The following is a 72,089-nucleotide window of genomic DNA, read 5'->3' on the forward strand; positions in this document are numbered from 1 at the left end:
TCTTTTATAGTTTGTATAAGAAATGTAATATCATCTGCCATTTCTGCCTCCCCCCATCCTCCAGCAATAAGTTTTAGCTTTCAGTTCACTGCATATGTGCCAGTCCAGAGCACAAACACATGCTTAAAAGAGTCATTCTTATGAAGAGCTTTGACAAACAGGATGGAGCTACCCAAAGTTTTCTGTAACTTCAACTGTAATCTATCAAAAACTAATTCAACTCCCAGAGTAGAAAAGGAAATGGATATATGCCTCCTGCAACGCAGAAATGTTCTTCTGTCTTATTCAGACCTTGAGTCATGTTTTATCATTGGTACCTAAATCCAAAAGAGAGGTACTTTGTTACAGTTCATACAAATAGAATTCTTGCTGACATAGTAGAGATGTATACAGGTTTATGCAAGAAATGCAAATATTAGGATGAGAACTGAAACAGGAAAAATATCACAGAAGTCTTGAAACGGGAGCAAATTACTTCTAGTTATTGTGTTTCACTTGTGTAGCCATAGTGCCCTCTAGCAGCCGAAAGAGAAAAGACAGGCTTTTAACCCAAATAAAAAAATACACGAAATCAGAACTTTTTTTTTTTTTTTTTTAAACAGAGAAAGGACAGTTTGCAAATGTGAGGAATAACATTTCTTCATGTTAAAACAAAGTACACTAATGGAAAGGGCAGTCGGCTCAGCTTTTATGCAGCACACTTCTGCAGAACTGGGAAACTTTATAAAATCAGAGTTCTTGTACCCTCAAGGCATTTCTGTGCTTCTGTAAATCTCCCCTACACCACACATGCATTAACAACATGCACACGATTTTGGCAAAATGATATAGATTTTTACATGAATAGATCAGCATACGTTTCTGTGAAATATGTTTTCTCTGCAAGGAGGAAACCTTTTGGCTCAAACATCTTTATTGCACAAAATTCTGCGCGAGATGGAAACTAAATTACTACGTTTAAAACCTAAGAAACTTTTCATTTCCCTAGAGAGCAAATTATTGTACAGAGAGAAGAGTTAGTGTGCCTTAGAGCTGGGAAATATTCTGTCTAGCTGCAGATCATTAGGAAAACATTTGGAGAAGTTACTGTTTCTTTCTCTACCTTTAAAAGAACACTAAGCCTAAGAAGCAGAAGTCATTCTTTATTTAGCAACTAGGAAGTGGTCATCTGCCTCATTCGAGTTCTGAGGCCTGTAAATAACATTTCTGATTTGAAATAATCTCCATAGCTTGCCAGAATGAACTGGAACTGGTTTGCTTCCCTATTCCCCTTTCCTTTTTAAAGAAAAGTATATGCTGGATAATATAAAAAGATCTGAACTTTTAAAAAAAAAATTTACCCATCAAATTGCTATAAAACATATTTATGTGAAACTACAACACAAAAGAGTAAAAATGGAGTTTTACCCTCTCTGCATCCAAAAGGTCAAGAAAAGTCTACTGCAGATGTTTCTCAGAAAAAACAAACTTTGAAGAGTACATGCCTCAATTTTTTTTTCTCCCAGTTGCTGACAGGGAAACACTGAAATACAGTTCACCAACTAGCACAGATTTGCTGAATGTGGTGTTCCAGTCTCTGTCAGAGAAATGTGAAAAACTGATTTAGTCAGTTGTACTAACAAAGCAGGAAGGATCTTGGAATTCAAGAACTCAAACTGTAGCATCAAAATTATCATAAAATACCAGGGAGTCAGATGAGATGATTTTCAAAGACATCAACTGGTCTCAGGATTGCGAACTTACTGCAAGAAGAAGAAAGAAATTAAATTCAACTTCACTCACATGGGTGAAGTACCATCATTCAGATAAGCTTTAGCATTAACACATATAGAAGGATTTTACAAATAAAGATACATTAGGGATTAAAAAAAGATAAATTTCTAGTGGAGTATGTTCTTGGAATCCTACTCATTAGTGTTCCAATTAGATCTAAAGAGAATTTAAATAAAAGACCAAAATCACCAGTTTATTTTTGTTGCAAATATTTTTGATGTCTACAGGTTTAGAACATGGTTCAGAATAAACCACATAAAGGCTATTAAAACAAAAATGAAAGTAATTGTTTTATAAATCTACAGTATTTAGATAACTATGTGACAAGCACACTAGCGTGTTTATGAAAGTTTACATGAGTCCACAAAAACTGAGTGCTTATTTTCACCAAGGATAAGTTTACAGCTGTATCAGCTCAACTGAAAGAATTTTTTTTGTATCTTCAAAAATAACTTTTACTTGGTTTGAGCTGAGGTTCAGATGACAGCAATCAAGGACTATAATAATACAATAATAAGCAGCCCACTCAGAACATGATGAACAATAAAAACTGTTCAGCTTTTCATACTTAATTACCTTGTTTTTCCACAAACTTCAAATTTCCTCTATTTGTTCCAATTGTTTTAATCTTAATTTGTTAATAGTAACAAGTTGATAATTGTAACTTGCTATTTGTAATAAAAAGTAAGCAATATTGGATTACATCTGACTTTATGTTCTTTAGTTGCAACATAAACACCCCAATGTTGAATTACAGTAAATGAGGTGCTTCTGTGGAGTTCTACCCCTTTATGTTACTTTGTGTATTGGTACAACAGTGGTATATGACTAGCAGAAAGGAAAAAAAGAAATCCCCCATCCCTACCCATCTATTTTTGCTGAAAACTACTAGTTCACAGATCAATTAAAAAAATACAGGGAACATCTCAAGTAACTGGAATCAAAATCAGATTCTTGTGCATCTTTTTGTGCTCTTGTATGCTCATGCTGTAACGGACAATAACAAATTAACCATTTCAACTACAACCCCCCAAAATAAATGTACTGTTATTGAAAGTTATCCAAGGGCTGACAAGAACACTAAGCTTAAGACAGTATGGGGACCTCTTCAGATGGCCAACAAAATCAGGTCTTTTAAATCGGGTAACAATCACACTTAGCTGCTCTCAGATACTGAAATTACCTGAATAATTATTTTTTTTTTTTTTTTACTTCTTTTCTAGTTAATGAATAGGGATTTTGTTCAGAGTGTGATTTAGAACAGAAACATATTTTGGGTGCCTGAAAGTTATATGACTATTTTTCAACAGGTGTTCTTTCGGTTTAAAAAATGGACCTGCTCAGACTTGGTTGTAAAGTAAGCCTTCTACCTTTGCATTTAACTAGTAAAGACTGTTTCTCATATGGGTCTTCTGATTTGAAATAAGTGAGTTTTAGTCACAGAACAGTTTGGATTGGAAGGGACCTTAAATTAGCTCCAAGTCCGATGCCATGGGCAGGGACACCTTCCATTGGACCAGGTTGTTCAAAAGCCCATCCAACCTTGCCTTTAGGAAAAGAAGGAATACAAGTAATACTAGCCGTAAGTAATGCTTCAAAAAGGTATTCTTCTTATTTTACTGTTTTGTACACAGACTGTAATACAGTCTAAATTACCGACTTCCATTGTTTAAAAGTTTTTGTAGTTTAACCAGATATAGTACAGTATAATACCGTCATTGAACTAGATGTCAGATCACATTATTCAAGGCCTTTAGCATCTAGCTGGAAAAGAAAATACAGGTTTACCTTTTTTTTTTTCCTCCTAGAAATTTTCAAAAGCTGTCTGGGGAAAACCAAGTTAACCCCACTGCTGGTGTTTCAGACTAGGAAAATCCATTTGCAGAACTGTTAAAAAAAATACAATTCCGGTAATCACTGTGGAGGCACACTTGGGAATACATTCAGAAGAATCAACTAAGTAAAGAACGGAATGAAGTCAGCAGGATGTTTGGTTTGTTGTTTCAAACAAGGAAGGATGCTGCTCCAGGTGACAACAGATTTCACCAAAGGCTATGCTAGTAAGGATCTGACCGAAATGAAATGACAAGAGGCTGGCAAAGGCAGTAGCAAAAAAGGGAATACAGAGCTAGAGAAGTAATACAGGGACAGAGCAAGCCAAAAAGGGATCAAATCAAGAAAATAATTTGATAATGACAGAAACATGTACAGAATCCACTTAGACTGCAACTGTGACTCCATTTTCTGATGCTGAATGGCATACAATCACAGATTGGTTTCAACTGAAATAAGTATTTGGGGTTGCTTTTAAAGCAAGAGTAAACCAACCCATTCTGATCCAGGTGGGTTTCCATCATTCAGTGTCACAAGGTGACAGCAGGGGACAAAATACACCAGTAAGAACTCCCCGACACCTTTCACTGACAGAAGTTTAAGGGAAGAAGGTAGTTAAAAGGATTTTAAAAGGTTTCACCCCCTTATAGGTAGACCAGGGTACAAACAGTTATTAATAAATGAATCTTGCATGGAAGCATTACCGGGCTTAATTCAAAACAAAAAGGCAAACTTAGTATACCAATTTTAAAGTTATGTGATACGTCAATTTCAGATGATTCATAAGAAATACCCTGTAAAGAACACACTAATAGTTGCCATTAGCTTGTGTTGATTGACTGCAGAAAAAAGGCAGGTTTGAGCACCAGACAAAGCGTGCCACAACCACTGCAAGGCAGCACGCACAGTCCTTTTCTGTGCTGTACCTGTTCTTTAAGACATACAAGAAACCTTCCACCTTCCCAGCTGTTAATCTGGCACCCTTCAGATACACTGAATTATTAAGAAAGTAAAGTAAGAAAGCTTGTATCTAATTCAGTGAACTAGAACAGCTCATTCAGAGCACTGGATAAAAAGGTTCTCAAAATATTTTTTATTTTACCTGAAATTTGGTGAAAAAGGAAACCAATTTCCCAAATACGATTCCTTATGGCAGGATTTAGAATGTATTGTAAACAAGCATGGCAGTCAATTGTGAAATTTCAATGTGAAACTAAGACTATACAAAAATGTAAATGCGTATTTTTTCAACAAGATATGCACATACACAGGGACTTGGGGAAAAGACACCCAAACCAAAAACCGAAACCCCCTAAAATCAAATGAAAACAACAAAAAACCCCAAACAAGACAAACACACAAAAAACCCCAAACAAGCAACACACTCCCCCTTCACACACACCAGAAAACATCAAACCAGGATCCAGGTTTCAAAACCTCCTCAGATAACTGAAAAGCACAGAACAAAAATTCTACAGTGAGGGCAATTCTCTCCAGGACACTGCTTCTACTTTCCTCCATGCCTATTTTGAAATAATAAAAAAAAAAAACCAAAAAACAACTCTTAAATACTATCCCCTGCATCTATTTGATAAATTAGATAATTAGTGGGTTTATGCTTTTCTCATTAATGAGTTAATGGGCAAAAGAACCTCTCTCCCATCCCCAAAACCTAGAACAAAAATAAGCCCCACCACTTTAATACTTAAGAAATGGATTGTCTTTTGAAAACAACAGCAAAATGCCACTGAATGGGAATAAAATTGTCTTTCTGGTAAGGGAGAGCCTTTACTGCCGAAGACTGGGCAGTTCCCCTTTTTAAGGGAAGAATGTTCAGACCTCGCAGAACATCCTATTAGAAAGGCCCAGTGAAGTATTTGTGGAGTATACTAACATTTCTTGTATGTACATTTTTAAATGGTGAATATATGCTACAGTATGAACTCAGTGTCTGCTGGGTGTTACTTCCAATATAGAAATAAATGTAATCAGAGCAATGCAGGAATAACAAAGGTGCGTTAATTTGTGTAGTCACTTTTTTTTAGAATACCTACCAAGTATTCCATTTCTCCTAATGAATTTTTCTGAACTACATTTCAGTACCGCATATATTTCTGCGGGCTCAAATTTTCTTCTACAGTTGCACAGTGCAGGGATACAGAATAAATTCCTTATTGTTGGAATATTATTCTATTTAGTGTTTGACTTAAATCAAACAGTTTAAAATTCAGAAGACATCCAAAAGCTTTTATGCAGAGTACACCTGTGTGTTAATGTAAATGAAACACCATTACGTGGATGTTATTTTTTTATATTCAATACAATGTTAAGGTAAGTGACAGTGATTAGAGCTCCTTTTGTGAATATGGGGGTGGGGGTTGCCATTTGGAATGGTCTTTTTTTTTTTCTTTTTTTTTTTCTTTTTTTTTTTTTTTTTTTCCCACTTTGAAGGACCATTGCCTCAGCTTTTTTGGTTATTGCTTTTTTTTCTTTTTTTTTTTTTTTTTTTTTTTTTTTTTGAAGACCATTCCATTTCTTTATTTTTTAACATCTTAAAGTCATAAGGACTTATATGCAAAGCAGTCATACACTTTATCATTAAAACCCATAGGTAAAATACGTACACAAATCCAACAAAAGGCTAGTACATAGTAAAGCCTAAGCATACTACTATGCAATATTATCAATACGTAACTTTAGAGACTTCAGTTTAGTACTGTTATCTATTCATTTCTGAAAACATTCACAAAGATTTTAAATGCAAATTTTCATTCCGTATCTGGAATAGAACAAAAATTATCTATGTTATAACAACTTCTGGTCATTTGTGTTTGACCAATTCGGTAAATTACAAAGAACCCAAAGAATTCTGTAACTTTCTGTAGAACTATGTAATAAAAACATTGCATATGTTCCTAGTACGATGTCTTTAGCAATCATTTACTGAAATGTAACTCAAACACCAATCTTTCAAAATGTATAACTGACCGGCTGCATTTTAGTCTATATCTGAATCCAACTTCATCACAAAACCCCTTTTAATACAAAGATGCAGAAGTACATTAGGTAATACTAATGCAACACAGGTGCAGTTCTAGCATTGTCATTGATTAGTCGAATCATCTTCTCCATGAACGTGATTCATTTTCCTCCTCCTCTTCATCATCATCTTGAAGCAGCGAGTCATCCACCAAAGATTCTTCCTGAAACTTCAAGAGAAAACGATACTGTCATGTCAGAAAATGTTAAAGATCAAAAAGCAAAATACAACTCTGTGACTCTCACAATTTAAAAAGGAAAAAAATATTTTAACAGTAAAGCTTTCAAAAAAAAATACACTGTATGTATACGTATTACATAAATGCATTAATAAATGGCAAATTAAACATGCTTTTATCTTTTCAATGGTTTTCAAAATGACATATGCGCCTCGTTACTTAAACAGCTCTTTTTGGCTTGTCATTCATGCCCAAGCTGCAATGTTCCCGTGGAACTTAAGATGCTATACTGAAAAGTAATGTTAGTTTTTGCATGTTCACAGTAACTATGCCTCTTTTAATCCAAGATTTCAATTTACCTGTGCCACAGAAAAATAAAAGGCTGAATCTGAAACAGTTTGATTCTGGCAGCTTACTCAAGCTTTACATCCATATAAAGATTTAAAACATGGGGGCAGGGAGACAGGTATTTACAGAATTTAGTCAAACTGTATTAGTGCATTTTCAATTCCTTTCAGTAGCAACATCGTAAATTCACAGACTTCACAAAACTCTGAACATTTCAGGTCAAGAGTTAACAGGCTTGAGAGAGGAGAAGCTGAAAAACTCCAGACAGAAACAGTGAGTTGTTTTGATTTTTATTTACATATAGACACGGGGGTGTATAAATAAACTATCCCACCTCAGAGCTTTTTTGACAACTGCACCTATCACAGCAATTTCTGCACTAACTAAAGAAAGAGCTAAAACACAAGGATGTGTTTCCTTAGAAAACCGTCCCAGCTGTTTGGTAACTCATAGCCTTCTTTGTTTATTCTTCTTGTCCCACTGACAGTAACTTTTTAGCTTCCAAAGCCAACAAGAGGCATGAAGGCTGATTTGTGAAGCTAGGGAGTCTTCTGGAAATGTGAACCTGTAGGCTGAAGAAAGCCTAGAACTAAGCCTTCTCTCACTCCAGCAGGCTCTTTTTTTGTAAGAGGCAGAAACCATCATTTTTATTACTTTTGCGTATGGAAAGCGCATTTTAAAAAGCAGCTCTGTTGACACCAGGCCTGTCTGTCAGTGTATGCTTGGGTACTCTAAGCCAGACTAAAGCACAGCTTCCTGAGGACTTAGCCTCTTCCCATGGTGTCTAGATATCCAGCAGGCCAAAATATGAGAGTGCTGTCAAAAAGGAGGAGTCCTGGGCAGCACACAATGCAGAACACTATGGTGCACAAGGCTAAGTGGCAGTAAGGATGATCAAAAAACTTAGGACAACTTCCGTATCAGGGAACAACTATAGGGACTTGGATTTCCTGTCCTGGAGGGAAAGTAGTAAAGGGAAAGTGTAACAGGAGTCCCTACATAAGTGTCTCAGTGAAGAGAGAATGATTGTCTTGTTGATGCAAGAGCAGGAAAACATCAAATTAAATATGCAGGTGTTAAGTCTAATATAAAGACAGTTGTTCTGGATAGACGTGGTATAATCAAAGTGTCCCTGTTGCAGGACACTATAGATGCTATTCTGATTTCAAAGAAACCAGACAAAATAATAAAATAAACACCTATCAAGGGCTTTTAACTACAGAGACAGCACGTCTCTGACTCAAAAGGTCCCTGAGCTGCAAACCACTGATAATTAAAAGCTTCTCTCTACTTATATGTTTTATACTGTTCCTAGACATTGGTTGTTGACTCAGTAGAGTCAACTCTTTCGTTAGGCAATCAGGTGTAGAACGCAGAGCATCTAGGAAAATTAGGTTCTTTCATAATTAAGTGGCTACTCAGCAGGGAATTTCTAGCGCATATAAGTCCAAAAGACCTACTTCATATTTTCATAAACAGACCAGAAGCCCTATTATTAATAATGTCACTCCACTGAATGAGCTAGTTCCTTTTTTCTTTTCCCCCACCAAACATCAAGTCTTAGGCCTGCTACCCCACTTTTACATAGTATTCCTCAGCTGAACTAAAATGGTGGTTTAGACATGGAAAAACAAAAGAAAACTTTTTCAACTGTTTATAATACCTACTACAAAATGAAGTTAATAAGTAGCATCATGAATTGTAGGCATGCAGAAACTCAAGACATTTTATACATACGAAGAATGTATGATGGAAATTCAGGCCACTGACTGTAAGAACCTACCCCGCCCCCAATCTAGTCCTGTATAAGTACCATGTTTTAAAAAAATGAAACTGTAAAGTTTCTTTCATGTAACTGGCTGAGCTTCAGCGCACAAACATAAAACTTCTTGAACTCATCCATCTGGGACCGGGGGACCATGGCATTATACTTCAAATACTAACTTAAACAAATGCTAGAAGCAACACAAAGCTCACAGAAGGAAAGAATGGCATTTAAATGCAAAATTTCACAAGGATTATTGAACAGAAATCCCTCCTGTAAAGGAACATGGAACATCACCTAAAAGAGAAGTATCCCACTATCACAAACACTTCTCAGCTGACAAGGCCTAAGGTCTTTTCAAGAGTTTGTAGATCTGTCCTTTTAACTCTGCCAGAACAGCTAGTGTGTGCTGTTTGTTACCATCTTCATTCCCTTTCCTCTACTACCAATACCCCAGAGGTTTCTTCCTATGTCTTCAGGTGGGGTTAAAAGATGAGTGCCTCTGCTGTTCACCTGCCAGTGAATCTGTACATTCTTTCCTTTACACAGCTGAAGTGTTTGCATATCCCTATGTGCCCTGCCTTCATTATGCAAAACGGAGAACTCTCAGTGGTTAATGAGACCTCTCAATAAGGCAGACTCCTTGCAGCAACAAACACTATAGCAGCAAGCTACATTATTTCTTAAAGTAAATGAAAGAAAAAAGCAAGCTTACTTCTTCTTCATCAGGTTCAGTTTCTTCTGTTTCAAGAGCTGACAAGCTAGCAACAGGCTTGTTCCATGCCAACTTTAGCTCTTGTCCTTTAAAACGAGATCCATGAATTGCAGCCTAAAACAAGTTTAAACATTTTAGTTATATATTCGACACACACAGATATATGTAGTCTTTGTTAAGGGAAAAAGTAACTTCAGTAATACTTAAATTCCAGAAAGAAAGCAATAACCAGCTTTTTCAGAAGAAAATTCAAGTTTTGGTATGTTCATACTGAATTACTGTTATTAGGATAAAACTAAACAATTTCATTCACTGCACACGGAATTCACACATCATTTCAGAAAAATGATCAAAATCTATTTAGAAGAAAATTAGCTTGGAAAACCATAAATCATTTGGTGATGTGGGCAAAATACTGAACTAACACCTTCTAGTTTTTAGTGTTATCTTGATGGTTCTTCACCTTTCAAAGATGGACACAAAAATGTTAATGCCTAACTTACTGGAAGATGTAAGACATCCCACAAACAAATGATGTAATATATTAAAAAAACATGAAACAAAACCAAAACAACTAAAAAAGCCCCTTTGTGATTACAATTTAATCTACCGGAAAATGTTCCACTTCCTGTAAAGCCACTGTAATTGAAATGTAAAAATTTTTAACTTATGGGATATTCATGCCTTTCTAAGTACCAGCTGCATTAAGTGGCTGCTTTGGAAATAGTATGTTCAAATTAAAGTAACATGAATGAGCATAAATCAGCGTTAGCAACGTTCCGAAATAACTGTCATGGTCACAAAAGATTTATAGTACAATCTGAAAGCACAGCATAATGTGAAATGTAGAAACAATTACACGTTCAATGACATCTGAACATGAATTGTGTGATATTAAAGTCCCCAGGTATAAATTTTAAATCTGTACATATAAATTTATGATAAATTTAAAAGATTCTATGCTTATTAAAATGCAGCTCAGGAGCTTTTTGTCCATGGTCTCATCACAGTGTCACACAACTAGAATTTTTAAAAGTACTTATATGTGACACTCGGGTCCAGAAACAACTTGTAATCTTTAGGAGAAATTACTACTACATAAAAATGCAACATTTTACAATTGGGAATCCTCCTCTTCCTTTCAGGCTAGAACATATATATTCATAAACTATAGACCTATTTTCATTTAAGAAGGTAAAATATTAACTGCATTTACCTCACAATTGGCCTCAACAGAGGTTTTTAATGTTTACCTTCTACAACTTCTCCGATTGCCAGTCTTAAAGTCTGCTTTAGTAGTAAACACAGAAATTCCAGTAGAAGTATATATTTAAAACTATCTTAAGGAAAACACAGATTTTACTGTATTTGATCAAACACAGTTTTCACACAATTTATATTTAAAATTGAAGGTGCAATTAGACACAGAGCCATCTGACAAAAATTTTAATGCTAACTAAAATGTGGCCACCTCAAACACTGATCATTCAAGAAAAGAATAAAAAAGCAAATCTTATCACATCAAATCACATTTACACTATCACAAGTTGTCATTGAATAATTAGGGTTGAAAAGGACCTTATGATCATTTAGTTCCAGCCCTCATGCCATGGGCAGGGATGCCTCACACCAGACCCTGTCACCCAAGGCTCTATCCAACCTGGCCTTGAACACTGCCAGGGATGGAGCATTTTCAGGCAAAAGTAAATCCAACTGATTAAAAAAAAGAAACAAAATATACAGGCTCACTCTGCAGGATATTAGTGAAATTTCAGGAAGACTGTGAAGGTACCAAGTCTCCATGTGGAAAAAATTAGTAATTAAACCACGACATCCTGCTATCAATTCTCAAGTGTTTCTCTTCATCTCTCTTACATACTGTCCTTGAGTATGCTACAAACATCCTCATTTCCTAAGCATTCCAGTAATATGCTGTTCTGACAATTTGTTTAATCTAGAATTAAACTTCTGCGTCAAACTTCTTTTAAAATGTTAAAAAATAATTAGCAGTATTACATTTAATCAAATACATAAGTATAATGTAACTAGAAAGTAGGGGAATATTGCAGAGTATTTTCAACAACAACTTTACTCACAGCTTCAGCTTCTGCTCTTGTTTTAAAGGTAATCACTGCATGAAGAGAAGAGTCATCTATCTGGCAATCTTCAATGTCACCATATTGCTTTTAATAAAGAAATGTAGAAAAAAAAAGCTTAGTGAAATAGTTCACCTCTAACAATGCTGTCCTAAATCAAATGCCTTCAAAAAAAAAAAAAAAAAAAAAAAAAATCACATAAATTTAGAAGAGTGCCTTTCATAGCTTTAATGTCAATTAGAGTACTTGTGTTTGTGAAGAATACCATTACTTTTACTCCTATTTCTAAAACATTTAAGTGCTGTAGTCTCTGGACTTTCATATTGTAAAGATACAGGTATGAAGTAAAATTCTGACAGAAAAAGAGGTTGTTCTGCTTCAATACTTCTCTCTTGATCAGAAAGAAGGTATCTTGAATTCCATTAATCTGTTCTGAAACTCTTCCACAAATAATATTTATTAGACACAGGGACTGTAGAAAAACTTTCAAAACTTAAATTGATTTCAGCAGCTTAAGAACCTGACCCATCTATTCCTGTAATGGCCTCTCTAGTATTGCTACCTTTAACGTGCCACCTCTGTAAGCTGCAATACCAAATATATCTGTAGATATATGCAGAGCTGTAGTTATCATAATAGAAACAGAAAATACATCTCTATAGAAAGTACTTTAGTACTTTCAGTACTCATAACCAAAATCCAATGGGAGGGGGTGGCAGAGTGGAATACAAAGATTCACCCAACTTGATTCACTAGATATTCTTTGCATTTATTCCACAAAATAAACAAGTTTCCTTTTATTATAGCCTTTTTTAATGGAGAGGGTTTAGAAATGTATGCTGATTTCTCACTTTACAATTTTTGCAAATAAAATTTACCAAAAATTTTCAGTGAAAATTTTCATTAAACACTTGTTAATGTACTTCAATGAAGATAAACAGGCTTCACAAATTTAAAGTTTGGCACAGAATCAGTCTTTTTTCTCACCATTACTCCTGCTATTTCATATACCTAAAAAATTATAACAATTTTACATATATTCTGAATAAATAAATATTTTAAGTCATTACTTTGTATTCCAAATTTGCTTTCCTTGTAAGAAAAATAACAAGTCTCGTAAATGCTATGCAGTTGCAGTTACAGCTAGCTGAATCAATGGTGTAATTTCTTTCACCTTTTTCAGATGCATCTTTTTTCCATGAACAGGTATATCATGCTAAAGATTCATACCTAAATAATATTCCCAGATTAACTGAATCAAGAGAAAACAAAACCTTCAGTAGAAGAAGGTCATCAAAGAACAGAAAAAGTGAAGTTGCCACATACCGCAAAATGAGGAAGAAGATCTTCTCTATCACTTTCTGTGAATGCAGAGATTTCTAATGCCCTAGGTCGATGATCCACAACTGCATGCACAGGAACTCCTCTGCCTCTACCCCGGCCTCGTATTCCTCTACCTCTGCTACGTGATGCACCCCGACCTCTTGCATGAACCCCTCTACCACGAACTGAAGAAAGAATCCCTCGTTTGGCAGCCTAAGATGTTTATACATAACATATCGATGTATTAAAATTCATAATCTAAATATTTAGACAAAATTACAAACACATACTCTTATGTTTCCTACAAACATCTCCAAACAAGACTTAAAAAGAGCAGCTTACAGGTCTTAAAATAACAAAAGGTGAACATGTTAATAACATTGAAAAGCCAAGACTGTTAATAATTAAACAGATCAAAAATAGAATGGAAAAAGGGAAAAAGAACCAGGTATTAAAAAACAGCTATCAAAAAAGCCCTTATCTGTGAAGCTAACTCCTCACAGAAGAAAGGAACTGCTGTACAATACTTGCAATTTCATTAGCAAATTTCTTTGATTTAGTGACTAACTCCTTAATTTGTTTCTTTAACTTCGACTCTTAACTGTCTTTGAACAACCAGCCAGGACTTTTACCAGAATTTAATGCAGTGTAATAGCTTTTGGCCACACAACTGTGAGGTAGGAAACAGAGCTCTAACAAGTGCCTCCAAAGAAAAACACTTGGCTCTACATACTTACTAATTTCCACTCCCACCTGTATCCCTTCTAAAGAACTGGCATGCACTCTCCAAGAAAAGTCAAAAGGCCTGTGACAATATCTGACAGCCATTTGAAAAATAATTTGCAAAAGTGATTGTAAGTTTAAAAAAAGCACTTTCAAGGATTTAATTTCATCACTTATAACGAGAAAAAAATATTTTCAGCAAAACCAGATCTGCTACAGGAATAAAATGTTAAATAAAATCACTGTAACAATGTTCTTAACATATCCTACTGTGTTTACAATTCAAGTACTGATAACAGTACTTTAATGCATGCCACTGGTATTACTCATAAGAAGTTCAAATTTGTTATGGCTTTATTCCTGAAATTATTCTGATAATTTTACAGTAGTATGTAGTGCTGTAATTCACTCTGTGTGTGTGTGTGTGTGAGTGAAGTAAAACGTGCAGGTTCTGGTGTTTTTTAACATTTTTAAATGGTTAAATAAATAATCCAGACAGTTAAACATTATGCTAACTCAACAATCAAGCTGTATACTGTTTGGGTTTTCTCACAGCAAAAGCAGGGTCACCTGGAACAGAACAGAACAGCAGGCTACAAGGCACAGAAGAAACACAATTATTGTGGTAGTTAAAGTCACAAAGAGAATGTGTGAATAAATTTTTTCTAAAGAATTTGTAGGAATACTGAATAATTAAACAAATATCATGGGGAAAAACCCCATATCCCTCCTGTAAATTATAGAAAGGATACATCTTGTGCTGTTCCCTAACCCTGGTTTTCTCTATCTACTTTGATCACTATTTGCTGAAGGTTTCAGAATATACCTTTTACTAGCATTTTCTAAAATATACATTTTATAAATAAGCTTTCAAGACACTTTTGAAATATTATTCACCATCAGAATATGTGTTATTAATATGAGCTTTTTTGTCATCTCCACTGAACTGGTTCGGCTTATTTACAACCCTATTTTGAATTACCAAAGCTGCATTACACCTTCATTTTAGAGTAAGATTTTAATGCAACTTAGCCATAGGTATGTGCACTGTGTTCATATGTAGCTATACATAAAACATGATCAAACTTCATTCAGACAAGAGGGATTTAAGCAACACAGCAGCCTGCTTAACAATAAAAAGAGATAAGATTATCATGCAATTAAGTAGATATTACACAGATAAGGAAGACAGCACACAAAGAGCAACACCCACAACATTCAGAATTTCTCAAAATAAGACACATGAAGTATCTTGCACAGCCTTTGCAATTTTTTAAAAAGAATGTTTCTAAATATTGAACACTTCCTGAAATGTTGTTTTTGCTTTTGGTATAGCCTCCTTCTCCTGAAACTAATGCTGCAATATTATTACTTTTGGCACTTCAATTTTTCAGTTAATCTTAAGTGGATGCTAACATTTAAGAATAAAAGATCAAACAGTGTTTTTTAACTCCTCTATATCAAACATAACACCACCTACAGAAAACAATTCAAAAACACTCCAAGCTCGCAAGGAAGTATTTCTACCACAAATCTGTGGAATATCATGTCATGTAATAAGTTACAGAACTTAACTAGATTAGCCATCAAGCTTGAAGACAATATTATTTCTCTACCCTCAGTGGAATTAGAAGCTATTTTTTTAAAACATAACTGCTAATTGCCACCATCTATATACAATATTGCACAAAAAAATAGTTTATGATACAATAGATGAGTTAATAAACATATGAAAATATATTAAAAAGTCAATTGCTACAAAAGAAGAGACAAACATACTTCCAGCTGCAGCTCTGTATATTTTCGTCTTAATTCAGTAACTTCCTCCCCAGCTTGCATCTTCTTGTATAAATCCAGTTCAGTATCTAGCAACTCTTTCTGCATCTAAGAAATTGTTACAGTAAATTGTTAGTTCCACAGTTCACATTCTCTACCGAGGAAATAACATTCCATTAAGACCCAAGAACCTACTGCTATGCCCCTATGAGAAGGCCGTTTCAAAAATACACAGCGATTTAAAGGTTGGCCAGTGCTGGCCTCCAAGTAAGGTACCAGTTTGCCACAGCACCTCTATCTGGAAAACAGATTCCTAGACACCATAAGGAAAGGGAATTTGAAAACTAGATGTTGTAGCTTCCGTAAGGTTTAAACGTAAACAAGTTGTGACTTATCAGTTCACATCACAGCTCTACCTTTGCAGATATACTGCTTACTACATTAGGTTTCCACCTTCAAAAACAAACAAAGCACAAGTTTAGGAGCCTTCTTGGCAAGATAAAACTTCAATGTGTAGTAGTATGTTTCTGAGCTTGGTGATGTCAAACCTTTTAGACTACCACACAAAGCCAAAGCCAATGTAATTTTTTCTAAACTAGAGATAAATGACATGGAAAAAATGCAAAATTGCATGGTAGCGATGAGATAGAAAGACATTCTACAAAAAAGAAAAAAGCAGTACAATTACGAATATGAAATCTATAATCAGACTGGAGAATAAACATTTACCAAAGTTCCATAATGCAAAAGCACAAATGGTAGTTCTGTTCAGACCACAGTAGAAAAAAAAAAAAAACAAAACAACCCAGTAACAAGACCTCTGTTAATAAAAGGCTGGTCTCTGATGCAGTTACCTTCCAGCACATAGTACCTTAAAAAAAAAAATATTAGAAAGTTCAAAAACATACTGAAAAAGCCTTAGAAACTGAAAGGTGTCTCTGAATCCAAATTTAGACATGTTCATTGCAACCACTGAGGTGCAGGTTCTGGTACAGGTGCAGCAAAGGGCTTTATGTAACCATGAATATTTTATTTCAAGTTCTGTTCCAAAGAGAAAACTTTCTACAGCAGCCAAATGTTCCAGGGACATCGCAAATGAAGGATGAAATTATAGATTATTGTGAAACAGTTTTACATTTATACCCACTGATTCAAAAATCACAGCTTGTAATGCATTCAAAGGCTGGTTTTCAAGAGATGAAGGTTTCACATTGTGATAGTTGGAAACCAAGTATCATCACCCCATCCCCCCCCGAAAGCTTTAAAAGAAAAAAAAGCTGGATTGTTCAACTGACAAATTATTCAACCTGACCACTTTTAGCCCCATTCTGTGATTACCTGCAGCAACCACATTAAAAAAAAAAATAAAAAAAAAAATCAATCCACTACCTCCTTATAGAATAGTTTTCAAAGCTCTCACAATTGGAAACAGTGTTTCTCGCACATCTCACTGTGCTGCAACACACCAATGACATGGCAAAACAAGGACTTCTGAAATTTAGTAATGACCAGCAAGCAGCTAAAACTCATAGAGGGATCAGGCCAAGTCAGCATGGGTTCATGAAGGTCAGGTCCTGCCTGAACAACCTGATTGCCTTCTATGATAAGGTGACCCACCTGGGGCAGGAGGAACCTCCTGCATGTCAACAAAGGAAAATGCCATGTTCTGCACCTGAGGAGGAAAAACCCCAGCCATCAGTATAGGATGGGGGCTGCCCAGATGAAGAAGACCTGAGGGGTCTTGGTAGCAGGAAAGAAGTTCAACATTAGCCAGCAATATTTTCAGCAGCGTCCTGGAGAAGAGCACCACCAGCAGGTCAAGGGAAGTGATCCTTCTCCTCTACTCTGCAGCAGTGAAGCCACATGAGTGGTGCGTCCAGTTCCAGGCTCCCCAGCACAAGAGAGAAGTACTGGAGGGAGACCAGCAAAAGGCCACAAAGATGATTAAGGGACTGAAGCATCTACTGTATGAGCAGAGGGTGACAGAACTGGGATTAACTCCAAGAAGGTGGCATGGGGGATCTTATCTACATGTATAAATACTCCATATGGATGAATACTCAGTATGAATGAATCCAGGCTCTTCTCAGTGGAAACTGGTGATGGAATGAGACAATCCCCAGAGACCCTTTCTAATCTCAACCATTTTTAGCAATTTGGTGTTATTAGACCATTTCCTTGTCCATTTCAAAAATTTACTGGAACACTCTCTGGGTAAAATAACTGTTATGGATTAAAATGCTGCATTGAAGTTTTCTGATCTAGTTTTCAACTTCCTTCTTCATTTCTATGGATCTGGATTCATTTCCTTGCATGTGACAAAACTGATAAACTGTTTTCTCCTGTTCAAATTTATGAAGCACTGTACATCTCCAGTAGAAGAGTATCCTCAAAACCATGAGGCTTTAACAATAAAATGCAACTTTAAAAATTCTGACAATTTCTAAGCCTTACAGTTCAAATTCAGACAGGTGATTTCCTCCACACTTCTCAAAAAAGTTCTCTCACCAGAGAACATCTACTCTCAAAAACAAAATAAAAATTACTCCCTCATCTCCAAAAAAAAGAAGAGTTTAATCTTACTATAGCAGGGCCCGAATTTTGGGATTATTACCCTTAGTGTCGTCCCCCCCCCCCAAAGCACAGTAGAATATTCCACGGAAACAGAAATTGTTTTAAGAGGTATAAACTGACTTCCAGAAATAATAATCTATGCCCATCTTCAGGATAAAAATACACTGCTTCAACTTTTACTAGATAACCATGTAAGAAGTTACTGTGAGTACATATATGTCATTTCAGTACACTTTTTCCATATTTCTTTTAAAAACTGTACATCACTAATTTACACTGCACTTTTATGCCTATATTTCTATGTAAAATAAAGCAGAAGAAATGCTGCTTCAAACTGGGACTTAATAATCCATTTAAATTAAATCTGGGTTGTAATGTTGCAACAGATGTTTAAAACAGAATCACAAACATTAGAAGATTGAGCATTCTGAAGACTTAAGAAACGAAAACAGCAAGAAAAGACTTTTTTCTTTACTGAAAAATATACTATATAAAAATCTGCTCTTTTATTAGCATGAACTTCCTCACTTGATAAATCAAGAAAAGCTTGTGAGATATTTACAGAACATTAATTGATTTCTTAAAACATTATTTCTTAATTCTTAATCACCTTGTGACCTGCTTAGGAACAAATTAATACAATTGCATCTTAAAGCAGCTGGGAAACTGGTTAGAGGCATATACTAACACAAATGATAGTACAGGGGAGAAACTCCTCTTACAGGTACAACCCAAACATGGGTAGCTAAATAAAGGAATACTGAACAGTGCAACCTTCGATCTAAAAAGCTTAATATACTGAAACATTCCAGTGACATGAAAAGCCCTGTGACATTATGTACCAGTACAGCAGTCAACTAGTTTCATGAAGCAGTTTGTTTTGTGTATTAAACCTCATCAGAAGGTATCTGTGTTGCATAATGACAACCCTTTTGCATAAGAAATTCTACTTTCATGATTTCTATTAAAAAATGTAAAAAGCAACAGATGAAACACAAAAGATTCAGTAAGGCAAAAAGAAGTAAGATTTATGTTTTGGGTTTTGATTTTCCAGATGATGCAATACCTGCGTAACAATGGGTAAACATTTTAGACAATGGCATAGTTTTGAAATTAACTACGTTAGTTTAAAAACAAGGTAAAACCAACCTCCCTTCAAAGATGACTTCAAAATTAAACCAGTATGGTTTTAAATACTGCTTAGCTGGCTGCCTGTTTTTAATTCTCCTGACATAAGCATGTGAACTTATCTTATTAAAAGCCTGACCAAAACTTGAGTACCTGAGTCTTCGTTTTCATGCTTTTTAAAGGAGTCCCTCCTCCTGGTGATACACCTTTTAATTCATCCTTTAACTTGGTAATGCTATTAGTCAAAATTTCCAGTGTTTTCATGATTTCTGCTTTGTCTTCTGACTTCATGGTTTTATTCTTCTCTAGCTTTGAAATCAGCATCTGTTCAATTTAAAAAGATAAAACAAAATGGCTTTTACTTAGCAACTGCTACTACAGATCTGTTTTCCAGTACTCAGTATTGCATTACTTTTGTTGTGATTGTCAAACTCAATATATAGGGCTTTTAACAGCTTACACCAAGTTAAAAATTATCTGAATCTCTGATTATTTGCTAATGAACATCTGGTATCTACTTGGCCAGATATGCTCAACAGACTTACATAAATTCAATTTCTAAATTTCTGCTCCTAAGCAAAGTCCAGTCATGCACACTTTTCTACACCTGCTCTTGTCAAGTCAAACACTCAGGCTTTCATTTCTCTCAGAACATATGCATATTGCACCCAAATCAGGCAATTTGAACTAACAAGACAAATTATGTTAAAACTTAAAATCATGTGGTAATACCATTCTAAGAGAGTGCTTATTTTATAGGCCAGTTTTACAGCTCAAGCTTACAAATTCTGAAATACTTTCTAGTGAACTGAGATTTTACAACTGAATTGTTCACTTTCTTTAATGCTAACATTTTACCTTCTGTGTTTCAATGTGCTTTTCTAAAATTTCTTGCTTCTTTTTTCTCACATCTTGTTGAAGTCGTAATGCATCCTAGAAGCATAAAAAAAATTATAGAAAGTTTCTGGACTTTGAAAAATAATACCAGAAGAATAATACACCTGACAACTCTACAGCAGTAATTTCCAATATGTTTTGAAAACAATGTATCACCAAATGAGCAAAAGGTCTCATATCGTTCTTAGTCTGATCTGTGTCAGGAAGACTTCATTATTACTTACGTACAAAGCAAACACACAAGTCCAATGAAAGCTGAAAGGCAATATAATACACTAGTGCAAGAGGTACAACATACAAGAGTTTAAATGTGTAATGTCAGTATCTTGAAAGAAACTGCAAATCAAGTCCATCAATTAAAACACATTCTCCAGTACAGCTCCAAGCAAAAAAGAAAATACATCCTGTTTTTTTAAACTAATGCGTTACCTAATGAAAACCATCTCTTTTGCATCTGACTGCTGTAACTTGGAAGTGACAAGTACCACCACCCAACCTGCTAAAAACAGAAACTTGACATTGCAATGGGCAAATCAAAATTAATTTAAACTGACAAATTTGTAATATATTTCACTCAAAAGGAGAAGCAAGAGGAAATGCCACAGCTGCTGTGCTCATTAATGCTGCTTGAGAAAGCAACTGCTTCTTCCTCTCAGATACAGAACATACAGGTCTTAGAAGGATACTTGCAGAAAACAATTAAGAGCTTTGATATCAACATATTTAATGGGACAAAAGAGGAGAGGAAGAAGATGATTTTGCACCTCTAGCTTATCAACTGGGATCAGACTGGAAGTAGATTATTTTATACAAAGAGCGTAAATGCACAACACCCATAAAAAGGAAATAGTAAAGGTTCTGCATGTCTTCCCAAATATTGACAGATTCTGCTGCATGAAATGTTAGTTTTGCAATCCCGTGTGCAACCTTTTTTCTGAAGGGAAAAGGAAGGTAAGACAAGGGGATGAATGCCAAGAAAAACTAGGGAGACACGAGGAAAGATGATTTTGTGGGACTCCCTCCCATGTTTTTCCACAAGTACTATTATACTGTAACAGAAATCTCTGAAGAAAGAAAGGAGCAGAAGAGCATATGAAAAAAGAGCCAGTCACTTAGCATGTCTCCAGTGTCTTCTCTCAAAACCCCCAAAAAACAAAAAACAAATCACCAAAACCCTACAGCTGTTAAGAGTCAATAATTTTATTACAAGGTTTTTGCCATTTCACAGGCATTTAGCATCTAAACTTGAAAGGTAAAGCTTCTATTTCTGAAAAACATGTTTGAGGGGGCAATTATTAAATGAAATACCCAAATTAGAAGTAATTTCTCTAAAGTCTGAACCAATACCATAATGGACATGCAGTTATAAACTGCTATTTCAAATTATATTAGACATTAGTTACATAAGTTTACTAATAGTCTTAACAGTTATACTGATTTCAGTATGTCTGTTTGAATCCAACTTACTACTGAACTCTTACTTTGTAGTTTGAAACCAGCAGATAAACATCCTGTATTTAGTTTTTCTAAATTAGAAGAATAAATCTGAAAAAAGGAGGCTTACTGGCCTTTTCTGAAAATTCTAAGCAATCTAAACTACAAGTGAGCAAGCTATTCAAGGCCAAATGCATTTTTGTTGCATTTCCCCGCTAAGAAAAAGAAAAAACCTAGTACTACACAAAAAGTAAAAAGGATGCAGTAGACTTATAGTTTGGAAATAACAAAATGCAGGGTCACACAGTTTTTAGTTTTCTCATGTGAAGGAAATTTTGGTCACAAGTACAAAATACACTGAGAATAAAGGCCAGTTTGATGTTAAAGGCCAGTTCCAGAAGGGCTTAAGAGAGAAGAATCGTGACTATACTATACGTCCCTTCTCACTCAATAGACAGTTCATGCCTAAACACAGAAATCCTGCTTGCAGGAAAAAGCATTTCACATTTTGAACTTGAGAGTTTTAAACCTGCTTGCACTGTCTGAACATACACTGAAAAAGCCTAGGAAAACCATGCTGAATTTTCTTGTCCTTTGAAAAGAAACCATCATAGTGACTGTAATCTTTAACTAGTTTCATCTATGCTCTTGAGATGAATATACATAGTGTACTATCTCTAGTGGTCATGAGTTCCCAATCTTAGTCCATTTTATAAAGAAGTATATTTAATTTACCTGTTTTTTCTTCTGTGCTTCATTAGAGTCTAGCACGGAAGTGGAAACAACAGGCAAAGATTTCTGTGCTGCCTTCAAAGCAGCAGGGTTGTACACAGTTTTTGTCAAGCCAGTAGAAGTGGATAAAACCTATAGGAGGAAATCATTTTATTCTTTTGCCAGTGATTCTCAGTTTCTTTTTTTAAAAAACACGAGTGCTTAAAAATACATAAGCATCTTTTGTCTGTTTTGATGATACGGAATATCAAAAATTTAGAGTAACAACTATATTTGGAGTTGTGAATGTTAAACAGTTTTTAAAGAGGCAGCATCACATCAGATATGTAAGGATTATAAGCATCCATTATAAATCCTTTCCACTGAGATGTCCTATGTACTTCCAAGTTTCAAATACCTAAAATTTTAAGTAATTGAGCATAATTAAGGAAACAGAAGACTTGAGATGTTCCTGAGAATAACTGAAGTCTGTAATTTTTTGGTTTTGAGCTTAAAATATAATTTTTCATGGCTGCATGTATTTTTTGGGCAAAAATTCAACACAATTTTAGAGACTAAGGTCCCAAGTAGATAAAATAGTTCCTTTTCATATACAGTTTATGCAAAGCAGAGCTTGCACAATCAACAAGTAACTCAAGTACAGAGAAATCTTCAGTATCATACAGCAAAGGAACAGAATACTATGTCTCTGTTCTCCTTCCTACATTTGTAATGAGGTATGAAATTTCTCCCTGACTTAGTGAGAACACAGTTGTCTGCTTTACAAGCTGTCTAGAGTATACTATGTAAACCTCACAATACCTGAAGATCTGGACTATTCTGTTTTCTTAGGATGTTCTTTAAGGGCATTAAGGCCGTAACAGTATTGACAAATCCATGGCTAAGTGCTGGAAATAATGTACGCATGATCTTGTCCAGCTTGTTGGCAAATCACAGCAATTATGCAACTGGCAAAATTTCCAGGAGTTTAAAGATACTTTATATACGTGTGGGAAATTAAAAGATACATGCAGAGTCTATTGGTCAACATGCACTCCATAAAATAAGACATGATGCCCACCAACAGAAGATTAAAAAAAAAAAAAAAAGAGGCACAAGAGACAGCCAGGAAATATTAGAAGGACAGAAAAGATCAAGAGATCACAAGAATTTCCAACAGGAATGCTTCGTATAAAGGGTTTTCACTTTGTTGTGCTATTTATACTATTTCTTCCCACAGAGTACGAAGAGCAGAGAGAATAAAAATCAAAGGATATTATAAGGTATTACGAAAGGTGATATAAAATGCTCTAAGCAGGCCATTAGAACGGAGATGAAGGAATTTCTTTTAAACTAATGAAAGCACATTAACATACGCATATCCAAGTCATACAGCTCCTATTACAGAGAAGCTTTAGGACAGGCTACATCACAAACAAACAGAAGACCAGGTAAAAACAAAAATATCTTTTCCTGAACTGTCTTCATGGCAGAGTGAACCATGCTTCCTTATCTCCTATAATTAAGGAAAGATGCCACAGCAGATTACCTGCATCAACTAATCTACATGAGCAGGAAGGAACACATTAACATCTTCTACATCTCTTACTACTATTCAAGAGAAGAAATAATGTAATTCTTCACAAGTTCATAAAACAGGTCAAACCAAGTATCAGAACCCTACTAAAAATGCCAAAGTAAACTGCTGCTTCACAACCAGTCCAGTAAACAGCCCAGAATTTACTCAAAATCAGTCTGTACTATTAAGACAGAGCAGAAAACCATTTTAGCATGGATTTACTATTTGTGGGAAAAAAGTAGTTTAGGATAACTCAACTCTTGTGGAATAAGAAAGAAAAATTTCGACTCAAATTGAAGTAGACTTCTTTATTCCTAAAGTAAGTATATAGTTCATATGCAAAATGTAGTTGAGAAATTCAGAATTTATCAGATTATTCAGAAATTCACAAGCTGTCTACAGGATATTATTCAGAAATATTATTCAATATTATTCATTGATATTAAAATTATTGAATATTATTCAAGCTGTCTAGAGTATATTATTCAGAAGTAGTTTATCTGCAACTAACTTAGGGCAACAAGTATGCAACTAATCAAGAACAAAATATACGCAAGAAGCCAAGATGAATGCATTTTGGTGGACTGCTCAGTTTGAAATGAGTCAGAGACATCCTCCTGTATTACAACTCCGCATTAAATATTATTACCATTGTATGCTAAGTACAGCACTGCATCTTTGGAGCTAATTGTATTTGTTAGATTACACTAAATGCATTATAAATGCCATACTGTAAGAGGGCACGGGGGACATGGGACATGCAGTGGATGCCTCATTCATTTCAGATCAAGCCAATTCCCAATAGAATAGATAAATATACCAAGGCAAAGAGATCTTGTTACTGGGTAAAACTTGCTGCCTTTCTACCAAAGGTCTTTACAAATGAATATTAAAAACACTGGGAAAGCCTGATCCCCATACTGCTAAACAGATCTTTAAACATATATCACAAACTTTGCTGATAAAGTAAACACACCAACAACTCTGTTTTGAAAATTGCAACCACCTGGAAAACACATAATCCATAACCACCTTTCCCACCTTATGTCTCCTTTGTCCTGCCTATACTGATTAACTTCCACTTTTATCTTTCCACAACTACTACAAATTTTAAAACCAAGTAAGGGTAAATATGTTTACAGCATCACCTTTTAAGAGGCACAAAAGCACCAAAACTTTTTTATAGAAATTTTTTATACAGATTCATATGCGGTGTCAAAATGTATTTATTTTTAAAATTTATTTCTGTATTCTCCTAACAACTAAGGACCCTGGAACATACCTAGTTATTTTCATGACTGAATGAAACCTACTATAGTAAAACAAAGCCCACAGAATAGCAGCTTCTGACCTAACATGGCTTTTTAATTCTTACACTCATTTAGCCATTTGCTAAGCTGAGGTTTGATATACAGTATTTTATAAGACTAATATTTAATAAATAACTTTATTCATAGTTATGAAACCAAATTAATATTTATATTAGGGTTTTATAAGAAAATTAACTCTACTGAAATTAAATGTGAGAGGAAGAGAATATGAGACATTCTCTTACCTTTTCAGTTGTTGGAATAACTGGCTTTGACACAAAACCCAGTCTATCCTTCACAGATAATTTAGTCACATTCTAAGAAAGCAAAAACAAAATTATAGTACATATAATTTATGAACAGTTTACTGTTTCCTATGTAATTGCAAATGTCAGGAATTCAGAAAACAGCATTCAACTAATAAAGCAACAGACTTTTTACCAAAAATACAAGAAAAATAATTAAAGCAGTTGCTGAAATGAATTTTAGATATTTGATTGTAAAGATAATATACATCTATAAGTAGACTGGATAAGACAAAGATAACCCCAAATTTGGAATAGAAGAGTTTACTGCTTTTTCCTTTTTTTTTTTTGCAAGAAGTCCATGACATGGTGGCCAGCAGAGGATTTACACAGGCCTTTTTAATGCACTTCAGATTTTGTGGTTTACAATCTGCTATTTGCAGGTATCAGTTGCTGAAAGTTGTCAACTGAATTTAAACTACAAATGTTCTGAAGCATGGTGGTCTTCCTTTTCAGATATAAAATTAAAGCAGTGGTACAATGCTCATAAACAAATACTTCTAAGATAGTAAAAATTTAAAGGCTATTTCCAATGGGAGTAACATGCCAGACTGTCATTCATATTAGTACTGTGGATACATTTTCCCTTTTATTAAGGGTGATATACAAATACTGAAAATAGTTTTAGATGCTGAACACCAGTCTCTAATGGTTTTAGCTTTTTAACAGACAACATATTATTAAAAACAGGTAACTTTCAGTTCATTGGATAGAAAACAACTTTATTTTGCAATATGAAAACTGCAATTTAACACAACACTACTGAAATATTTTCAGAGGTTTTAAACTAAGTAAAAAGACATGATACTAAATATTGAACAATATGCTTGGGTAAGAAAACCAAATATCATTGCATTGAAGAAAACTTTAATATCAAAATATCACTCACTATCAAGTTAGATGCATTTATTAGTAGTAAATGTGTACTTGCACTAAATGAGTAACTGTAATGGATACATTCAGGCAGTATAGAACCTATTCTAGAAAGAAAAACGTGTAACTAATTTTTTTTCTTTCGTACATACCTGAGCAACTTCTGTATTGGCACTCTGTGCTTCTGCAGGTTCAATATTACTTGCAGGTACTGGACCTAATCGCTCCTTGACAGACTGTTTCACTACTGGTAAACTGGGTTGCTGAACTAAGGGTTGTATTACCTGTAACACCACCCCACCCCCAAAAGAGCACATCATAATATTAACAAGAAAAAGCTGCTACACATGTAGTTCAACAAATACACAATGTAATTTTTGTAATGATATTTAGATTTACACTTGTTCCTTTCTATCATTCAATAGCTTTTTTACCTGATGGCAAAAATAAACACTTCATGAGATTTAGGATGCTATACCGACTATTTCTGTAGTGCATACAGTAATAATATCTATTTTGCACTTGCAGCTCACAGACGCAATCAAACAACTATGATCTCTTTCTGTTAATCACATCTTCTTAGACCATCTTATTTTCCACCTGTTAGAAGTGAATACAAGGTAATAAGCAGTCTTCTGATTCCTTTCACAAATCTTTCATCATCAACCATTTACTTAGGGAAAGGCAGAATGCAAACATGTATCATAAAGACACTGCTTTTTACAGCAACTGTAACTTCTCATCTGCTATGTGTTTAACTACAACAGCATAGAAAAAGAAAGATATGAACGACATGCACTCATGAGACGAAGGAGAAAGAAAACAGAGCAGCTAATCTTCAAACCTACCACAGATATGCCTCAAGAGGTAATACCTTGCCTTTTTTTTTCTTTGACAGAAACATTAAACACTTATGCTCCCAACCGAGCTTCCTGTCATATTTATGACCCTCAGGAGGTCACCTAACACATCCCTCCACTCCAGGGCAAAATCAGCTGTACCTAAGCCGTTACTGACAGTATACATCAATCTAGTTCTTACAGTCTTCCAATGAATTAAGTCCTGTATCACCTCTCCAGGCAAAAGTATTTCAGTATCCTTTAGCATTAGAAAAAGTTTTTTAACATCTAACCTAAATTTCCTGCATTGCTTTTTAAGCTAAATACTTCTCGTTTTAGCTACCACAGATGGAGAGCATATTTCTGCTTCCTGGCAGAAGCCTTTTATTTGATGATTTACTATGGCTGACTCCCACCACTTTTACTTAGTATTTCCACTCCTTTCAGAATTTCCACAGTAAGAATTTTCTGAAGTAATCCTGCTGAGGAAACAGCAATCCTCAAGAAATTGTGGAGCACGAAATACTACTGAAGGGACAACTTAAAAGCCAACTGACTTTACACTGCAAAAAATTCAAAAGTCTGTCTTTAATGTCTGATGGAAAAAATCTGGCTATAAGCCATTATAAATACAGGCAAAATTAATTCAGCTGTAATTAATACACCAGAAATCTTGACAAAAATTCAAATACTTACAGATTGTGAAGTACTTTAAGAGTTTCCATAGTACTTGTAGATATAATATCAAATATTACTTTCAATGTAAAGGGAAGTAAATATTAATGTTCCTGAATGGCTTATGAATTAAAAATACCTGCTTACTGGCTCAACAATTTGATAACTGTTATATTTTCAGGTAGAAGAACACGAAAGCATTGCACTTCAAATATGAATTTCCCATTTACATTGTTCTTGTCACTGTGCACCCTCTATCACCTATTTAAAATTGATGTTTTGCAAAATAACAAACCTACAGACCAGGTGTTTGTTCTAAAATACACAGTTAATACTTCAAGCTGTAACAGCATAATCAGCAAGTAAGTTGACTGCAGTAACTGTTCAAGCCGTCCTTCTCAAGAGAGATGTTTGTATGAATACAAACGACATACTCCACTGCCCTCTTCTGGCTGATGAGATAAATGTCAGGCTTAGAAAATAAACACCATTTGGATAACACTAGTTCAGATCAAGGACCAAGGATATTTACAAATCTGATTCCAAATTCAAATCTGAAGGATGGTAACTGGGGAGACAGTGAGATAGCTGTTGTTAAAACTGCATTTTGGTAGATAAAAAGCAGGGCATTTGTTATAAAAGGAGGAGAGAAAGCAAACTGTTAAAATGTCCTACAGCAGGACTGTTACGGAAAACTGGGTCACTGATTCTGAATGATGATGACATACACCATCTAGAGAAAGGAATTCAAAATTTAGAACAGCAGCTGAAAGAAACCACTAACAACTCATTTGTTCATTATATCAGCATGTATGAATAAGTGAAAGTTTCTTCTACATAGCCTCCCTCAAGTTTTTCTCAGTGTAGAATGTGTTGCTCCACGGCTGACAGCAAATCCAATAAAAGAGGATACACAGGTATCTAAGGACTTACTACACACCAGGAGCTAACTGACAAGACCCAGTAACATACAAGACCTGGGAGAACCCAAGCTTCCTCTTACATCCGAGTAGAGCCACTATGCCTGCTAACAAATCTGTTTTGGCTTGCCACAGGTTATGAATCTAAGTTACACAACAATAATTGCTGTTTCATATTCTTAAAAAGTTGCCAATGCTGCTATGCACATCACAACTACCAAGCGGTGCTCCACTGTGCGATTCATTCCAGTTCAGCTGGAAGGGACCTATAACAAACATCTAGTCCAGCTGCCCGACCACTTCAGGGCTGACCAGAAATTTAAGCATGCTACCAATCATATTATCCAAATGCCTCTTTAAACACAGAGAGGAATGGAGTATCAGCCACCCCTCTACAAGGACTGCTGCAGTGTTCGACTCCCCACTCGTAAAGAAATGCTTCCTAATGTCGCCTCTGAACCTCCCCTGGCACAGCTTTGAACCATTCCCATGCATCCCATCACTGGATGACAGGGATATTAACACCTCCCTCCTCACTTCAAAAAGGTAAAGTCTCCCTGATCCATTCCTGCAAAACTAATCTAACGCAACTCTTCTCTTACACTGTTGTTTGTATGTCCTCTCTGCATACACATGTATGCACATCTGTATATACGTATACACATCTTTGTCTAAAACAAATTGTACTGCTTCTTTCTACAGCCGTATGTATACGTGCTCAACAGGAAAGCAAAAGGGAAAAGACTGGAAAAAAACAGCACCTTTTGGAAGAAAACAGAGATTATCTTCCAAGAACAAATACATAACTCTTTCTTACGCTCATAAGACAAGACTATACTAGTTAAAGGAAAATACATGTTATTCAGCAGGCAACAGGATCAAATCTTGCTTCACATAAAATGACAGTGGAATTCTCTGTAAGCGACAGAAGGAGTTTCTTTAAATACCTTCAGTCTTATCAACTCCTGAACCTACAATTACAGGGTAAGCTCTGGAAAAGAAGTATGTGAAATATTCATTATTTCTGAAGTACTTAATTTCCTTTTTTTTTTTTAATGTTTAATAGACTGCATTTTACATAACATTGTAGATAGAATAGAGTTAGATTCTCTACCTTCTGTGTGGTAGTCTGGATTTGTGGTGCACTGCCTTCTCGATGCCAATAAACTTTAATAAAGCGATTATTTAATACTGCTTCTGTACTTGATATAGCTTTCTTTGCTTCCTCGTGTGTGGCAAACTGAATGAGGGCACCTTCTGGATCACCTTGATATGCAACCTAAGATTTAGAACAGAAAAAAAATTACTGCATGTAGGATTTTCATTTGTGCCTCGATTATCACAAAATCACTAGTTTCAAGGCTCAGAAGCTTGCAAGTTAAACTCAGTATGGGTCACTAGATGAATACTTCCCATTCATGATTCTGTTTGAAAAGCCTGGTGTCAAGAAGTAATCTTGAGATTAGGCTACTAAACTTTCAGAAGCTTTAACAACAAACTTACGTAAAATACTTAAACAGCCAAACAGTATTTCTAATTGGGAGTACAAGTAGTTGTTTGAAAGAAGAAGGATCACTGAAGTAAACTGCTATGAAAAACACATGGGTCTAGTATCAGAGCTAGATGAAGTAGTTCATTTTGGTTTTCCTCCTTTGAGAATTAACAGAGCAAGTAAAAGATTTTAATTCCCTCAGTGTTCAGACAGGCACAGGAGATTTATTCTGTACTGTATCAGTACACACAGACACATTGTATTACACTTCTTTTCAGCCTCTCAGTGCAAACAAGAAAGCCAACATAAAAACATAAGTTAGCATCTGAAACTTTGAGAATGAAGCATGATGGAACATCAGCCTGAGCCCCTCAGAGACTTGGTCTGAAATACTGACATTACACATACAGCAATTAATATGTAGTATTAACCTAAAGTCCTAGTTCTTTGCATCTCTTCCCTATCTTTCTGTAATTGTTTGCTTATTTTTATTTATAAATGTGGGTCACAGATACAACAGGAAGTAACTACAAGGAACAAACTGCCTCCACTATGGGACTAAAAAGTAATTATATCACAAGGACTTGCTGGATAAAAAAAACCAGAGAAATTGTAAACACAGAAAACCTCTTTCTCAAACAAACAAAGAACAACAACAACAAAAAAAAACAACCAAAAAAAACCAACAACAACCAAAAAAAAAAAACCAACAAAAACCAAAGTGTTTATAATATCAGATCAAAACTTGAGAAAAGGGGTGAAGGAACACACACTCCCAATCAGTTTTCAATGTTTTCAACAATATATCTGAAAAGTCTTGTCTGTGAGGAAAACATCTGTTTTAAACCACATTTCATTTCCGCTTCTTCAATGACATTTCCACGAAAAACAGTAAGATCATGTTTAAGAAACAAGTTAGGCAAATAGTGAGAACAGTTTCAGGGAATGAGTTAAAACACAACTGGCATTCTTCTTTTAGCAACTACATTTGTCACTAAGTTGAAGCCTACTGCCTTCTCTTTGTGGACTCTTACCTGCAAGTTAACCAAGTTGCCAAACTTACTGAAGTGCTCATTAAGTTTGCTGATATTGTTAAGTTCTGGGGGAACTTTTCTCAATTCAAGTTTCGTATTTTCATTTCCAAACTGCACCTTCTTCTGGAAACCTGGACTATTTGTTCTATTAAAATTTTGCCTGCAACAAATAAAAATCAAGCCAGAAATCCATAGCAAGCTAGAAAACACAACGTTAAATTATATACACTTACATAGGAGCATGTGTGTGTGAGACAGAGGCTAAAAAAAAAAAAAAGGGGGCAATTTTAGGGAAGTGTAGAAGAGTACAGCATACAAGCCCATGCACCTGCAGTTTTCTCCACTGATACTCTCAGCACATCCCAAGGCACAAATCTGTGAGACAATTCACAACTATCTGCTTGCGGCATTAAGTCCTGATTTCCACACTGCTTCCCTCCAAAAACAATTGCTCACCTATTCAATGGAATCTCCCCACTAAGGGTTCAAATAACTATCACTTCAAGGCTCTCCTCAGTTCCAGTAATCTCTTCAAATCCCTTCCAATTTTTGTCACCCCAGGTATACACGGACACTAAGCACTTAACCCTGTATTTTTGTCAGTAACGTACTTGGCAACTCAAACCAAAGCAGCAATGATATAATTCACATTTCTAAACTAAAACCAGTCATCTCTAACTATCACACTGCAGCTCCTCTGTTTCTTAGATAATTCCAATTTTCAGGGAGTAAATCTTGGGAGTAGATCCAAAGCAACTTCAGCTATCTCTATACTGTCTTTGAGAGAAGGCAGTCAAATGCAGATCACTCTACAGCACAATTTATTTTAGTACAACCAGCTTATTCAGTTTAACTTGCTTGCAATTTATATAGACTTATGTTTCACATCACAGAAATGCGATTTATTCCAACAATGTATTCCAACTATTAAGCCAACCTTGTGTTAATGATCACTCACTTGTCAAACCAAGTCTTCTTTGTAGGAACTCCACCATCACCTGCACCAATTGTTCTTTTCCTGGATTCAGCATCTACCACTATTCTCATACTACTTTTATTAGGAGGTTTTTCTGTAAACAGATGAAAATATTTTACTTTTTTTTTTTTTGCATTTTCTGTGTATTTGATTGGAAAAAGGTGTTCTGCTCACATTGAATTTACATTGAAAACTACAGTTGTTTACTTTGAAATTATGACGAACCTCACTGAAACTGAATAAAATCTTGGTCACAGACTTCTCTTAACTATCAACAGATGCTGTGATAGACTAAAACAGCTAATAGCTTTCATTTTGTCACAGTAACATCACACATAGGAAAACAAAAGAGATGTGACAGAAGGCATCTGCCTCAAGATGACTGCACTCTGCACTGATTGACAAAGTCCCATAAAATATTCTGAGGCTCACACCATTTCTGCTAACACCTCCATTCTACCACTTGATGGCACGCACAAAAATCCTCATGACTGGAAATGCACAGTACTCAAGGGCACTAACGCCCAAGAGAAAATTTAAGGATGAGGTGGGAGAGGAGTCACTCCTACTGAAGAACAGGAATCATACTGAGGGACTCCTTGCTGAAAATAGACTAACAGAAACATAATAAGATAAAATCAAATGCATACAAATGTAAATTTAAACCACATTTAAACAAAAACACTTTTATTCTTCTTCCCTTCTTGTTCTGCGCGCTGGTGCTCCTCAGGGCCACAGGAACTATGACGTTAGAATTACTCATGCAAAACTGCCTGCTACCAAATAAAAATGAATCCTTCCTCTCTGCGGCAGAAATCATCCTAAGATACTGAGAATCAGTAGTATTTTTCTGTATAGAAGATGTACAAAGTCACCAGTTATTACAGCCAAGTGTAAACTTTGCAATACTCTAGAAAGAGGTTTCATTTTACCTGTAAAAATGCACACACAAAGCAACTATGATGAAAATTCCCTATTCAACTGAACTTCTCTTAACTCCAGAAGGTTTTAAAGAAATGCAGTTTTCCATTATTATATTCCCTTAAAACTGCCTCAATCTGTGTTAATAAAAGAAAACCAGCTAAACTGAATACAGCTTTGAAAGCATACCTCTGGGTGGTAGATCCATATCACCTGATGTGAGTCCTATCAAATTTGGTCTTTGGGCATGTACTCTATGTCTATACATAGGTCTTGAAGTATTTGTTATACTTGGAGCTTCTGGATTATAGCCATCTGTGTCATACGTTTCTGGTAACAAAGATATTGGCTAATTAAAATAAATTGCAGTTAAACCCCCTAAGGTTTCAGATACAGTATTTCATTTAATTACAAGATACAGTTACAAAGGAAGAGTTATGTAACAACTATCTTAAAAAAACCTCCCATGGTAAGCTTTCTGCTCAAACACAATGAAAATATTACTCCATCATCCAGATTCACACTTTTACATGCACATTTTACTTCTGTCCTAAACCAACTTTGAAAAAAACTTTGAAAAAAACAAAGTTACTCTCACAGTCTAAATAATACAAACTTATTGTCCCAAACTACGCAATTATGATCTCTAAACAGTACATTAGAATATGAATCAATGTTATTCTATTTAGCAAACCTTGTGGGCAAAGCCTCAGTACTACACCTGCTGTAAAAAGAGAGGGTGGAGCAGGAGGCGGCTGGTGATGAATACCCGTTGTAACAACGGTAGGAACTGAGCTAGTTGCTGAATTTGGGGGGGCATCCATGCCAGCAGGCTGCAATGGGGGAAGTGGAGGGGGTGGTCCTGTCAAAACCAAAGGAAAACATTGAATTCATTTATTATCCACTATGCTTACATTATACTCAACACATGAGGAAACTGATCTGAAATGTTTGCACAGATATTCAAAAAAAAGGGTACGAGAGGTATATGGACATGATGCTGTAGCATTCATCCATATGACACCATTCCTACCAGCCAATGACTCAGAACTTATATTACAGAGAAAAAGCATTTTATAACATTTCTTCAAACGCTTTCTTGCTGTAAGCAAAATGCTAACCTAATATTTACCTTCACCAAGAGAAAAGCATTAAAGCTTTGTAAAATCCCTTCGAAGAAACAAATTCTATTTTTTAACAGTGTGTAACAAAAATATTTTACAATAATAATCGGCTTGACTGTAATTATTTTTCTGAACACCCAAGAAGAAACCTACAACTCCAGTGGAAAGTCAAAGGAACCTTCTTATAACTGGGGGGGGAGGGGCGTGTCTGGTTTGATTTTTTTTTACAACAGGTAATGTGACACTGTCAAAGCTGAGCAGTCAGACCTGACCTTCAATTTAATCACTGGCAAAAATCAGTGTCTGGAAAAACATATTGAAAAAAGTCACATATTTGGACTTTCCACATAGATCTGGAAACAGCATGAGAGGAAGAACTGATCACCTCAGCAATACAGTTACTCTCTGTACTAAGGTGAAATAAATACATTCAGATCTTATCCTATCAACTGGAAATGAAAACAGTTTAAGAAACTTCCAAGCAGTATCAAATATCGATTAGTCTCAAAATAATTTTACCAAGTGAAACATCTAACTTGTTAAAAATAAAAAAGAATCACATAAAACTAAAGTCACAGTTTTCAAACCACACAAGGGAACTGAACACTAAACTGACGTATTATAAAGGAGAGCCAGGCACATAAGTCTTCATTTAATTTTTAGTGCTTGAGCAAAAGTACTTTCCAATAAAAGAGTAAACAAGCTGAAGAATTTATCTTTTTTAGTTATAAAAGTTTCAAAATTAACCACAAATTACATTTCCAGGTGTAAATCTGACACAGCAATGAATTCTCTTTATTATTTCAAATGAAATGCCAAATCTGTTGTTTCCAAGATTTTCACTTCTCTAATAGCAGACAGTTGTGGACTTCTATAAAACTCAGGGAATTGAGTTTTGCCACACCATGCTCTTGCTTAAGCACAATTAAAATATTATTCCACATTCAAGGTTCACATTTAACATGTAAATATTTAACCAATCAACTTTGCAACAATTACCATGGGAAAAAAAAAAATAATTGGTGTAAGCTATGCCACAGCAGGGCATAGTACAACTTTCTAAAATACAATTAGCATTCTTAAAACAGTTTTCTGCACTGCATACAACCCAAGTAACATCCAGGCTTTTCTACTAAAACAGGAGGTGTAATCTCTTTTAATTACCTGTTACAGGTGGAAGGCTAGGTGGTAGGGGGCCTGGTGGTGGTACTGGAGGTCTAAGGTTAACAGGAGGAGGACTCAGAATTGGTGGAGGGGGAGGAAGTCCAGGAGGAGGTGGTCCTTCGACAACAGGGGGTTGTGCTGGAAAAGGCAGAATGCCAGGAAGATTTACATCTTCTACCACTACTGGATCACTTCCATGATCAAAAGGGCACATGTCTCCTCTCATACAGAAACCCTTTTCTGAAAAATCAAAAGCAAAAGGAATTGTTGTTAGTTTGACTACAGTCAAAAGCTGTAGTATGAGTCAGAGTAGATATGAAACATTTTATGTGTAATGCAGCAATATGTACATTAAGAGGAGAAATTTATATTAGAAAATTAAACTATTTTACTTGATTTTTAACAATCGGCACACAGGAACACTGCAGCAACATCTAGCAGAATAAACACAGAAAACAGATTTTTCTTGAAGAATTAATTCTGCACTAAATTGTAACAAATACTGAAAGCAAAAAATTAAATCTAGATACCATCACATTAATAAAAACCACAGCGCTTCTAAGTAAAAAGTGCAATTACTGGGATTGAGAAACCCCTATTAAAGCTAATATTATAGAATGCTGCCACAGGAAAATTCACTCCAATTCTTCTTCCTCTTTTGCAATTATTTCAGGAAGAATTAGAACATTTGCTGTAGTTTAATGAGATTACGTAGGAGCAAATATTTGTTATTTACATATATATGTATTGTATATGTATATATATACACATACATGTGTAAATATGAAATATGCACATGCAAAAATGAATATAAATTAATTTATTTTGACACTGAATTGGAGTAGGTCCAGAGGAGGACCACAAAGATGATCAGAGATGGAACACCTCTCCTATGAAGAGGTGAGAGAGTTGGGGGTTTTCCATAGCCTGGAGAGAAGGCTCTAGGGAGACCTTACTGCAGCTTTTCAATACTTAAAAGGGGCTTGTAAAAAAGATGGGGAAACACTTTTTAGTAAAGAGCCTGTAGCAATAGGACAAGAGTTTATAGTTTTAAAATAAAGGCATATATACTCAAATTAGATATAAGGAAGAAATTTTTATTATGAGGATGGTGAGACATTGGCACAGGTTGCCCAGGGAAGTTGTGGACAACCCATCCCTAACAGTGTTCAAGGTTAGGCTGGACAGGGCTCTGAGCAGACCTGATCTAGCTGAAGATGTCCCTTGCAGGGACACTGTCCATCACTGCAGGGCAGTTGGATTAAATGATCTTTAAATGTTCCTTCCAACCCAAATCTATGATTCTATTATTATCTGTTTAGCAACAGCCCCTCCCTGCACCACCCCCCCCCCAAAGAAAAAAATAAAACAAAACAATCCTTATACAATTCAGTATGAAGTGAAAGTTCAAAACATCTGGTTAAAACTGGAAGAAAGCCAACTGTCCACTTCCCAAAACATGATGCTGAAAAATAGCCTGTATCACCTCATCTTCAGGAAGAGTTACCAAACATACAAATTAAAATATCGAGAACTAACAGAAGTTCTGCAGAGACTCAAGTAGAAAATATGAAAGTACAGACAGGACAAGCAGTACGCTAGAACCCGGTAGCCACTGAAGAGAGAGATGACCTTAGAAGTTTAGAAGGCACAAACAGACGTAAGAAAAGCAAACGGAAGAGGCGTCTACTGAGAGATTTCAGTAACAGTCAGAAAAGCAAAAACAACAAAACAGTAAAAATTTGAGGACAACTACATCAGTCTAACACATTAACATCTGCTTCATACTTAGAAACTGGAAACAATAAACTGCTACAGAAGACAAAGTTAAGAGTCACAAAGTCCTAGTGTCATGTATGGAAAAGTTATTTCAAAAGTTTATTAGTCTGCAAGTTCTGCTCCTGTCTTAAAAAAGAAAAAACACGAATAAACAAAAACACACACAAAACAAAACAAAAAAAAACCCCACAAAACCAAAAAGAACCAAACCATCACAAACACAAAACTGCAGAGCTGGGAGACCATGACGATACAATCTTCTGCAGCTCAGCTTGCACTAGAAAAAAACTTCAAAAGAAACTACACTTTCACAACGGTATTGCTGTGACATAAACTGGCAAAGCTACTCTTCTGAAATACAAATCTGTCAACACTTAGGAGCTCAACCTCTCATTTTCTTTACTCAAACCCCAACTAATCAGGTTTGAATGAAAAACTAGATCTTAAAGTTGTCACTGCGGTATGCAACAACAAAAAATACTCAGAAAAACACCTGAGGGGGAAATTCAAACTCTTCTCAGCTAACAGGTCGCCTGGCTGCATTTAGCTAAGACACTGTCAACTGCAGTAGCCTCTTGTGTGGATTTGGCACAAGACATGCAAAATGATAGCTTAAGACACAGATAAGCACAAAACCTCACACAATTTTAAGAAGCTCCTAAGAAAAAAAAAAAATAGGCTAATATGAGCCTGGCAGGTTGTGGCTCCGGACCGTTCTAGTTAAAAATTATCTCATAAGATGGAAAAGTTAGGTCAATAAAGTGCTTATCATGGTCAAAACTACCAAATACAATATTTGGTGTGAACATGATGTAAGACAGAAAACCCTGGTAAAATTGGGTATTTTTTTAATAACTTTAAATATACTATTTTTCATCTACATAAAAATAATTCTAGTAACTAAAGACTATATAAACACTAATAAAGCTGTCTAAAAGATAAGTTAATAAAAAATGGGATAAAATCTGTATTCAACAGTTGTTCAATAGAAAAACCACAGTATTAGAGAAGACTGGAAAAAGAAAGGAGTATTATCTCAATCTTTTCAGAAAGAGGCCAATAACAGCTGCAGGAAGCAACTAAAAAACACAGACTTACCATCATAATCTCGACAGCGTTTCTTTGGCAGCGGAGGTCTTCCATAGGAGTTGTGGTCCAGCTGCTCTTCATGGAACTCTGACCAGCTTTCAGTAGTGTTATTTCCATGATGAGCAGGAGCAATAACAGTAATGGTGCTGCTCAGTGTAGGGACAGGGTAGTGGCCAGATGAAATATTTGTCACAGAAGAAACTGGAGTATAATTGTTCTCTAATGGATCTGTTCTATCCATATCATATTTTGGCTTTCCCAAATCCCTTTCTGTAATAAAACAAACAAGTTAAATTGGATGATTCCTTCCGCACATTTTCACCACTAAGTCAGTAACCTGTGTATCTTTATTCAACATCAGTTCACCTCAAAATATACAAATGATAAGTGAAATGCTCTACAGGCTACCCAGAGTGCCTGTAGAGTCTTCACCCTCAAGTTTCTCACAATCCAACCACACAGGATCCTGCGCAAGCCGCTCCAGTTTATCTGCTTTGAGAAAGTGCATTGGACTATATGACTTTCAAAGGTATTTTCCAACCTCAGCAATTCCATGATTCTACATTACAAAGTTTTAACCAGAAAAACAATAATCTTAGAAGTACACAGTCAGCCACTAGGGTATTTCAACAGCAGCTATATCCACAGTAAAGCAGCAACACTATTTAACTTGAAGCAGAGTACATCATCTATAGCGATGCATATATTTTAAGAACTTCAGATGGGAAGATACTCTGAATAAAGGGAAGCTATGGGCAAGCCAGCCATCACTGGAAAAAAAAATGGAAAAGTTACACATCTTTAGTGTTTCAAGATACTACCGTTACTGTATCTTCATGTTTTTATGTTCATTCTATCTGCATTCAAATGTATACACTTTTCACATAGAAAGCTTTGCAATGACTGCGGAAATAATAGTGCTTGACAGGTGTGGAACACTCCTGGGCAGATGCAGCAGTAACATGGCCTTTTATTCTGAATAAATAAAAACTATCCTCTTCATTTTCTAATATTACCATCAAATAAACAGTAAGTATCCAGATTAAGACAGACGAGTTCTGTCATGAGATAAACTGGTAGACTCAAATAACCCCATATAAAGGAACATTAATAAAAATGCTTAAAGATGGCAGGTAAGTGTGGGTAAAAAAAGCTTTTCTTAATGTGCTTAGAAAAAGAAACAAAGCTTTCACTGTAAGATAGTACAATTGTCGTTCACGTAAAACAAAGCTTATATTAACATTCAATCACACTGTCATCTTCCAGTTAAACTGCTGCATGCTGTTTAACTTCCTTGTTTGCAAGTTGTTTGGAAAATACCTGCTGCATATTTTCAGGAACTCCACACACCTACTTTTAAGGCTGAGTTATCAAGGCCCATTCCACAGAAAGACAAGTAATACACAGGAGATTCAAACCAGACTATTTTTATCTCCACATTGTCTTTAAGACAGGGCAAAGATATAAAATTACTCTCAATATTCTTTTCCAACTTCCAGTAACAACTAGTGGGAGAAAAAGCATACTTTTCAGCTGAATAAACAGCTTTGCTTTTAAAGAAGCTTAATTTGAAAAACTACAGTACTAAAGTCCTACAGATGCATGCAAATGCAAGTATTTACTGTAATAATTTCAGCCCCTCTCTATGTTGCCAAGGAGGGGGCAAGACAAAAAGAACAGAGTTACACTGTTCTGCTTGACAGTCCTTAGCTGGTAATTTCTGTCAGCTCTGTTTCAGTAGCTGATTATTAATTTCTGTATCTTCCCAAACCAGACTGCAAGTTTCCTGAAACTGGATTTTTCTGCCTCTCTTCCAAATATTGCTTAAGAGTGGCCAACACTTTCAAAGGTACTGAAGAAGAACAGAGGGAAAGCAGGGAAAACAAGCACTGAAAATATTATCACATAAGCCTTATTTCCACAGAAAATCAAACTAAATTTGAACAGAAACAACAGAAGAAATTTTGGTACATCAGGAACGTAGTGTAGGCAACATTCACCGTGTCTTAGAGACCAACTGTTGGTACCTCTGCTTCGTGTTCTGCTCCGGCTTCTGCTCCGGTCTCGATCTCGGTCCCGCAATCTCTCTTTGCTCCAACTTCTACTTCGACTCCTGCTGTAGCTCCGACTCCTCCCTCTTCTTCTGTTATAACGATCCCTATAGGAATCTCTTCTGGGAGGATTTCGGTCATAATCTCTCTTCCGAGAGCGTTCATCTTTTTTCCTTTCATCACGGCTCCTAAACATGTAATTTTGTAAATTAATTACAAGAATTATGAAGCTGTAATTTAAAACCTTAACCACCATTATAAACCTCAGGAAATGGCAATGGAAAATTAGAAAAAAAAACCCTACAAATGGAATCTAACTAGGATCCTTCCTTTCTTCTCAGAAGACTTCTAAAATTATTTCATTGGGTTTATGCATTTTACTTTTACCATCTGTAAGATTTTAAAACACAGGTAAATTCTGTTTCTGCCAATAATGTACCTTCCTCAAGTTGGAAACACCAAAAAGTGAAACAGCTACTGAAGGGAAGGCTTCCAAATATAAAAGAAAAAAAAAAAAAAAAAATCACAATTCAATCTCAATAACCAAGCACAGTAAGTGTTGCAATACAAACCATAAATCTAACATAAAAATGAATCTTAAAATTCAAATGTGATAGTTGTGCACGACTCTGATATGGTTTATACTATCGCTTATATACTAGCCATATAATTACATATGCATAAAAGCAATAAAAGTCTTATTTTTAGCCTCAGGTAACTATACATAAAGTTCATCATAAAAATCCATCTTATTACAGATGTAATGCAATAGGCTAAAAATGTTTATTACCTCGTATCTCTGTAGCGAGAACTTGATTGAGGAGGGCTGTGATTTAACCTTCTAGAGAACTTTTTCTCTCGCTCTTCCTCTTTAACAATCTGAATTTAAAGTATATACATTAGATGATAACATAAGGACACTACAATGGAGACTTCTGCACAACCACACAAAACAAATCCAAAATACCAAGCAAAGTCAGCTGTAACACTGAACTGAAACGATGTTTTTGCATGTAACACAAATAAGAGAACCTTCGTATCATACTAGTTTTCTATTTCTAGGAATATTCAAAGAACAGGTTGGGCGAAAATGAAGCCAAACAAGCTTCCCTATTGTGCTGCGCTGAAAATAACACCTGCTTTTGCTACAGACAGACAGAAATCCATACCAAAGTGCAGTGATAGATCTGGAAAGACATTAATATTCAACAACTGGCACAGTAAGGTCTTTTCTTCATCGGCAGGTTAGCAGGTTCAGACCACAGAATCATAGAATAGTTAGGGTTGGAAAGGACTTTAAGATCACCTAGTTCCGACCCCCTGCCATGGGTAGGGACACCTCACACTAAACCATGTCACCCAAGACTCCGTCCAAAGTGGCCTTCAACACTGCCAGGGATAGAGCATTCACAACTACCTCGGGCCACTTGTTTCAGTGCCTCACCACCCTCACAGGAAAGAACTTTTTCCTTACATCTAAACTAAACTTACCCTGTTTAAGTTTGAACCCGCTACCCCTTGTCCTATCACTATAGTCCCTAGTGAAGAGTACCTCCCCTTCAGATACTGGAAGGCTGCTATGAGGTCTCCATGCAGCCTTCTCTTCTCCAGGCTGAACAGCCCCAACTTTCTCAGCCTGTCTTCATATGGAAGGTGTTCGAGCTCCCTTATCCCTGTGGCACTCCTCTGGACTTGCTCCAACAGCTCCATGCCCTCCTTCTGTTGAGGACATCAGTACTATACACAATACTCCAAATAAGGGGGTCTCACAAGACCTTGGTGGAGTCAAACGTAGGCTGCTGCTGAAAAGGACAAACCTACTCTTCTGGCTCAAACAGTAGCACAAACATTTGTGTCAGAATACAGAGTTCATCTGGATAAAGCAGCAGGAGGAATAACAACTGCCATTTGGAATGGCAGCCTGGATTTACCATGAATTAAAGGGCAGCATATCTAGAACAGCAAAAAACCTGATGTAAGTTGCACTGCAACTCCTGCACGACCCAACAGCTTTATTTAAACTTAGCCAAGCAGAACCCCTTTGGTTTACCTTTGAAACACCCACTTATGTTTAGAAAAACTGTGCAGCAATACTCAACATACTAGACACAAATCTTCCGACATACTTTAATGCTGTAGGACAAGCTTTGGGACTATTATTAATAAACTAACATGATGAAGTTGAGCCATGTAAGCAAACTATAGGAATGAGGAAAAAAAAGACATACATTTAATTTAAAATCCATTCTTACCTCTTCTTTTTTTGTCTCTTTTTCCTGGTGCTGAAAAAATTCTACTTTCAGGCTTCCTGACGATGGTTGTTCTGGTGGAGGTAGATAGCTTTTTGTATTCACAGCATCAAACAGTTTTTCCACAAATATCTGAGTTTCTAAAAGTAAGGAAAGTGTACAAATATCCATTATGCAAAATACAGTTAACATTTGATTAAAAAATTTAAAAAATATATACTTAAGAAAATCAGCATTCACCAAAAAGTTAAAACAATCAAGAGTTTGGTTTAGGTTTTTCATTAATACTCTGCTGATAATTTTATATTTTAAAAGGACATTCACATTCAAGAAACATGTCAACAATAACAATGTTTCACAATAACAATGTTTCACAAAGTTTTTCAACATCAGGAAGCTTATTTCTAGAATATATATATAGAGCTCTAATACTTCTAATTCTGGCAATAACTCTTAACATTCATGATTTTCTTCCAGGAATACAAACAGACACAAAACACAGACCTAACATACATATATTGTGCTATACACCTGTTTAAAAAAACAAAAAAACAAAAAAAACAAACCTTCATGAAAATTGGATTACATACTTCAAAGTAACAAAGATAATAAAGACAAAAATTCATTATTCTATGGGAAAAGATTGAATGAATTAAGACAGGCTTTTCACTCAAGCTTTATTGCTATGATAAAAGACCATACCTTTCTGAAGAAATACATCCAGCTGATCAACACACAATGCCTTCAGTTCTTTTTCACTTTTATCCTTCTTTACCAAAGCCAGAACATATTTAGCTAGGGCAGATGGATCTGCATCACATCTGCAAACAGATTAAAATAATAATTAAATTACAGAAGTTAACATCTGAAACTCTTATAACCAACACATATAAAGGACTAAAACATTTCCTACCATAGTAAAAGAAAAGCACTCAGATGTATTTTTTAAGACAGAGTCCGGACATGTAAGATTGCCAAGTATCACCTTTCTTTTCTAGAGAAGTAATTGCCTAGAATATTTCCAAACAATATTGCACAGAGGACTTCACAGGAAACTAGAATGAACTATTCAGAATGAAATAGCCTCAAGTGCCTAAGTCTTCAAAGAAAATAAACAAATACTTCTATAACTCTCCAATGATGAAATTAGTAATTCTGAATGTAACACTAGGTGACTGTTAATGAGGTAAAGTCAGCCCTACCTTGTTACAAATTAATACACTTAGCAGAAGTGATCTATGCTATTAAAAAAAATAAATAAATCACTGAGACTCTTAAATATGCTTCAAAAAATTCTTATTACTACCTACATATGAATACCATAAAAAGCAGATTAACAGAAAAATTGTAATTTTGAAAAAGGGTTCATATAATATTATCATGTAATCTCCGTAAGTGGTACACAGACAATGAAGGGAAATTTAAGGGCTCATTATCCATTTTAGATATCTAAATTCAATTTAAAAGCAAGTATGGAACACTTCAGTATAGAAGCTGATGGTCTCATGCATGCCAACAAAGAACTTAAAATGGCATAAGCTGTATATGCATGTTAAGTAGAACATTATTCAACATGCCTGATAAAATTTGATTATAATGTCTCACAAGCAGTAATCTACAATGAACTCTGTAGTGGTGTTACAGAGTAAAACCTGACAAAGCAAGCGAGAATACTGCAGAAAACAATTTCATGCTTCGTAATTCAAAGCCAGTAACTAATGAAATGGTGAGACAGTGGTTTATCAGGCAGAACAGCAGCTTTCTCTTAAACCATTTAACCCCATTACGTAGCATAAACCAAAGGAAGACCTCAGACCCCACAAAACCAGGCAGGATTTAACAAACACACACTGGTTGTGTGATATTGGCAGTGATCAAAGTTAATACTAGTGTTTTAAAGAACAACAACAAAAGAGAAAAACGGCACTGGTGCATCTAACTGTACATTAGCAGAAATACGTAAAATTAAACTGGGGTTAGAAAGTTGCACTGAATATGAATATCACACAAACACTGTTCTAGCACAGAAGTCCACTAGTCACAACGAAGACTAAAACGACAGTTCCCAATCTCTTCCACATTAAAGCAAATGAATTTTCAATGCAGAAGTTTAATTATAAAACTGAACATCGTTCATTTAAATGACATGTATTTTAGACACTGTGCAGAAGAAACTAAATCCACCACCATTTGATGCTGCCTAATTCCTCGCCCCAAAGACACCAAGCAACATCCTCATGCAAACATTCACTAAGCAGAGGAAGCAGATCTGTCAGAATCCATCCTCAGATTTTCTGGACAGCCTGGGTCCAGCAGTGCTCTGAAGATAAACATCAGAGCTTCAAACTTAACTCAGCATCCTCTAGAGATCAGGCAGTATCAGAATTTCAGGCTGTCAAAGCAACTTGAGCGGCTAGGGGTGATACCACAATATTCTGTGGCATTCACAGTCTACATTCCAGAAGAACCTGCACACACTGAACTGACAAAACACAAATATAAACTATTAATCAAAAAACAGACTGCAAACCAATTGAAACTTATTCAGAAATGTCTTCCCTCACTTATCACATCTAATTTGCTCCCATTCAGATTTAAGAATCCTTTATCCGGAAGAAAATGCTGTTCAAGCAGCAAGTCATCTTGGAACCAGACACATGATCTCCTACAGTAAGAGCAATAGGACTGCATGGTCTCTTTCACACTGCTAGCACCTGAGCACATCATCTCACAAGTTTATCTGAAAGTTTGATACTTAAAAACACAACCCCCCAAAGGCCCTAAGGCCTCCTGTCATAACTTCGCAATGCTTCAATTAGCTTTTTATTCACCCCCCCCCCCCCCCCCCCCCCCCCCCCCCCCAAGTTCTTTAATGCCAGTACAATGTCACTACAGGAAAGCTTCCAGTCCTCTCCCAGTTTAAAGCTGAATCATGACTCAGAAAATTACAGTGCTATTTTCATATTAGCTATCTACACTCATAACAGGAAAACAATCTTTGCAGGAGAGGCCAATTTTCACATGGTACCAAATTCGTTTCTTCACCTTTGTATTCTCCACAAAAAACAGATAAAACATTGCAAACTGGGTTTAGTTTTTTTTTCATTTTTTTTTATTTCAATTTCCACAAATATGGTTATCATCTGAAAATAGTCACCTGTCATTGTTCAAAATCTGCTACAACTGACTTAAATGACAACACATACACGCAAAATGGAGGGAAGAAGAAAAAGCAAGAGTAATCCTAGAAAGTAAAAACTCACTGCTGTTAGCTACTGCAATATACTTCAATATGTACTTTAATTCTCCAGCTTCTACAGTAGCAACTATACAACCTCATGTGCAGTTTAAAGTAATTTCTCACTCATGAGTAGAAAAATGGGAAGACTTCTCTGCAAAGCCACACTCCAAAATGTGTAACACACAAAAAAAAACAACACAAAAACACACCAACCTCAAACCCAAACAAACTCAAACAAAAATTGTTTAAAAACAACAAGTAACCAATTCCTGCTTTCACCCCTCCCCACTATGACCTTGGAAGTCCTAGGAATACTATCCACCCCAAAACAACCTTAAAATTTGAACCCATCCACCCAACTCCAAGATACTCTCAAAAAAATATCCTCAATGAAAATGAGCGTACTTTGAATTTGTAAAAAAATCATTTTCTCCTCTGGCAGTGTCCTAGCATTTAGCACTCTTTATGTGATACAACCCCATATGAACAATGCAAAACAATCATACTGTACTCTTAAGTATTACTCAATGTGTAAGCGTAGAAACCCCCCTGTACAGAACAGAGGAACTTAGATGCTTTCAAGTTAAAACTGTATCTATTTTGGCTATTCAACAAATGCTGTATCTGAGAAGTACTAACAGATGATATTAAATAATCAGTAATGAATACAATTGCCAGAGTGAGACGGAGAAAATGTTTTTATAAATAGTCATGTATGGTTTGTTTTCTTTTCACTTTTTAAAATTAATCTACAAAACTTCACACAAGCCAAAGGCTGACTTCCTTTTTTAATGTACTGAGACTTGAAACAGAAGTCTCCCCTTCTATGCCTGTTGCTCAAAGCTTGAAAAAAAATCATGAACAACTGATCTGTTTTCTTCACACTGTTGCAAAGACCCTACTTGTTTCTGTAACTAGTAATTTAGATAAAATTAACAAGGTTATAGTCTGATCTCTTACAGCTTTTCAGACTTTGCTTTTTAAGATGATGCTAAAACTAAATTTCTGGCGATGTGAAGTGGTAGAAGAGTAATGGGTCTCATGAAGCAAACTATACAGGACTGTCAATATAGTACGTCTGCCTGAAAATTTTTGTTCTTTACAGCTATTAAGTATTCTGGATTATCACCATTAATGGTTTTGTTTGGGGGAGAGCTGTGTTTTTAAAAGCAATTCTTTCTCTTTTTCAGTCAAACTTAATTCCAAAACATTGCCTATAACTTTGCCATCCTTTGACTTAGAAAAGATCTTCTTGTTTGGATTATAAGGGCCTTGGGGTTTTCTGATGAGTTTTTATGTTCTCAAGATTGACTGCAGTTTCTTACAGAACAGCAATCTGTGTGTGAATAATATGCAATATGCATGTTGTGCATACATGGATTTTTCACTCATTTTGAGCATACTTTATCAGTTTTTTCTAAAGCTCCAACTTGTATTTTATGCTCCTGCAGTCGACACCTTTTCAAGTGATGTCACTTTAAAGTAAACAGGAAAGGCATCCATGGTGATGACAGCAAAATACACTGTGCAGCAGATTTCCCATACAGTATGTATCATTATATTCTTGCAGATTATAAGATTAATAGAGAAAGGTCCTTAACTGAAAATTCAGAAAAACTAGAAAAATCAGACTACCTATACATTTCATATCTGCATTCAAAATTAAAAGTAAATTTCTATTTCAATTCTAATTGAAATTATATATTTTATATAATAGAATATATATGAATTATATACATTTTCAATTGTTTTATAAAGGTTTGAATCCTTAGCCTAACTTGAATATGGTGGGGTACATGACAAACCTCAGCATAAATGGCAGTGTGTAAGTGTGACAGAAGTTTTGACATTACTTTATCCTTATGATTAAGTTTGACTGCCAGAAAAACATCCACATGCACTGAAAGATGTAAAACAACATTTTGCAACTTGGAGCCCCATAACTATATCCTCCCAACTTTTTGTAGGCATTTGCTCCAACTAATAATCAGCATAAATAATCACAAATTTTTCCTCTAGCTTTCACTTTCACATTTTCTTTAACAAACAACATAAACCTGTTGGCAAAAGCTACCTGAACTCATTTCCACTGCAGCAAGTTAACTCCCAGTGCCATTTACAATTAAACACCACAGCATGTATTCTTACACCCACTTTTTGAATATATGACCCTAATTAGTAATGCTAAATAGTTTTACATCCAGTACTGCTTTTTGGCAGCCTGCACTCTTTCATTCTGAAAACATGTAGTGTCTACTCTTCTATATTAAATAAGAGATGACTCTTGTAACCCCACTTTAATAAACAGCATTTAATATAGAGGCATAGATGGAAAAAGTCTCTTGCTAGAGGTCTGCACATTCTTCAGAGAACAATCCGAACATCTCCAACTGCTACTCACCACAGAGAGATTTCAAAAAGGAAAGGAAAAGCCAACCAAATATTTTGTTCAACTGTAGGAGCAAAAATTCACAACTGCAACAAGCCTCATAGAAAAGTTCAGAATCCTTTCTTTCTGATCTTATCCAGTTTTGAAGTTATTAAATGAAATTACCACTTCAAATAAAGAAATTAAAGCAGAAGAGGAAATCTGAAGTTGTTACGAATAAGCCTTAAATATATAGGGTTTTTTTTAATAATGAACGTTTGAGAAGGAAAAAATAATTTAGCTGAAGAGGACTCATTTCCCTGTACAGTCTTTATTTTACTACTTTGCAATTCATTAAATAATATTCAATATATCCATTTCCAACACTCAGATTTATGTATTTTTAATTATAAAATATTAAATTATCTTCTGAGAACTCACTTTGACTTTTATAATCACCATGCAATTACAGACATCAGCCTAATTTATAAATGCAGCAGATGTAGAACACATATTGAAGTTTTTTTTAAAATAAAAAAAAAGAATGTTACTGGTATAGCTGTACATACAAAATCCATTATTAACAACAGAGCTTATACAGACTTAGACTTTCCCAAAACAGCTAAAAATAACTCAAAAATGCAGATAAGCTAAACAAACATAATACATTTGTACATAAATATTATAGAACCCTTTCAAAAGATATTGAATAGAAGAATTCAGTAAATATCTTTCAAGCCGTAAGAGAATCTAAGCACAAACTTTGAATATCATATGCTGAGGCAATATTGTATGAAGTTAGTGCCCAAGGATGTCTTTAAGCATCAGTAAAATGCATCTTCAAATGAAAAAGCATGCTGTTTTGAGTATTTTGAATGTAAAAAGTATCATAAGGAAAGGGAGATCTGAAAAATCTGTTGGACTAAATACTCTGAGAATTTTGGCAATGTCTCCCCAACAGGGCCCTGAACTCTCCATCAAGAAAACACTGAATAAGGCCACTAGGACTCCTGTTCAAATACTCACACTGACAGCAAACACACCCCCACAAACCAACCAGATGAATTCTTAAACCAAAAGAAGGAAGAAGGAGGAATTAAAAAATGGCAAGCAGACTCCAGAATGATAGCTGTGATGTTGATAATATACCTGAAAAATTCACACACATAAATAGCTTATTAACCCTGCCTATCCTACTCCAGTCTGACTTCTCGACAAAGCACAAAATGAGTAAAAGACAGATATTCAATCTTCCTACATATAAACAAGCTGAAGCAAATTAGCTTGAAGAAAGGTCTGAAATACCTTTTTTCCTCTCAGAAAATCTCACATATTGCTATGAAGTTCCTCATGCTGCAATTCTTCATTTCAGTCAGTTCTCAGTAAGTGAAGTAGCTACTTAGAACTAGAGCCTTAAGAAAGTTATTACTTCTAGTTATTCTTTTAAAAGTAGTATCTACAGCATTTGCTGCAGACCTGGTACTATGCTGCTGTAGTAAATACTACAGAAATCAGTTTAACAAGAGGACAATCCTTTAATTTCCAAAAATCTCACTGGCATGACGAGACAAACTATTCCTTTAATTTTACAGTTATTAGACAACTACTCAACCATTACAGACAAAAAAAAAAAAAAATTTGTAGGATAACCTAATTCACACATTTCTGTCTTTTCTATGAAAGTTGAAAAAAAAAATAAAATCTACTATTCCAAAGTCTACCGTCTCATGAAAGTGTTTGGAAAACAGATGCAAATTCCCAAGTAGAGATATGCATAAGTAGCAATTAACTATAGGGTACATAACTTTTTACCATGCAGGGGGAAGAAGGAGTAAAATATTCCCATGCTGAAACTGTCAAACTGTAATCTGACAGTTTTCACAAAATTAACATGGTTACTCACTTAAGTGAAAAAGTGTGTTTGGGGGAGGGAGTGAGGACAGAAAAGAAACTTCCATACAGTTTCCTTGTGAAAAAAACAAACATTACTTGTCCATTTCAGATACATCTGATTGCTTTTATTTCAAGCCAATGACAAATCCCTTAACCTAGACTTCATTTTGGACACAAATATCGTGCACACACAACTCTTAAGATGGTAGAAGAAACCATGCGAAGGTTTTCCCATTGATTTTTTAAAACGAATGTACAGATCAAAAATGTGCTGCAAGTCCTGAAACTAACTGCTCAAATTTAAACTACCAGTGTACACTGAAACCACAAAAGCATGTTTGAAGTCCTCCAGGCAGTGAACAATCTCTCTGTAAAGGAAATAACATTTAGGTGCATGTTATTTGCCATACTCCGATACTGAGAATTTACAACCTGAATTTCAGTCTAGTTTTGTTGCCTAAAAATTAGTATTTATACTTCTCTAGAATGCTGCTCAGTTCTTGACAATTATCAAGGTGGACATGGTTATGTTTGAAGGCTGAGAGAAATGCTGCATATTTGCAGGGCTGAGTGGGTGCAGAAAAACGTCTGCTGCTTATTGGGCAGAACAGCTTAGTCTAATTTAGGCAGCTCTACCATTCCACTGTGTTGCTACTAAAAAAAAAAAAGTATAAAATGCTACAGTGTTCAGTAAGTAAAATGAATGACATACTCATTTAGCAAGATCCAACTCCTGAAACACTACTATAGATGAGGACCACTGTTACAATGCTCACTTTCATTAACTTTAATAATACAGAAATACACTGAGCGATGCAACAGCCTCCAATGCTGTTACATAAGTTACTGACGTCATTACAATAGTTCTAAATTATCATGATACCCACATCTGACATACTCATACAGCTGCAACCAGCAGCTTAAAATGCCACCTCTAGATTCAAGAGAGCTCTCACGAGGCAGAACAACTGTCAGCTTGCTAGCTGGCTAACACATTCAGTGCAGAAAGCAAAAATCATCACAGTGTATCTGTGACAATATGCAATGCAGCCAAGGGGTTCCATTTTGCTGCTGATATTCAGTGTAAGAACAAGAGAGGTTTCCTGTAACAGGAATAATTTTCTTCTCTATGCTCAGTTTTCAATTATACCTTATAACACAAATATTTTAATTCTATCATAGTATTTTTACAGAGAAGCTTAGCAGTATCAGTGCACTAAATTAAGGACCTCAATTTCCCAAACACAGCAGCTTCCTGCTAGTCCTGTTAACAAACCATCAAATTTCATAACAGATGTGTAAGAGTATCTTCACTAGTGTTAAGCAGTGACATACCAATGACATGTATTTCTGCTTTATTTATCTTAGCTATAAATGGCTTAAAGTGTTGACAGAGTAAACATAAAGAAAAGAAACATCTATTCCTTTTGAACTTCTTGGGAAGTTTTCATGGGAAATTTTCATGGGAAATGAGAGTGAAAGCTACTGGTAGGCTGATGAGTGCTACAGGCAGGACAGTGTGCCACAATGTATGTGCAAAGGAATGCCAAAGTTTTTCATTTTAACTTAGATCTTTTTTATTGACCACCTTTCTTAAGTAACTGGGTGAAGATAACTAACCAGTAACCTATTAACAATTGAGCAAAAGGCCAAAAACTATTGTAAGATTTAACAAAGGTTGAAAAGTGTGACAAACAGACGAGTGAAGGCATAACTGAATACCAGAGCATACTGACTGTTTGCCATCAAATACTCCAGTAACAGCTACACACTAGTCTTTAAACAATTTGGATTCTGCTCCCTCTGACGTAAGTACTTTGAGCATCATGACTACTTGCAGGATTAACCAATGCGAAAAAACTCTCAATTTTAATTAGGTATGCCTAAATAACTTACAAAAATTGGTTTAGGTATTTTTTCCATCTTCCTTTCAAGTCTGATTTAGTACATGAACAAACCTTCACAAGAACGTAATTATAGCAAAGTGGGAAAAATTAGATATGGGAGCCTTAATCGCTGTAAGCAAAATTCATTGGGCCAGCAGAAGATTTTAATTAAAGTAAATTTACACAAAGTAATTAAAAACAAGAAAAATTTCCGCTACAAAGAATTAGGGCAAGGGGGAGAACATTACAATATCTTATAAACTGGTGAATTCAGCTTTAGTACAGAAAAGCTAATTTTTTCACAGGTAGAAATTCAAACAAATTCAAGAAAAAAATTAAAAGAGACATCCCTACCTGGAGCTTTACCAAGCCAGATCCTGATACTCCAGCAAAGATTATACACGCAGTTTATGTAGGATCTGGAATGGATGTGCAGAAAAGAAACCCATCACAGTAGATATAGCTCAGTGAGAATCTTGTTGGTACAGAAATTAGAAGTGGCAGACAGACAGAAATTATATTCCAAGTTTAACACTATTTCCAAAAACTTCATGGGAGCAATGCAAAAGACTGTTGAGAAATGCCTTCTTCACAGACTGGAGTTGAACACACAAAATAGCTCCAGTCAAACACAGAGCAGCCACAGCACAAAAATAATAATCTTGCCACTTTGCTGACACTGGTACTACATTCTCATAGCTGTATCTACAGTGGTTCTGTGCGTATATTCACTAATTTTCTGTACACCAAACTGAGCAGCTCAGGAGTTATTTCCAAAATCACTAAAGAAGCCTATCTTTGCAGAACTGTAGAAAGTTCCTAGAGATCTACCACCCTTCAAGCAGAGCTGGACTATGTAAATGATTCAGCATAGCAGCATTTGCAGTTTCTGCCTCAGTGCAACAAGTCTGAACTGAGATAAGGAGTGTTTGTATGAAGGCTCACCAAGGCTTTGTCAAAGGCATTAGAGACATCCAAAACAAAACAACCAAAAAAGCCAACTAACCACAAACAAAAAAATCAAAAACTCTCCCCCAAACATTCTTGTCTCTGAACAGTGCTTCCCAGGGCACAACGGAAAAGCAATCCATCAGCCAAATAATCTGAAATTCATACAATTATGTAACACACTTCATTACACTAAAAGGTTAGCATTCCTGATACTGCCTTGAAATACTTTAATGATAAAACTTCATTATAAAATAACAATACCCATAAAGGTTGTTTCACCTTCTAGTTCTAGAAGTGTTCCAGAAATGCATGTTTTACGGCTTTTGAAACTATACATCCCGATTAAAAACTGCTAACTAGCTGGAAACAGACAATTTGGAAAATGAAGTACATTCTAACTCCTCAGCTCTAGATAACTAGCCCATGTAGACCTATCTAAATGTGTATAAAATTTATTTGTGTATTTTCTTAAATGCGCTTATCCCTTTAAAACTGAGACAACACCTACATAACGATCTAATACAATGCTGTCTTCCTTACTATGGTTAGGAAATTCAGCTGCCTATCTTGCAGCTAAAGCTTTCTGAAAGACCAGTAAGATAGAGAACAGTTGGCACATTTTGCATTTCATTAAAAGGAAAAGACAAGTCAAAAACTATTTGCAGGCTACGGTAACACCTCCAGACAACCGGCACTTTGGGCTTCATTGTACTAGCACTGCACCAACAGCTCTTACTTCTTTAGAAGTAACTACACACTAAAATTTTCCTACAGCCAAAAGCTATGGCTGTAGGCACACATTTCAGATAGCTAAGATCAGCAGCAGCTCCAAGAATATTTGATTGCTGAGAAATGACAATACCTCTTCACCAACTGCGACACTTATTGGAATAATGCAATTACATAGGACACTGCACAAAACTGAATTTAACAGTTGCTTCTGGCTTTTTTCCTCCCAAAGCTAAAAATTCAGAGAACTCATCCTCCAGACCTGCAATTCCCTATTCCATGACATAGCTTTGAAGCACGAGAACCATATCTGAACTGCTCACACACAACATCTAACTTAACAGAAACATGTTGATCCTTTTAGTGCTAAAAGCACAGAATCACGCTGATCACAAAAGCTGAAAATCACAATTTCACCCTTTAACTGCCGACTACCACTAGCTGACATGACAGTTCAGCATGCAAACAAATAGAAAAACAACAACTGGAGTTTGTTACCAGAACAAGAAGTTCCTACTGCACATCGCTAATGAATAGAACTTGAGGGAAAGACTGAGGAACCACACTGACCTCTAGGTAAATAGTATTTGGCAAACACTCGATACTTATATTGCTAATAGGAAACTTATTCACTGGTGAAAGTTAAATTTCAGCTCCTGATGCATAAATACAAAAAAACAGAAAAACTGTATAAATTAATTTTAGATACAGATCTGCAAAATCCAAAAAGCTTATTGCATTTACTCAACAAAGGGATCTGGAAGTCAGCCGAAGCCCTCCTGTAAATGCCACAAATCCTGTTCCAGATTTCACAGAATTTAAACATGCTCCTTGTAAAGTGTTTGAAGTTAACAGATCAATCTCCAACTGCTGAGCAACTGAGAGGTAAGTGTGTACAATTCATCATTTCAACCTACTAGCATATACTTTGGTAATTACAAGGTTCTTCAAAGTTCAGTATTGTCTGTTGCAAGCCTCCTGACCAGCATACTCTAGAACGCCGGTATCTTACTGCTTATTACCTTTTACAGAATATTCATGCAAAAAAAGTATCCAGAGAATAACAGGGAGCATCCAGAGGACTACTTAGATCTATTACCACAGGACACAGTATGTTCTGTTATTCTAATACTACCGCACCAATGTGTTCCTTTATTCTGCTATTATCTTACATTGGCTCAAGAGTGACACTAATTCACCTTCCCCAGACTAAACCTTTACAAGACGCTGCTTTTTTTTCCAAACATCAATAACATAATCCTACCACAGTCTTAAGGGTCAAACCTTTTACATAAAGGCACCGGACATAATTTGCTGCAGGCCTAATTCAAAGTCTACTGAAATCAAGTTCAAGACTTACCTATTTCATTGTGGTTTGGATCAGGTCCTACGGAAAAAACCCAACCCCCCCAAAAAAAACAAAACACCATACCCACTTCCCCCTCCTCCCCCCCCCCCCCCCCAAAAAAAAAACAAAACCCACAAATAAAGCTCTCTGAAAAGTGTCCCAGCATTTTTTCAATTTTCCAAGTTATTTCAGCATAAGCCAAAACTATAAATGTACATACATATACTTAATTAATAGCTATGGATGCCATAAAGAGACTTCACACACCACCCATTTGACAGCATCAAAAACTAACACTGGCCAAATATATCAGAAGTTAATACCAGACGTAAAAGTTCTACTTCTATTGACTCAAATCAAGCTCCAGCAATTTAACCCACACATGTTAAAACAGGGTTTCAAAATGACAAGCGCATACACTGATCTAAAACGTCTGTAGGCACCATATTTCCAGAAGGCAAAACCTTTAAAACCAAGTTCACATCTTAGCTCCACTAAACTATCATTCAGAGAAGGCATATGAGGACTATTTGCAAAACAGCCCCAATTACTCACTTAAATATTAAGTTTAGAGGCCAAACAGGTACTCACAGATACACAAATTATTCTCTGGGGCTCCTACTCCCAAGCGTTCTACTGATGCAATTTTTGTTCGGGGGAAGGGAAACAAAAGAGCGTCAATATTCAAAACAACTGAGAACTACGTGCTACGAGTCTACAGAACATGCTACTGGTAAGATCCCAGGCGCCTGTAAGACGTCCCATACCACCTGAGCTCTACCACAGAAGGTCACTGGACTGGCCGGCAGGTGGTGGTTATTAAGCTGGCCTCACCAGGGGCTGAGAGTAGTGAACTAGCTCTACACGGAGACACATTATCTCCTGCTTACCCTGGGCTACAAAGGGAAAGACGAGTGCGGTCGCTAGGGGGGGAAGCTGCAGACTCTGGAGAAACACGGTCCTACCTCCCGGCCGAGGACGGCACCGGGAGAGCGGGACCACGACGTGGCTCCCCATCTAAGGCGACCGCGGGAGAGGGGCGCTGGGCGGGCATCTCCCGGGATGCCCTCACAGGCTCCTCCGGCGCTATGCTTCCCTGCCTTGAGGATCCCCGTCTTTTCCAAGGGAAGGTTTATTCTGGAGCGGGCGGGAAAGAGAATGGTCGTGCTACTCACATGGGCTCCAAGGTCTTGCTGAGCCAGGATTTCAGCGCCTCGAAGTTTTCTATGATCATTTTAACCACCATCCAGAGTGGCCCGGGCCCCCCGCCTCCCCGGCAGCAGCAGCAACGGCGGCGGGGTCCGTGCCGCCCCGCCGGCCGGGACCCCGGCTCCCGCCTCGCCTGCCCTCACCCGCCGAGACCGCGTCCGTCTCCCGGTTCGGCAGAGGCCGCCAGGCAGGGGCCGGAGGCCCAGCACCACGAAGGGGGCGGAACCAGCTGAGCAGCGGCTGCTCCCTACGGCCCCGCTCTCGCCTCTCAGCCGGGGAACGTTCCCCGCCGCTCTCCCTCGCCTTGGCAGCGGGCGAAGGGCAGTGCGGCTAACGAGCTGCGTGCCCTGAGCGCGGCTCCGGAACGCACCACGACCCCCCCTCTCCTCTCAGCCGCAGAGACAGACGGAGCGAGCGGACAAGCAGGTAAGATGGCGGCACCCCGCTGTCGCGAGAAGGGGAAGTCTCGCGAGGGCTGGCTGCGCGCGGGGCCTGCCGGGGCGGGAGCAGCGCTGAGGCGCGGCGTGTGGCGGAAGGTGTGGTGATGCGTGTGCTGGCTGCTGGTGCGCAGCTCCGGTGGTGGTGGTAGGAGGAAACGCGCCATGGGGAGGCAGAAAGGGAGACAGAGCGAGTGCGGTTTGCCCTGTGGCACGAACTCCTCCCATAAATAAAGAGCCACAGTGATGGTCAGCGGTCTGGAGAATCTCTCTTAGGAGGAGAGATTGCAGGAGCTAAGTCTGTTTATTCCAGAGAAGACTGAGAGGGGTTCGTCATTAATGCATAGAAATATCTGAAAGACATTGGCCAGATTTCCAGAGGTTCCTTCCAGCCCTAATGATTCTGTGAAATGTTTGCAAGTGATAGGAAAAAATAAATAAAAATCGTTTTGTTTTTTTTTTAAAAAAAAAGACCGATTAAAAAAAAAAGGCTGGAGTGAAATATTTCTCTGAAAACATGGGAGTTGGCAGTAAAGGCCTGTGCCTTCTGATGTTGGCCCTGCTGTGTGCCAGTGGGTGTTGATGCCATCAGGCCCGTGAGGAGGACCTGACAGAGGAGCTGAGCCCTTGTGCCTGCTCAGTCCCCCCAGACACAGGGGCAGTGGGGGCTCATGGACTGGCCTCCCAAAAAAACAGCGGCCACTAGTGCGGGCCCCTTCCATGAGAGGTTAACATACACCACTGCTTTTGCTGATAACCTGGACTAAGCAGGTGCTAAAAGCAAATGTCCATGCTGAATATACCTCAGAAGGTGGGCTTCTGAAAGACTGGCTTCTTACTGAGCTCTGAGTGAGAAGCATATCCATTCTGCACAGTCAGTGAACAAGAGTATTTCAAGGGAAATGTTCATTCTGCTTTTCTCTGGGCAGAGCAAATGACTGTCTAGCTGCCTGCCTGGTTTTCTCAGAGAGAGTGGAACTTCAAGTAACTGACATAGATTATGTGGCCTTGACTGACCTGTCAATTCATAAGCATCCTACCTTTGTCATGTAGAGTCCGAATCACACCAGTGGGAGCCCTAGAGAGCAGGGGTGAAGGCAAGGAGATGTATTTGGATAGAAGGTAGGATGCCCGCCTGTTCTCCTGGCATGGGCACTCCTAGGTCTGTCCCCAGCTTCATCATGCCTATGGAAACCCACCACGGACCACTAGTACTTAGTTCCGTTTGAAAAAGCTCAACATTTCTTTGCTGCATCTGCAGTGGAGCAAGGGTCATTGGCAATTATGACCCTTGTTTAAAATCTTCCATGATATCGAGAAGCAGTTGACCTCAGCAGAGGGACTGCCAAGAAATCCAGTATCTGAGACAGCTAAATGAAAGCTGGAGGAGGCAAAGGCAGCCTGCTTGTGGCTTGATTGCCATCTTTGAAAGTTTATTGAAAACTGGAGAGCATAGCAAGCCAACCAAATAAACTGTCAGTTTAGTATGTACTTCACTGAGGACTTCCCAATTACAAGATAGACTTTGATTTCCTTGTGGCAAGTGAACAGCACACCCGCTCAGTAGACAGAAAATCAGCAGAGCCTGAAATTCTCTGCAGACTGTGCTGTAGACATCTAAAGAGTCTTTGGCTCACAGTCACCAGCTTGTAAGTTAACTCCCCCTGAACAAGTAAAAAGGGTCACTAAGCTTGGGATTGTGATGGGTCTTTGAGGGGCAGGCACATAGAAATTAAGCATTTTGATAAGAATCTAAATTTGGTTTTGGATCTGGCCCGTAATCCTTTGCAGAAGCCAGTGTGTAGTGGAAATAATTCAGGCAAGCACTGTGTCAGTCCACTTCGCTCTCATTTTTGTAACTACCTTTGATCCTTGAATATACAATGGCTAGCAAGAAAACACAGCCTCTAAAACTTCCCCACATAAAATGTATGGATATAATCATGGTAGCAACTTTTCTGTCTTTGACATTTCATTTTCTAAACTGCTTTCCTGCCGTTCAGAAGCACACTCCTGTAAGTAAATGAAATGTGTGATCAGCAAAAGGATTTCATGAATACATTTTATGCCCTGGATAAGACTTGTCTGCATGGGGTAATTTTTGAATATTACTGTTGTGATAGAAGTATGCTATTATCACACTTCTGTGGTGATATTCAGAGTAACTATAATAAATAAAGAAATAAAAGTTGCTGACATTCCCAGTTCTAGTTTGCAGACTTGAAATTCTCAGGGCCTTATAAATACTTAGATGCCACATCTTCAGAAGTGACTGCAATGTTCTGTAATATCTTTCAGGCAATTTTCATTTCACAGCAGGAATTAGAGGAGTACAAAGCAAAACTATTTACTAGATCTGAGGAAACCATTTCCATTGAAATATATAGTGGCTTCTATACATAAGGTGGTTTCTATTTAATGCACAACATTTTTAGGTTCTTAATAACGATTTTAAAAAAACACAAAATAAGGAATGGTTTTTACTTAAATCAAACTTCAGTCACATGTGAAATCAATACTTAGAAAAATCTTGGAAGATCATGTTTCATGTAATGCAATATAATACAGAGTCTATGCAAAGGATCAAAGTAATTATTAACTTCTTCAATGTCATATTCATGTGAGATGAGTTTCTATTTCTCCCATAGCTGTTCAATGTAAAGTTAATGAACTGTCCAAGGGGAAAAAAAACACACTCTATAAATTTCATCCCTACCTGTACAATTAAAGCCCTGAGGAAGATAACAAGGGAAAAAATGAATCTTTGTAAAGACTGAAAAGCAACAAAAGAAGAATTGAACACACTCTCCTTAGGTTTCAACAATTTAACATCTTTATTTAAAAAATCAGTTCCTGTTGCTAAATGATAGTGATATTCTGTATCATGTAAATGATCTATGGATACCAACCATTTAATAGAAACTAAATAATAAAATCACAAAAATGTGAAAATAGACATATATATTCTGTGGATTGATATAAAAAGTGCATTTTAACATCAGTAATCTTAAAATATAAATGATTTGTTGACAAAGTAATACAAATCTAACTTACTTATTCATGTGCTTCATTAAGTTCTTCAGAGTAGTATAGATATTTTCACATATAATAACTCTTGAGGTTCATAGGTTTTGCGTGTGCTTAGTTTGCAGTAGTCTTATCTAAGTCAATTTAGCGACCTTTGATATCTAAAAATAATGGGTTGTATTTCTTCATTTTTTTATTGTTTCACATACTCACGTGAGAGCTGAATGTTGTTAGCCAGGACAGAGACATCAATCCTTCCTGAGATACCTGAGATTTTATTTCTGCTGACTCTTCTCCAAAGCTATTGGACTTGTGCTTATAAACAATCTTCGTCAATGTGTAAAGCTGCAATTTTTAAGTGTTAAAGATTCTTCTTTGAAAGCTGACATTTTCTTAAATGTCCGTAAATCATTTTTTAACTCGGATTCATCCCTTCATTTTTTTAATGCAAAAAGCAGTTGTAGGAAATAACTTTTGGCACATCCATCTTTCTGCCGAACCTATCCTATCTTTATCCATTGATGTCCATGTCATACAAAAAAGGTTAATTATTCCTTTGTGTGCATGCGTTTCGTGGGTTGGTCCTGATTTATGGGAATTTTTTTTTTTTTGGCTGGGATTTGTTTGTTTTGCTTTGTTTTTTTTTTGGGGGGGGGGGTTGCTTTGTTTAGGTTTGGTTTAAGTGAGTTTAATTTTTTTTTTTTTTTTTTTAAGCTGCCAGACTGGTCTGTGTCATCATGAAATTCGTCAGTCTAACCTTCTAACACTTCATCTTTTTATTTAGGGAAATGCAATTGCATTTGCAATTGGATTTAAGCATTCATCTCTGACTGTAGGTTCTCTGCTAGTGTTAAATTTGATTCTGGTTTTGCACAGAGAATATAGTCCACCAGCTCCAGACTTGGGGCCCCTAATGTCTCCCAGAAAAAAACATTTAGGCATTACAGGCCACGGATATATCTGAGTGGATGATCTGCAGATAAAGGGTTCATCAACACACAGGCTAAAACAGCAGGGCTGATGAAATCGGGTGTCATCAGGATGATGATAGAACAAAAACATTTTTGTATGTTGCACAGATTTTTAGTTTGTACTTCTCTTGAGTTTTTGAGTTTGCTGTTTGTTGCTATTTAGATATGTATAAATGTACATCTATATATCTGAGAATGTATTGCCTCTGCTCTGTGTGGAAGGGTTGAATGATACTCCTCCTGATACTCCTTGTCTACTTGATAGAGAGTTTCATCTCAGGAGGCATCAATATGAGTTTTGAGGATAATGTCACAGAATGGATCCAGGCCTGAAGACTCCCCTTTTCATCCTTCTTAAATTGCAAATATTTATCAACTCCTGAGCGTCTGAAAGATGAGGCACTTCTGCCTTTCCCCGTAAATACACTGACTAGTGCTTTAACAGAAGGTTAGCAGCAGCAGCAGGTCAGCTTCATACGACTCTTATTTGACTGTGCCTCAGAAAGATCAATAGTCTTTTGCTTTTTGACTTCTGCATAGTGAATTAAATAAAACTAAGACATTGCAACTTAAAAACTGGGGCCTGTAAAAGCTCTCAGAGCAGATAATCTTTAAAATCTGAATGTCTTCCTCTAATCTTGCAACTACAAAAATTTAATCATGAAATAATCTGTGGACATTAGATGACTTCCTGTGACCATGGCCTTTCTATACAATGGGCCTAAGCTATAGGACTGTGTATCTCTCCTGCTTTCTGTTGCCACAGGAAGAAGAAAAGTGACATAGCTGGAGAAAAAGGCTCTGTGTGGCCCTTCTTGAGCAAGGGGGTTGGACCAGATGACGTCCAGAGGTCCATTCAAGCCTCAACCACCCCGTAATTCCATAAAAGACTTTTAGCACAGTGTCCTAAAGTCACAGGTGTTTGAAGTATTTGCAGCTGGTGCCTGTAGCATTTAGCTTGAGATTGCGAGTCGTAGAATTGAGCATTGCTTTTTTGAACCGACATAACACTTGTTTAACAGGTTTTCTTGAAAGCCAAGGTCAGAAGAAGCTGTTGCAGTCAAAAGTCAAATATACAAACTCTGCAGATTTTATTATTGTTTAAATATAGAAATTGTCAGTAGTGGATATTTAACAACATACATCACACTACTTAAGTCACTTTATACTAAGTCTGTATTATGTTCTCTAAATGGCCTGTGTTTTAAAAAATAAAATGTGTCAGATTTGTAATACAAGATGCTTGTGTGGTGGAACCTCATTAACTTGGACTAATGCAGGGTGAGATTATTGTGTTCTTGCTCATTAGCTTGTGCTAACAGAGGGACAGCAAAATTGTTTTGGCAGCAAAATTTCAGTTTAGCCCCTTCTTGTGCCTGTGGTAAGGATGACTGGGAAAGGGCCCACGGTGTAATTAATACCTCCTCCTCTTCCCAAAATGCAGTGGAGCAGGAAAGGAAAGACATAGCTCATAACTCTGCCTCTGTGACGCCAACCGGCAGAGCTTCACCTTCCAGAAATCTTCTTAGTGTAGTCAGCAAGTACCAACTGTGTCATTCTGGTCTGTGCAAGCAAACTATTATGGGGCAGAGCCACACCTGCACATGGGGTAAGCGGCTGCCCACGTTCCCCAGTTTCCCTGGGCAAACCAGTGTGACGGAGGCAGCCACAAGGTCCCTGTCCCTTGCACGAGCATGATGGCTCCATGGCCCTGGGCAAGGCTGGAAGCAGCTGTGATGCTGATGACGGTGCTGTGGTTTCAGCACTCGTGTCATGAAGCACATGTTCTGCGTGTGGGATTTACTGCTAGGGAAGAGAGGCTAGCTTTCCAGTAATTAAGTATGTCCATCCCAAATGTCATTTCCGAACTCCTGTCTACTGTGCATCTTATACACCAGCTAGTGTTCTGCTCCATTTCTGGCCATGAGCCTACAGTTTTGAGCCACATTGCACAGAACTTGGACTGTTGACTCCTGGAGCAGCAACTTTTGAGTTATCTAGTGTGTTTTGCTGTGAAAATCCTGTGCAGAAATAGAAGACACAGTGTCCTTTCCATCTCAGATGTTAGTCATGCACAAACCATAGAAGGAAGCAAGGAAGATCTTGATTTTGCCCCTCCTCCTACCCTTTTTGCCAAGCCCACCTTCCTGTTAAATTGAACAAGCGCAAAGAAAATGTACTGTATTTCCGAGACAGCATTTGTGCCAAGTACACCATACTGGAGGTAAGGCATTCCTGAGCCACAGCATGAATTTCCTTTGCATGTGAGATGGCTCAGCTATCCAAGATCATAATCAAACGTAGTAAATGAAAAGAATAATCACAAGTGGCAGAATGAACTTTATCCATTTACCTTGAAACCACTAATTTAGTTTTAATTGTAAATAGTCTTTTCAGTTAAAACTGAGGGACAGCCATTGCTAAAGATTGCTCTGACAAGCCACGTGAATAGCCCAGTAAAGATGGCCTCGTCCTACAGATCTAAGAGCTCCACATTGAACATATTAGAAACACTGCCAAAGAATTTTAAAGAATACCTTCTGTCATATTTGAGGTGAAAGTTGGATGGTTTATACTATCTGTTCTTCACAATGGACTACTGCATATAGAATCATAAATGATGAAGCCTCAAAGTCTTGCTTGTATGAGTTCTTCATACAAACAAATATCTCCTGAGGTGATAAGCCTGTCCAATTTTTATTTCTGTTACTGTTTGTTTTGGGGGAGTTTCTGGGTTTACAATTAGACAATTAAAAAGAATCTAATTTTAGCATTAAAAGTTATTTAAATTTTCTTGTGAAGAATTTATGAGATAAACTGTTATTTTAAAGTTTCAGATTGCCCATCACAGAGATCAGGATTTCTATAACTGATTGGATTATGAAAAATTAACTGCAGTATTACAAATACTGAAAAAGCTATGTCCACTGTGCAAGGCATTCTTGTATTTTTCAACTGTCACATCTTGGGGGGAAAAAACTTTCAGGAGGTTTGGAAGCAAAATTTTTTTTAACGATTTTCATTCCCATTTGAAACAACTTTTTTCTCTGTAAGGAAGCAGAACCAGTACAGTGCTGTACGGTTTTGTTCTTTCTGTTGTGCACAGGCCTTACGTCCTGATGTTAGCATCGTTAGGATTTGCACTAGGTCAATGATGCCTCAGAGCCAGAAGAGGGAGCACAGAGACTGTTTCTTACTGGTCATACTGTAGAGGCAACAGGGATTATTTCGCCGGAGAAAGTAACCTATTTTCAAAGGAGGTATTGTAGAATACGTTTTTCCATCTTAAAAAAAAAAAAAAAATAATAACAGAAAATCAAGAACTTAAAACTTTCATAAATTCTTATCAGGCTGGATGCACCCGCGGCCATGCCCATGGCAGGCGGGCGCTAGAGGGGAGCCAGCGGGCTCGTCCACCTCCAGGTTACTCCCTGCCACTCCTCTCTGCAGACGTGGTAGCACCCCGTGCCCTCTTCTGTGCTTGGCCCTGGGCGTGCTCCAGGTGCTGAGCGGCGGCAAGAGGTCATCCAGGGATGCTGCCGGGGAGGAGGTGGAAGGGAAGAGCAGCAGCTCCCTCGTCCTCATCTGGCCCTGCGGCTCCTGCATTGTCACCTTCTAGTGAGTCTCGGTGCTACATCCCACCAGAGGGGTGGGCAGCTCCACTCTCCTGTCCCATCGGCCATCATCCTGACCCTGTGACTGTCCCTATGCAGCAGGGCTGTGCCGACACCTGCCTCTGCTCACAGGCTGGGGCACAGGGTGCACTCAGGCTGTTTCTCCTCTGTTTTGACAGCTCCCAGGTAGTGAAGGAGAGGTCAGTGCACTCTTTGGGTAAGCCCTGCCTGGGCGGCCTGTGCAGCCATCAAGGGGGGACACTCCATGTGTGGCATCTGAACGATGCGAAAACGCCTCTGCTGAGCTGGGCAGAGGTGCCCCAGAGCTGTAGTCAGAAATGTCCAACAGCGGCAGGCAGAGGTGTCTCCATTGCTGAGCAGACACATCTGGCAGAGCTGCTTTGTCCAGCGGTGTCCAGCCAACCCCTGCCCAGCCCCATCCTCGCCACTGGCGCTGCTCCTGCTCCACTGCCGGGCAGTACGGGCTGTTCCGGGTGAAGCGTGGAAGTGCTTCCCAGGCTGGCAGCAGAGGGAAGTGCTGGCTCGGGTCTCACACAGCTCTTTCTCTGCTCCTTCCCCATACACAGACCACCAGAAGGAGTGCAGGGAGCCCAGGTCACCCAGCTGCCCGCCATCAAGCCGGTGCTCAAGGAGCTGAGTGGCCACCATGCTGTGAGTGTCCCTCCTATCCTGGGAAAGTCTGTTTGAGCCCGTACCAGCCCCCTCGGTGAAACCAGTGGTTTGCTGTGTGCAGGTGACGCAGCTCATGGAGTTCATCATGGACCACCAGGAGGAATTCCTTGGGGAGGAGGTGGCTGGGCTGGCCAGGGCATCGGACGAGGAGCCACCAGCACCGCAGACAGCACAGGAAACAGCAGAGGTTTGTGAAGTGTACAAACAGCATGACAACGAAAGCCTCCCCCCTCAGAAGGTGGGGCTGCTGCCACTGCAAGGACAAGCACGGTCATCCACCAGGCTGCAGCTCTGCCGAAGTGCACAGCGAAGCTGATGCAGGTTGGCCATCGCGCTTTGTGTGGTGATCCCACACCACAGCTGGCACAGCTGAGCTGAGCAAACCCATCCAAGGGATGTGCCTTTCAGAGCCAGGGTAGCAGCTGGGCAGGGAGGTCCTTGCCCCCTGCTAACTTGCACATTGCCATTGTAGGTGCCTCCTGTCGCTCCTGAGAGTGCACACCTCAAGAGCTCTTCCAGGGAGAGAAGGTAAAACTACCTAGCTTTTCTGGGTTCAAGTTAGTCATGGAGTCACCTGTCTAACTATACTATTGAATGGAAAGGTTGCCAGGCTCTTCAGGGGACACCAGGAAGTGAAGAGCAACCTGTGAAGAGGGGAGCAAAAAGCAACCCATCATCAAGAAGAGAAAGCTGGCAACCGAGCTGTCAAGGATGGACAACTGAGGGAATCCAATCAGGGGAAGAAGAAAGAGGCACCCGGGTATGTAGCAGACCCTGTTTTCCATCTTTCAAAGCTCTGAGTATAGGAAACATCCCTGAGGTGCACAGGATGGTCCTAGACAGGAGGCATGCATGTCCCCTTGGAGGAACATGGATGTCAGGTGCCTCTCTCCTGTGCTAGGAATGACCCCTTTTACAGCAAAATAAACAGGGGTTAAGTGCCTCCTGCTCCTGCCCTCATGGCTTCATCAGCACTTTGTGACTCTGCCCTTGTAGATGCCCATTTACTGCTGGGATTCCCCAGATGAGCTCTGCCACCTGGGCCCCAGCACCACCTCAGCGGCATTGGGGACAGCATCACCGTGTCCTTCTGCTCTGGATGGAAGGTTCCACCAGCTCATCCCAGAGCCAGAGCAGCGCCCTCAGACCCATCTCAGCCCTTGCAGGAGGCCTTGCTGGCTCACTCCTCAGCTCTGCCAGCAAATGCCCACCCGCTGGCACCTCCCCAAGTCGGGAGCTGGCCTCTGGACTCCATCTACACATGGCCATGAAGATCATCTGAGTGAGACAGAAGGCACAGCACTTGGGACACTTACTTATTACTGTTTTTATTACTATGTTCATTACTGTGTTCATTGCTATGTTTATTACTATGTTTATCACTGTTATATATTACTGTTATTTAAAACTGTGTGTATTACTGTGTTTTTTACTATATCACTATGTCTTTTTAAAGCAAATTTTAGGATATACCTTAGGATATATTTAGGATATAGTTTAGGAAACACATTATAGGATAGTATTTACTTTACATTGTTTGAGTACACACATCATAGGATCATGGAATCATGGGATAGTTACAGTTGGAAATGACTTGTAGTAATTTCATGTTATGTCACAAGACTACTCTTAGAGTGACTTTTCAGAGATATTAGTAAAAAAGCAGAAAGAATTACAGAAGTCCTATTTCTCTACCTTGCCATCTGCATCCTGCAGAATGCAAAATGTAAAAGAAAGTATACTGAGAGAATCTATGGATTAGGATTATGAATTTATGATTTATGAATGCAGAAGAAGAATGGTAGCTTATCACATATCTGATTTGATACTTCTGCATCCATGTCAAGAAGGTGGATAATGCCAGCCACACTACACTGCCTTTTGGTACAGAGGCAAACCACTACACCCTGAAAAAGATTCAAAAAATTCATTTTGGGCAGAGAGATGCTGAACTATCTTTATAAACAGAAGACTATTTAAATGCCACTGGGAGATGATCGCAGGCATCCCAGCTGTCTGCTAACAAAGCTGTCTCAAATCTGAGCACCAACAGAATGATTTGTTTGTAATAGGGCAGAGTGACTGATAAATGCACATTGCCCTTGCATTTGCTGGAATACCTGCAGTTCTCAGCATTTCTTCACATGTAGTATTGCCTTCCTGAATTTTTTTACCAATTCTATACAGAAATAAAGTGCCAAATGTATATCTGGGCAGTCTCTGCATTTTTATGAGTCCCTTTCCTTTTTATTCCTCTCTCCATCTCTGGGTTTCACTTCTGTTTCTCTCTGATACTTACCTGACCAAGAAGACAAAAAGGTCATGCAATGGTTGCACTTAATATAAGCCTTTTCTTTCTTCCAGGAACTTTGTTGTTTCTCCTAAGAAACCTGAGGAGACACTTGCATCCAGGTAAAGGTCTTGACAGGGAAAGTACTTGGGTATGTTACTGCTACTTCTTCTGAGAAAGAAAAGCAGTACTTTTGCCAAGTCTCTGCTCTTTTTCATTGGGAATAGAACTGGGAAGTTACAAGGGAAAGGCCACTTCAGTCTTCTTATCCCTTCCTCATCCGTTCCAGTAACTCAGGAGACCTTCTTGCCATTGTAATACTCTGTGCCTCCTAAGAGAGGTCTCATGCAGAAAGCAGCACGTGTGCCCCGTGACAGAATTTCAGAAGAAAGAAAATAAAATGCTGAGAAGAATTTTAATAAAAGAGGAATGAAGTAGATGCACCTGTGTATGAATCTGAATTTGCCTGGTCTCATAAATCCAGTGTTGGCTGCAGGTTCTAGCAGAGTTTCCTTGTTGTCCCTCTGACTTCCAAACCAAAGTCCAATTGCTTAAGTCAAGTGCATGGATTTAGGGCCTAATTATAGACCTATTTTTAAAAATATGTTGGCCTGAATAACTGTGTAAGTACAGGGCAAAGAGTTCTTCCTTAATGCAGGAGGAAACCTGATGTCTAGGAGACATGCCAGCTGCAAGCTGGACCCCTCTCTCTGAGCACTGTATTGGCTTTCCTGTCCTCTGGCTGCTCAGTAATTGCTCAGAAGTGCTTCTTCCGTTGCCCATTTGTACATAATTTATGCACATGGAAAGACTTAGATCACCAGCAAACAGTTCTGACAAAAATAGCAACACGAATGACTTGATGTGGTTTGCTCCTTTTCCTTTACCCTCTTTATTCCAACACTGCATTTTCAAGCAGGTTTTGTCTAAAAAATAGTTGATGAACTAACAGCTTTCAGGCTGCCAATATGTAAAATAAATCCTCATGTGAGATGCTCAAAGAGGAAACAAAAAACACTGCCCAGCTTTCACTCCTTGAAGTGCACTGCTTCTTTCAGCTTTAATGAGCCATGATAATATCAGGGGGATAACTGGCACCTAAGTATTCTGATGCTCACCATTCCTCAGATTGCTTTAGTAAGAAAAACAGTTGTATCAGTGTTGTACAGCATAGCATCACACACTTGTAGTTCATGTTTTTCGTTGGTATGGCCATCTCAAGTTTTTAGTCCTGTTAAACGACAGATTCTTCAGCAGTCATTGCACAGTGATGATCCCTCAAAAATCCAGTGGAAAAATGTGCAGGGCAAGTGAAAGACTCAGCCTGTTCCTACAAAAATGACGCTTAAGCATGTCCTTTCTTTTGAACCTAGTGACCATTTCAAGGTATTCTGGAGGAAGGGATGGAAAAATTAAATTACAATTCCATTCCTGTAAGTTTAATGAATAAAAAAGTATATCACAAACATAAATTGGTACTTTATTTTATAATATACTGAATTGTCCTTCTTTTTCACATGTTCCATCCACAGAAAACAAAACTTTTAAGAATCTTTTATATGAGACAGTTGTCTGTAATTAATTTTTTGAGCTAAAATTATCTGATGAATAATTATAAGCATTCTGTCTGTGCACTCAGGCCTTAATTCACTGTCCCCAGATCATTCTCAGTTAATGCTTGTAGGCATTTACTTGCTTTAACTTACTGGTATATATGTTTACATGCTGGTGGATGACATAATTCATCAGTTTACAACAGTAAGTTTTTTCTTCTTGTTGATCTTAAATTTCTTTTTCTTCATCCAGTAATTCTTTTTTCTACATCTTACGTATCTCCCATCACAACCAAATTATAAGCATATCTAAAAAGATGGCAGAACTTTTCTGTAGTTGTGGTAGTCTGAAAATTCTACCTTCTTTTAAACCATTTTTTCCGTAGTCACTTTAAAGAGGATACTGTACATCCCAGAGTACTTGTAAGCTGATACAACACTGAAGAGGAATTTCTCTCTTTATCTATATAGTAAACTTTTCAGCTCCAAGCATCTAATTTTATCATTCAGATGTTTTGAGATGCCAAATGTTTCATCAAAACCCGAGGCTATTTTACAGAATGTCTTAACATCCTTTTTTTAGATTTGATAAAACCAGTATATTTAATAGCGTTTTCCATCTTTTTCTTGAGTAGCTGACAAATGTAAAACAGTTGATCCCCCAGGTACCTTTATTCTAAATCCCATATTGATGTTCTCTTCTCATTTCCTTTAGTTTTGGGATAATGTAATGAAGATGCCATTAATGGGAGAGATGCCATGATAATCTTTCAATTCAATCTCATCATGCTTTCTTATAAGTTGGTATGTGTTAGTATTCATCTGTTCCACTGAGATATCTTCAGACTACTAAACATAGCTTGTTATGTCTTTTTATCTTATGCACTTCATAATTAATCAAGAGATTTACCAGTATCTGTGATCTTGCTGTTCCAAAGCATTCTCTTTTCCTCTTCAGTTTATTTTAAAAAAATTTTCTCCCATATTTGCTTGTAGAAGTTGTTTGCTTTTAAGATAATTACAAAGCTTACTAAAATCTTCCCCCAGTTGTTCTGTAACTGTAGTCTTTGAGCTGAAGATGCCCATTTTCATTCTCCATCTGATCTTCTTCAGGTCAGTGCTATCTTCACACATTCCTGTTGCCCTACTCCATCTCCTTCAGAGAGTTACATACGCAGTGCTTTTATCACCAGCTCTGCTGGCTTTCAGTATCAGACCTAAGAGTTCTGAAAAAGAGAAGATCCAAGAGAACTATGACAGCAGTCTCCATAAAGAGTGTGGAGAATGTGAACAGAGATTAACTACTCAATGACTCTTTGAGACAAATAAATAAGGGGTATCAAGTAAAGGTGGTGGGTGGCAGACAAAACAAACAAAAAAGCAGAAAAGGAAATACTTCACACAATGTAGAAATCTTGGTCGTGTGGCACTGGAATATTAAAATGTCATAAGAATTCAAAAAGCAATGAACAAATTTACTGAAGAAAAATCTTACTAAGGACTGGTAGGTACAAAGATGGTGCATACAGTTTGTAAGCCACAGGTTGCTGGAAGTGTCTAGGGATGTGTCACTATATGCTTGTCTTGTTCTTTCCCGCTTCTCTTTGCATCTACTGTTGGCAGCTTTGGAAGCAAGATTCTGAGGGAGTGGGACATTTTGTGTGACTTAGAGGCCAAAGACAGACGTGGCCTCTCTTATGTCTTAGCATATTTTTCAGGAGATTCTCTTTACAAAGACATATGATCTTTGAGGCACATCAGTTCTCAGCTGTTCTTTTCCAGACTTTATCAAAATCCTGTTCATATCACTACAGTTGCCATGCTATCCGACAGCGTCCTTGTCTGTGTCAAGTTCAGCCATAATATATGCATGGTGTTAAAATCCATAAGCCGCATTATCTGACATCCCTATCTTCATTTGGGTTCCTCCAAAACACTCTATTTTATAAGCAACTCAGCTATTTCTTTCCATTCTTTCTAGTGCTAAGGCCTGGAGTTGTGGCTTTTTTCACTGCCTTTCATTGCTTTACAGCTTCACAGTCTACTTCCCTTATTAGTATTCTGACAGACAAAAGTTAAGTGGCCAGCAGCTGGTGTCATAATTTTTCAAAGCATCTTCTAGACTCATCATTTTGTGTATGTAAAGCATGTCTATAAATTTGATGTATCTAAAATAGAAGTCAGTCAACATAAGTAATGCAGGCTGAAGATACTCCTTAAATATTAAATGGTTGAGAGGTAGAGGCTATTAAACCACCAATTACTGTCCATAGCTGTTAGTTTTCACTAATATTTGGTTGGAACGCAGTCAGATTCCTGGAAGATATATTATAGGCCCAAATTTTGTTATCCATCAAATCCCAGGGAAAAAAGGTATTTTCCAACTCAGCCAGATTTTATGACTAGGAAAGAATCTGACAGCTCAAGTCCTGGCTGTTCTCAGTAATCTTGATCTCTTGCTCTCTCTCCTCTAAAGATTACCATGTATTTGTTTTTTAAGGTATGTGTGGAAGTAGTGTCGTGATTTTTGTGACAGTTCAAGAATAGAAATGTGGCAAGACCTGTGGGAGAGAGATTTTTACTTACTAGATCACGGCTAGAACGGGAAAACAGGCAAGCGTAAAAAGTCCTTTGCCAGGATTCTGTCTCTCCCTACACAACTTTCCCCTTTTATGAACAGCTGCATAATTTAAAATCACCCATTATTTGTCTGGGCATTTCTTTGTGACAGCAGATTGCTAATGGAAATAGTTATGGATCTATACAGGATTTTGCTCATCTGCGGGGCCTTTTTGTCAGCTTGTTACTGTTTCAGTTTCTGATGATTTGTGTCTGTGATAACTGAAGCCAGTCTGCCCATTTTTAACCTTTTAGAACTTTTGGTGTTTTGGTGTGGTTTTTTTTTTAAGTTATCTCAGATTAATTTTATTAATTACAAAATGAATTGTTACTCTGAGCTCCTTCTCACTTTTGTAAGAGCCTTCCTGAGATTAGTGGGGAGAAGGAAGAGAATTAGACAGAAAAGGCTATTTCAGTTGCCTCAACTTTCAGTTGCTAAGTTGAAGGTCTGCAGGTATCTCAGACAGATGCTACCTCAAACAGCTGAGGTATCTCCTAGGCTCAGCCAGCCCTATAAGGCTGTCTTGAGTATTCTCGGGCATTTCAGCTAAAAATCACCTAAATCA

General features: G+C 37.3%; 1 protein-coding gene across 5 annotated transcripts; it reads right to left on the reverse strand.

Moving 5' to 3' along the window:
- Nucleotides 1-6,626: 6,626 nt before the first annotated feature.
- RBM26 (RNA binding motif protein 26) lies at nt 6,627-56,670 on the reverse strand. Of its 5 annotated transcripts, none has more exons than XM_057424020.1 (22): nt 56,286-56,670; nt 43,397-43,515; nt 42,698-42,834; nt 41,236-41,324; nt 40,422-40,633; nt 38,404-38,664; nt 35,527-35,766; nt 33,960-34,100; nt 33,428-33,568; nt 32,300-32,411; nt 31,342-31,501; nt 29,930-30,094; nt 26,534-26,665; nt 25,449-25,520; nt 22,339-22,467; nt 20,131-20,205; nt 19,426-19,596; nt 15,574-15,678; nt 13,075-13,284; nt 11,749-11,835; nt 9,653-9,766; nt 6,627-6,815 (listed from the first exon to the last, which is right to left on the reverse strand). In XM_057424020.1, exons 1-22 carry the CDS (start codon nt 56,354-56,356, stop codon nt 6,726-6,728), a joined length of 3,033 nt encoding a protein of 1,010 aa, XP_057280003.1. In that variant the 5' UTR covers nt 56,357-56,670; the 3' UTR covers nt 6,627-6,725. The 5 variants fall into 5 exon arrangements, with proteins under 5 accessions (XP_057280003.1, XP_057280001.1, XP_057280002.1 ...); XM_057424018.1 differs by having other exon boundaries at nt 33,933-34,100; XM_057424019.1 differs by having other exon boundaries at nt 40,395-40,633.
- Nucleotides 56,671-72,089: the final 15,419 nt, after the last annotated feature.

This window comes from Pezoporus wallicus, unplaced genomic scaffold (genome assembly GCF_028554395.1).
Source record: "Pezoporus wallicus isolate ANWC-B61680 ecotype Strahan unplaced genomic scaffold, APGP_CSIRO_Pwel_v1 contig_16, whole genome shotgun sequence".
Classification (NCBI taxonomy): Eukaryota; Metazoa; Chordata; class Aves; order Psittaciformes; family Psittacidae; genus Pezoporus; species Pezoporus wallicus.

Excerpts from the sequence above, each read along its gene's own strand:
- RBM26 (XM_057424017.1), bottom strand. The coding sequence starts at position 56,356 with ATGGTGGTTAAAATGATCATAGAAAACTTCGAGGCGCTGAAATCCTGG. Across the intron at positions 30,095-31,341 it reads GCAACTTGGTTAACTTGCAG|GTTGCATATCAAGGTGATCC; the intron begins GTAAGAGTCCAC and ends TCTAAATCTTAG. Across the intron at positions 25,521-26,533 it reads CCAATACAGAAGTTGCTCAG|AATGTGACTAAATTATCTGT; the intron begins GTATGTACGAAA and ends TTGCTTTCTTAG.